At 58.9% G+C, this 62,393-nt stretch overlaps 1 protein-coding gene across 6 annotated transcripts; it reads right to left on the reverse strand.

Moving 5' to 3' along the window:
* Positions 1 to 4,514: 4,514 nt before the first annotated feature.
* On the reverse strand, positions 4,515 to 58,325 carry ADCYAP1R1 (ADCYAP receptor type I). Of its 6 annotated transcripts, none has more exons than XM_055144370.1 (17): positions 57,669 to 58,325; positions 49,360 to 49,447; positions 48,050 to 48,155; positions 35,632 to 35,739; positions 34,766 to 34,786; positions 33,177 to 33,221; positions 30,219 to 30,328; positions 29,642 to 29,739; positions 29,283 to 29,415; positions 28,259 to 28,412; positions 27,582 to 27,642; positions 26,971 to 27,040; positions 21,570 to 21,661; positions 13,742 to 13,822; positions 11,523 to 11,652; positions 10,531 to 10,572; positions 4,515 to 8,788 (listed from the first exon to the last, which is right to left on the reverse strand). In XM_055144370.1, the coding sequence occupies exons 2-17, from the start codon at positions 49,408 to 49,410 to the stop codon at positions 8,600 to 8,602; spliced, it is 1,491 nt and encodes a 496-aa protein (XP_055000345.1). In that variant the 5' UTR covers positions 49,411 to 49,447; positions 57,669 to 58,325; the 3' UTR covers positions 4,515 to 8,599. The 6 variants fall into 6 exon arrangements, with proteins under 6 accessions (XP_055000345.1, XP_055000283.1, XP_055000173.1 ...); XM_055144308.1 differs by having other exon boundaries at positions 48,050 to 48,158; XM_055144198.1 differs by having other exon boundaries at positions 13,742 to 13,825; positions 48,050 to 48,158; positions 57,669 to 58,324.
* Between the last annotated feature and the right edge of the window lie 4,068 nt (positions 58,326 to 62,393).

The raw sequence follows: 62,393 nt of genomic DNA on the forward strand, positions 1-62,393 counted from the left end.
CGAGTCTCTGCGGGGACTCCCAGGAGGTGGACTCATGAGGCGGAGGCAGAATGTTCCGGAGCTGAGGTGTCTGAGTATTTGCACCCTAGACTGATGGTCTTCGGTGCCCAACTCAGAACAACCCACCCCACTCCTTGCATTCAAGTGACAACTGCTTTGTTTTCTTTATGAGTTTCCTCTCGCTGAATTCACGCTGGCACTTCCTTTCTGAGTCATTTCTTTCTGACTCAGATGGAAGTTCCTGAGGGCAGAGCCCTCATCTGCCGTGCTCGCTGGAGACAGACAAGTTCCGGGCACAGTAGGCATTAGGGAAATACTCCTTTGTTGCAGGGTTAGCGGGGCTGGAGCGATTTTACATCCGGTAGGGTACAGCAAGCAGCTTACCTGGATTTGATCCCTGGCAATCCAAAGGGTCCCTCAAGTCTCCAGGAGTAAGCCCTGAGCATTGCTAGATGTGACCCCCCAAAAATGGGAGGTAAGGGGTAAAGACATACCAGTTTTTTTAACAAATTTTAAAAAACAAAAATTAGGCAAGACAAAAACATACACTGGCTTTAAAATGTTTTTTAAAACTTAAAAATTGGGCACATACTCTTGCCTAAAAATACTTTTTGAAAATTTAAAAATTAGACACATACGCTGCCCATCCAACCCCCCCCCCCAAAAAAAAATCACATCCCTAAACCACTCCTTTCAGAAATTCTTGGGGGAGTCTATTTTAGAAGCCAAGGAAAATTATCTCTACACGAACATTCACACGATCCCACTTAAAAGTGAGGAGTGCTCATGCTGACAGTTTCACACGCGCATCCAGGGGACCAGCCTGTGCTCAAACCAGAACACCTGCAGCGGGCTCCCACCAGGGGGCAGTATCCCAAATTTGGCGGCTTCCAAACAGAGTTCACTTGAGGGCAATTGACAGATATAAAAAGACCCAAAAAAAAGTGAACTACATAACTGCATTGCTACTCTGATCATCCCCCAAATCAAGGAGATTAAACACTGCAGAAATCACGAGGGGGAAGGGCCCCTCGGGAGACGCAGCCGTGAGAAAGCAAGAAGGGAGGACTCGGGAGGCCGCCCTGGGCCAGCGCAGCGGGCAGTGCAGCGGGACGCATCCCCTCGCCCGCTCCCAGAGGGGGCGGGGGGGGGGCTAGGTGGAATCTGGGAGCCTCTGTTTGTTCCCCGGCGGGGCTTTGCTCAGAGACCTCATCCTGCCAAGGGTCAGAACGCTGGAGCTCAGGCCTAGACCACTGTCCAGTCTCTGTGCATGGGCCTGAGTGCAGCCACGCGGCCGGGCGTCTGCCACAGAAGCAGACGTGGGGTCTCTGAAAACAGACTGAGTGGGGCGCCTGCCTCCTCGCAGTCCCCCCGCGCCTGGGGCTTCCAGCGCTCCAGCAGTCACCTTGAAGTGCCCTTCATGCTGGCAACACGTGAGGACACAGGGCAGACAGGAGGGCCTGAGTCCTTGGAGGGCCGCAGGGGCAGTGTGTGCATTCCGGACGACGTCGCTGGAGCTCTTTGAGGAGGAACTAACTTTCTGCTTCTTCAGAGCAATGTTTGTTCTTCCACACCTGGCAGTGATTCAGAGCTCACTCCTGGCTCAGTGCTCAGGGCTCACTCTGGGCTCTGTGCTCAGGGCTCACTCCTGCCTCTGTGCTCAGGGCTCACTGCTGGCTCTGTGCTCAGGGCTCACTCCTGGCTCTGTGCTCAGGGCTCACTGCTGGCTCTGTGCTCAGGGCTCACTCCTGGCTCTGTGCTCAGGGCTCTCTCCTGGCTCAGTGCTCAGGGCTCACTCCTGGCTCTGTGCTCAGGGCTTCACTCCTGCCTCAGTGCTCAGGGCTCACTCCTGCCTCTGTGCTCAGGGCTCACTCCTGGCTCTGTGCTCAGGGCTTCACTCCTGCCTCAGTGCTCAGGGCTCACTCCTGGCTCTGTGCTCAGGGCTCACTCCTGCCTCTGTGCTCAGGGATTACTCCTGGCTCTGTGCTCAAGGCTCACTCCTGGCTCTGTGCTCAGGGCTTACTCCTGGCTCTGTGCTCAGGGCTCACTCCTGGCTCTGTGCTCAGGGCTTACTCAGGGCTCTGTGCTCAGGGCTCACTCCTGGCTCTGTGCTCAGGGCTCACTCCTGCCTCTGTGCTCAGGGATTACTCCTGGCTCTGTGCTCAAGGCTCACTCCTGGCTCTGTGCTCAGGGCTCACTCCTGGCTCTGTGCTCAGGGCTTACTCAGGGCTCTGTGCTCAGGGCTTACTCAGGGCTCTGTGCTCAGGGTTCATTCCGGGCTCTGTGCTCAGAGATTACTCCTGCTCTATGCTCAGGGCTGACTCCCAACTCTGTGCTCAAGGCTCATTCCTGCCTCTGTGCTCAGGGCTCACTCCTGACTCTGGCTCAGGGCTCACTCCTGTTCCTGCACTCAGTGCTCACTCACTCCTGATGGAACTCCTCACTCAGGGAACCATGGGGCCATATGAGAGGCCAGAAATAGAAGCAGGATCCGCAGCATGCGGGGCAAGTGCCTTCACTCCTGTGTATCTCTCAAGCCCCTGTTGCTTTTCTTTTTGGTTTCGGAGTCACACCCAGCAGTGCTCAGGGACTACTTCTGGGTCTGTGCTCATTTGTGGTGCTGGGGGCTGGACTAGGGTGGGTCTCATGGAAGGCAAGTGCCTTAGCTCCTGTGCTCCACCCTCCTAAACTGCTTTTCACTGAGCTTTTTCCTTTTGGAGCGAACGAGAGTGGGCCCTAACCCAGCCAGAGACAGTCTGTCTCCTCCTCACTCTGATGGGGACTCAGTGAGCGCCGTGGCCGAGGTCCTCTCAGACCTTCCCACCACTGTCTGGGTGCTCAGCCAGCCGGTGTCCATGCTCGTCTCCTTGCCGCCAGCTGCACTCTGTTGGGACTCGCGCCCAGAGCCCTGGCCCATCCTCTCTGCCCGCCCAGAGCACGCTCCTCCTCACACAGCAGCTCCAGCCGGCTGCTCTATGCTCAGGGCTGGACATGCCAGGACATGTCCAGAAATGCAAGTTCTCAGGCGCCCCCTCAGCCCCGCTGGAGTGGAGGCCACGGGCTGGGCCAGCACCCTGAGTTCTGATCGTTCCCGGGTAATGGGATGCACTCTTTGAGGCAAGCACCCAAGTTTCTGCACCGTCTCAGCAGCAAGAGCACCCAAGGCAGAGACACCTTCTGAGGGGCTTGGGGGTGGGGGAGAGGGTGGAGCTCTCCAGTGGGGGGTGGACAGAGGAGAGACGAGACGTGCTTGGGCATCTCGACGGAGACCCTGGTCTGCGTGGACTCCGGCCTTTCCCGTCGCCCTCACTCCAGGGCACAGAGGGAACTCGCTTCTCTGTGGTCACACGGTGGCCTTCTAAGCCCAAAGCACCATCTGGGAGCCATCAGCAGAGCGGCTCCAGGGGGTTGCTGGAAGGGGTGCGGGGGGCTCTGGGCCTCCCGCTGTAGGTCTGAAAGCAGCGGGGGCAGGGAAGGGAGGGTACCCTCTGCAGGCAGGCCAGAAAGAGATGCGTTCCCCCGAAACTCCTGGGCCAAGGGCCTCTCTGATCCTGGGGCTCACGGGCTGTTGGGTGGGGCCTCACCTTGGCACCAATGTGACTCCTTCAGAGTGGCACCTGAGCCCTGGAAGGGCTGCCAGTGTAAACCAGTGTAAACCCACTACCATGTGCTATTCCAGAATTTTCTAATGTGAGTGCTAAGTTTAGGGGTCCGCCAGCCCTGCAAAGCTGACCTCCCTGGGCCAGAACCCTGAATGGGCCAGTTGCAGCTCCCCTGCCGCTCAGCCCTGGCAGCGGGAGACTGGCAGAGTCCAAGCCAGAGGCTGTGTGGGCTCCTTCGGGGGCTGTCAGCCGAGCTCTCTTCCCCGAGCATCCTCTGGAGGCGTGTCCCGGCCGGACAGGGCTGCCCTGGAGGGTGACAGCAGCAGCTGCGACAGCTGTGGCATGGGGTGGGGGGTGGGGGGCAGGAGACAACCATTTGGGTGTTTTCAGAAACTCCTCACACCTCATCTCTTTCTAGCGACCAAAACAGGCACTGGAGGTGGTGACGATCAATAGAACCTTCAGGAAAAAGGATTCCCAGGAACTGCCTGTCTGGGCTGGCAGGGGCTGATGACCTGGTCACTGTGAACGTCCAGGCGTGTTGGAAGAGGGGACTCTGGAGTCCCCTGGAATGAGATGCTCACTGGAGGCAACTTGGGGGCTGTCCAAGGGCCCATCCCAGAAGCAGCCTTGGGTACACAGCTTCCGTGTCCAGGGCCCCAAGGCAACCACAACGGGGGGGCCATCAGGCTGTGCGGCCAGTACAGGACCCCTCGCAGCCCAGGAGGGTGGACTCTGCCAGATCCACCTCGAGCCAGGCCCGCTCACTCACTCACCTCTCCCTCAGAGCCGAAAGGACGCAGCGGCTCGGGGAACTGGGGTTACTCTGAACAGAGTTCAGGGACGCTCCCGTCTGGCTCCCCCGCCCCAGCTCCCCCGCCGCCCCTGCTCCCACCAAGTGACAGTCACAGGAAAAGTGAGAAGACATTTATTGAGTCATCTACAGCGACTTGACATTCTTACAATCCCGGACGAGGTGAGCGAAGGTGAGGGCAGCGGCAGACGCGAGGCGGCAGGCGTTGGTCTTTATCACGGGAAGTGGAGCCCGGACAGGCTCGACACCCCCAGAGTGGGCTGGCAGCCACGCCCGGGATGCCAGGGGCTGTGCCACCTCCGCCCTCAAGGGCAAAGCTACAGAGACAGACAGGAAGCGAGACACACACAGTCGAGCACACACGTGCCAGGACTTTGAGTCCAGGAGGAAGTGAAGGACAGGCCGCCCAGCCACTCCAGGCTCAGGAAGGTTCCCCAGGCGGTGGGAGGGCAGTGCTGGCCCCTCTCCCATGCCACCCCCTCCAAGGAACCCTCTCCCCTCATCTCAAGGACACGCGGTAGCAGCTGCCGGAGCTAAGTAAAAAGTGTGTGTCCATCAGGGCCCCCAGCCTCGTCCTTGCCCAGTGCTGGTGGTTGGTCAAGTGGGGCAGAAACGAAGCCAGGAGGGATCAGAGCCGGGGACGGGCAGCACAGGGCCCCCTGAGGGGGTCTTCGCTCCAGGCCCCAGCCCATGGCTGTTTCCAGAGAAGCGTCACATGTACAAGGCGTCCCCCTGTGGCTCTCCGTACCACATCTCAGACAGGAGGGAGGGCCCGGACCCCAGAGCGGGGGTAACACCTGGCTGGGGCAGAGGCACCCCTTGCCGTGCAACCCCCTGCTTCCCCGCCACCCAGAGCCCTCTCCCCCACAGTACACAAGGACCCTGCCATTCTGAGTCAGTGACTGAGCCCAGGGCGACACCCACGCGAGGGGTGAGCTGGACCCAGGCCATCCCCCCGGCTCTCAGACACAGTGTGTCCCTACAAAGGCCGACCCAGGGCCCACTCATGGCTCACTAGCAGGCCTGGGCTCATACTGGTCCATTTCCATGCTCGGGTTTGAAAAGCTCATTTGAGCCCAACGTGGGGTGGGTGCTCTGCTCCGTCCACCTCTTTGTTCATCAGCCCAGTGGGTGCTTTGGAGGTGCTGCGAGACTCCCCAGAGAATCCCAGGTCAAGGCCAGGCAGTGCCAAGGGCAGCGCTAGGAGAACCCAGCCACCAGCCACACTGCCTGAGGCCCGCAGGAGACTGTGGGATAGGGGTGTGCACAGAACCACGGTGCCTCTTCCAGCCTTTCTCTGGGAAAGGCGGGACTGATGGCATAGGGCAGCACTGGGGTGAGGGGGGTTGGGCACCCAGGAGGCTTCGAGAGGTGCGGTGGGTAGAGAAGGGGTCACCGGGCCCTGCGTCAGTGGCCTACGCAGACACAGAAACACAACCACCTCGGCAGAGGGGGGCACCCGTGAGGATGCCCCCTGAGCTGGCCACCCCGAACCCCCATCCCACAGCCTGAGCCCTCACGGGCTTCCTGGAGCCTCAGTTCCCATGAGTGCCGTTGCCCCCCAGGACCGAGGACCCTCTCCTGTCACTTCCTGGTCTGTAGTGGGGCCAGTCCCCAGGCCGGGAGGCAGCTGCATTCCCAGGGCCCTCCCGGGTGAGTCAAAACCCCTTGCTGGGCCAGGGGCCCCAGGTTATTCCAAGGGGACCACAAATGGACATCACGTAAACAGAAGGGCACAGCATGAGACTCAAGGCCAGCAGGGAGGGGGCCTGGAGGGCACAGGAAGGACACAGGTGGGAAGGGGCCACGGTGGTGGAAGGTCAGGCAACGCTGTTTTAGAGAGAGCCAGTCACGGAGTCCTGCTCCTCACAGCTCACCTGCAGCAGGCGAGGGGCTTCCCCGTGCTGCCCTGCACACGGGCCCGAGAACAGCTGGTGTTTGTCGAGTTCCCAGGTGCCAGGGTAGCTCGCTCCCCACGGGCTGCTGCCCACTTTCCAGGGGTGAAAGCAAAGGGACGTTCGCCTCTGATTTCGTCTGGGGGGTGAAGTGTGGGCCGCACCCAGCCATGCCCTGGGCTTACTCCTGACTCTGCTCAGGGATCCCTAGGGTGTGGGGCAGGAACCCGGGCCGTGCAAAGCAAGCGCCCTGCATGGACAGGCATTTACCTCATGCTCTCCCACACTGCCCGGGACTGTGGACATCCTGCTGAAATATCCAGGAGACATGGGGGCCCCGGCTCACAAGACACCAGCACCACATGCAGAGGGGACCACCACCAGGACCCCATACCAGCAGTTTTGCGATGGCAGGTAGACAGCTTCCTCCCCAGAGAAGCAGGCAGGAACAAAGTCACACCCGGGGCTGATGTGGGGAACTTCCAGGGACTACCGCTCACCCAGGTCGCCCCTAGGCCCCTGAACATCAGTCCACAGCCCCCCTTCTCTCCAGGCCCCAGACTCCATTGCCACATTCAACGCAGCTCCTCCCTCCAAACAGACAGGGACACACGCGACAGTGACACACGACTTGGGCCTGCCTGCCTACCGACTTCAGAGTGACAGGCGTGCAGAGCCTGGAGGGCGTTCGAAGGCAGCCCACCACAGGCGACTCAGGCCCTGGAGCCTCTGTCCAGTCTCAGCAAACCCAGTCCACTAGCAGGTTCTGCTTCTCTCACGTCCACTCTCAGGCTCTTCCTTAGAAAGCAGCCGGGGCTCTCCCAGGGGGTGCCAAGTACCCTTGGGTGAGGGAACACACAGGGTTCCCCGAGCAGGCGGGAGGGGTTGGGGGCGGAAGAGCGGAGCAGCCATGCAACTGCAGGAACATCAGGCCTAGGACGCAAGACCCAGGACTGTCAGTGCGTCTCCCGTCCAGAACGCGGCGCCTGAGTCGGAATCCAGGCCCTGGGCCCAACTCCAGCCATGCAGAGGCCTCTCCAGAAGCATTTCCCCAAGCACTCCGGGCCCTCCTCCTTACAGGACCCAGCTAAGCAACACCCGCGCCACCCAGTTCCCCAAGCTTCCAGAACGTGCTCATGGAACAAGTCTGCAAACGCACACGGATGGAAGGACCAAGGGACCTAGGGATGGAGAGAACAGGGTTCCACCGTGGCTCTCTCAAGCTCCGCCCCCGGCTCGGCCCCGCCCACTCCCCTTGACCCCGCCCCACCCCGCTCGGCCCTGCCCTCTCCTGGCCCCTTCCCGAAGTGGCTCTGGGGAGTCAGGACCAGGGCAGGAAGACCAGCTGCTCCTCCTCCGTCAGCAATTTCTGCTAACGGACAGGGCGGAAGTGGTGGCCTTCCGCACTGGTGAGGCCACCTGGCACCCTGGAGTGCCCATGAGAAAGCACACAGAGGTGAGGGTCTCTGCTGACGTGCACTCTGCCTGGGGCGGAGGTCTCTGCCGACGTGCACTCTGCCTGGGGCGTGCATAGGTTGGGACGCATGAACCGTGGGGGGGGACACACTGACATGGCACAGGTTCACCAGACATGGCTTTGACTTAACGGGGAGGGGTGGGGGCGCTTCGCAGTTCCCTGGGCTGAAGGCAGGGGAGCGGGCAGGGGACCCACTGTGCTCAGAGACGGGCCACAGGACGCTGAAACGCTTCCCCTGTCTTCTCCAGTTCCAGTCACTCTCCCTGCTCCCAGCACATCTCCGTGGGCCCGGTCAGAAGCACCAGGACTGCCCCTGATGTCAACTCCACGTCCAAAGTCCAGACCCGAGTCTCTGGTAGCAGAGGGCCTGCAGCTGTGCGTCCGCCCAGGGTGAGGCCCGAGCTGGCCAGTGTGGGGGCGCTCCAGCTGACCACAGGGCCACGTGAGGCCAGACACCAGGGGGGCTGTCCAGCAAGCTGCACCCAGCACCCGCCAGGACAGGTCCGCAGCCTCTGGCCAGGGCTAAGTGACGGCAGCTGGTGGACACGGGAAGGCAAGCCGGACCTTGGGCGAGCAGGAGCACAGGCGCAGGAGAGAGGGCGGCTCAGGGGGGGCCGAGGGTATTTACACGCGGGGGTCGGCTGGGCAGCCGGGGTGAGGGCAGTCACACAGCGAGAGCCACACCCGCTCGCACCCTGCTACCTTGCCCCTCCCCCGGGGAGCCTCGCCCCTGTCCAGGGCCCGCCAGGCGCGGGGGACAGCGGGACATGCAGGGCCCCCGCTGCAGCCCGCCCCGGGACGAAGGGGGCGCTCAGGTGGCCAGGTTGTCGGCTGGGAGGCCGGACATGCGGATCTGGGAGCTGCTCTTGCTCAGGATGGAGAGCTGGGTGCCCCCGTTCGCCCCGCTGCTGGCCAGGGACGGGTGCCGGTGCTTGAAGTCCACGGCGAAGTAGCGGTTCACCTTCCAGCTGCGCCACTTGCGCTTGATCTCGGCCTGCACCTGCGGAAGCCGGGGCGTCACTGCGCGGCCGCGCCCCCTGCTGGCGGCCCGCGCCCCCTGCTGGTCCCCCAGCCCTGTGGCCACCCCCGCGGCCGCCCCTGCAGGATCCCTCACAATCTTGGCCACCCCTGCAGCTGTCCTAGCCCCACCAGCCACACCCCTAGCTGCGTCTGCAGGCCATCCCCCACCCCCAGCCCTGCAGACCCCGCACCACACACCCACACACATCCCCGCCCCCAACCCTGCAGCAGTCCCCACAGTGGCCTCTGCAGCGCCCCCCACCCCAACAGCAGAGCCCCTGCTGGCCACCCTGAAGCCCTACCTGACTTTCAGCTCCTGCAGCTGCACCCCTGCTGCTGCCCCGGGTTACTGTCGCCTCCAGCTCCTTGGGGCCCCTCCAGCACCCCCACTCCAGGTGCAGCCTGCACCCCCAGGGGGATGCATGACCCAGGAGCTTCCCTTAGCCCTTCTCCAGGGCACAACAGGAGGCCCCTCATGGCCAGAGTGTCCCACACCTGAGACTTCTGGATCTTGCAGGGAATCTTTCCACCACGGGCGGAGGTGGGGGGAGGGTCTACCGGCTGGTCACTAACTGCTGACTCAGAGGGGCCTGAAGACCTTTACAAACTCCAGGTGCCCAGCCACACCCCCAAGACTGTGATTTGGCACCTCAGGCTGGGAACCCCTGGGGAGCGCAGCCCTCTGGGCACCCCCTGCCCGGCCCCACATTGTTCTCAGCAGGATGAGCACGGAGGAGCCTTGTTTCTGCTCCACACAGCCGCTTGGTGCAGTGCACAGACTGTGGGACTGGACAGGCCCCCACACTGACCCGCCAGTTCTGGTGACCACTCAAGCTGCAGGCCCTTGACAAACCCCTAGTCCCAGGCTCTCCTACGACACCTGCAAAGCTCCCCCTTCCTTCCCTACCCTAAGTTTACCCATACTAAGGTGTCTTTGTGGCCACACCCTTGGGTTCCTCACAAACGGGGAGGGGAGGCTTGTGGAGGTCACTAAGACCAAATCCTAGGGCCTCCTGCCCGCCCTCCGCCCCGTCCCAATCGAAGCACTTCTCTTCCGGGCTCAGCTCAAAAGGCCTCCAGCAGGCTGGTGCGAGAGGCCCCAAGACCATCAGTCTGGAAAGGAGCATTAGGGAAGTTCCAGGCCTTCCCCGGCATCTCTCAGGCCACATAGTCCCTGTTCTATAGGGCGGGGATGCCAAGGTGGGCAGCCCGAACCCTGGATTGCTAGAGCCTTCCAGGGGAGGCTGTAGGAACCTACAGTACAATTAAGGGGTGCCCTCAGTTAGCTTACAAATGCTTAATTTCCAGGGGAGAACTGAGCAAAAAAAAATATATTAAAATTCTCAGGCTTATTTGCCAATGCTTTTTATGAAAAGAATTGGCAAATAAGCCTGGGAGCCTCTGTTCCAGGGGATGGTCAGTCCAGGCGGGTCCTGGGTAGCTGGGCTCAACCCTCTGTCCATCCCGGGCTGTGCCTGAGTCTGGTCCATCTGTCCATCTGTCCGTCCTCACTGTGAGGCGTATGAGAGGTCCCCAGTAGGGTCCTCGCTGGGCATCTCTGCCCTTTGGGGGACTCTGCCACAGAGGTTGGGGTGAGAGGCGGGCAGCGTCCTGCCCTGCTTGGCCTTGGAGCCCCTGCAGAGCTGGGGTAGCGGCAGACACAGCCTGACGGCCCCCCAGACAACCCCACCCACCGCTACCAATGAACGCCGGGGGTCTTACCTCCCCGTTGAGAAAGCAGTAGAGAATAGCCACCACGAAGCCCTAAAGGGAGAGCAGACGTGATGACAGTGAAGGCCAGTGTCGGGGGTGGGGGGAGGGGGGCCCGTCCCCTCCCCTCCCATGCATTCAGCCTCCATTCCCAAGAGCAACTTTTGGCAAGACCTTCCTGAAGACCCCAGAGTGTTCCCTGAATGGCCCGTCACCTCCAGGCCCCCAGACCAGGCCAGCGTCCTCCGGGCAGGATCCGTATCTTCCTCCCCCCCCCCACCGCCTCCCCGTCTGGCCTCTGTGGGCCTTTCCCGCGTCTAGCACTGCAAACGCCACGTGTGGGCGTGCCACGAGTGGGAGTGCTGTGGCCGGATCAGAGGCTATAGCCGAGACTGTGCTCCCAGGCTAAGGCCCAACTGTGGAAAGAGGCCAAGAACTGGCGGGCCAGACGGAAGCAGGTACTCACAGCGACCCTGGTCCCGGGGCCAAACCCTTGCAGCACTGGCTGGGTCTGGGTGCATTTGGGGGGACTCTGTGTCCTCACCCCACCCCACTCTGGCCCCACCTGTCCCTTCACTGCCCACGCCTCCCTGCATCCATCACGTCCTCCCTCATGCACTGCCCCCCGCCCTGCCTGCTGCTGCTTCGCTCACCCCCACCACTTCTCTGCCAATCCTTCTGCACACCCCTCTGGGCTGTGGCCCCCCCAACTCTCTGTACTGGGGACCACATTTCGGGTTCAACCGTGAGTGTGTGTAGAGTTGGCTGAAGGTGAGCTGTGGACAGAGGCCACCTGAGCCCACGGCTAGCTGAGGTGAAGGTGGGGCCTGCTGGGGGCATGCGGGCTCAGTCCTTCCACAGAAGGCCTGAGGAGGGGCTGCAGAGGGGCCCTTCTACTCTAGGATCCCCCTCTCAGAGAAGGAAGCATGGAGGCCTGGGTGACGGAAGGTTCTCGACCCACCAGCAGGTTCCGGGCCGGGTCGCTGGGCCAGCGCCTCACCCACCTGGAAGGATCCCAGCCCCAGCTCGAACACGAGTCTCTCTCTCTTGCTGACGCTCTCCGGGGAGAAGGCGAACACGGAGTAGTGGATGCCGAAGAGCGGGATGAGCAGCAGCGTGGAGCGGGCCAGCCGTCTGTCGGGACAGAGCGGACGCGCTCGGGGCTGCTCTCGGACAGAGGCTCCTGGAGCAGGCGCCCGGCACTGTCGGGGCCAGCATCCCAGCTCAGAGCCCCAAGGTCCTTGGCCCCCTGTCCCAGCCTGGGTCAGTCTTCTGCAGAGCCTGCCCAGGCGAGGACAGGGCAGAAGGTCGCGGGGGGCCGCTGACCCCTCGGGGGGCCCCAGAGACAAGATACTTGGTGGAGAGTTAGGACCACGGGCGGCCGGAGGGGTGGGGGCACTGATGACAGGCAGGCAGGGGTGGGGCAGGCGGGAGACCCACGGGGTCGGGGGGGAGACCCCTGCAAGGGCTCCATGGAAGAACTGCCCAGCTCTGGGTGTGGAGACCAGTCCTGAGCACGGCAGAGGAGGGTCGGGGCATGGCAGTGGGAGTTGGCCGAGGGTCAGCCCCTTTGGGCACTGTGGTGGGAGGGGCTTCCCCAGTGGGAACCGGCTCTGCCCCCCAGCACACTAGCAAACCTCACAAAAAGCCAGAGGCGCTGAAGGGGCGGGGAGGAGTTTGATCCCCCCCCACCACCCCACAGAGCCCTTCGTGGCACCCCGTGAAAGCGACAGGCAGGGTGGGACAGGTGTAGTGCCTGCTGCCACCTCCCTGCCAGAGATGGGGGGGGCCTGGGGAAGCCCCTCCACCAAGCCTCCATCCTGGAAGAGAGACCCCAAGTCGCAGGGTCCCCACGCTCCTCCCCTACGCTCAGGCAGTGCCTTCTGTGGGACCTGGGCACCTGGGTCAGTGCAGGGGCCAAGACAGCCTGAGTGACCCCTTCTTTTAGCCCAGATGCATCCCAGGAGTGGTCCAGCCCCTCATTTCATTCCCCCTCTGCCTACTGCCTTCTCTCAACTCTGACTGGGAACCTCCCATGGCCAGCACCCATGTCTGAGACTTCCGGGGTACACTGGCTGCAGGGGGATGAAGGGCGTGACCATCTCAGGATGCCCAGGGCCCGGTTCAAGGAGACAGTGGGCAGTTTGAAGAATGCAAGTCCAAAATAGCAGAGGACAGTGGCCGAGGGTGAGGCCATCTCTGGCCCCGCTGCCCGCTGAGAAGGGCTCTTTAAAACGCCAGCTCTGTGTAATGGGCAGGGGCCGAGCCAGGGCCGAGAGAGGCCCAGAAGAGCCTGTGGACCCCACCCGCCTCCTCGCTCACAGATGCACCTGTCTCCTGGGGCTCTTACTCAGATTGCCAAGTGTCCTGAGAAGCCAGGACCCAGCGTCAGGGGCCTGGAGGAAGGGGTCAGGCGTGAACAACGGCCCTGCCCAGCCCCAGATGGCGTCTGAGTGGCAGCCAGGTATCCCACAGTGACATCTGAAGGCAGTGCCTCCTTCCCCGGGGACCCAGAGGCTACAGCAGCTGCTAAGTGGCCTGAACAGTCCAGTCAGAGCAGGCCAGCATCTAACCTGGCTCCACGGAGCCGACCAAAGGCCTCAGGGCGGGCCCGGGACCCCTCTTGATGTGTTAAGGCAGTACGGCAGGGACATGGGGTCTGCCTGAGCCCCTGTCCTTCCTCCCAAGGAAGCATCGATGAGCACACGAGTCCTGTGAGATGCTAGAAAGGCTTCCAGAGGCCAGAACTGCCCAAATGACAGTGGGCACCCCCATTGTGAGGAGGCCCACCCTGGTCCAGCCAGACCCTGGGTCCCCGTCCTCGCCTGCGACTGCGCGGCCCGAGTGTGTGCTTCTGCCTTCCCGTCCGTGACCCACCTCACAGGCTGTCACTCTGCAGCACATGAGGTGGGAATGGGGTTGTAGGGGTCCCTGCCCGAAGCTCAGGGACGGGCTACACAGACATAGCACAGAGAAGTCCAGCTGCAGGGGGCTTCCTCCCCCACACGGCCAGGCTCCGGCCTCACATGCCCCTGGCCGCGTGGCTGCGGGGGTTCACCAGACACAGACGTCCACATGCAACAGCCAGGACCGGGCGGGCGGGTGGGCGGGCGGGCGGGCTCGGGGCTGGAGGCACAGCCCGTGGGGCGCAAGCACCAGGCAGCAGCGGCATGCGGCCCCCTCCCTCCGGGACCCCGGCCACAGCCACGCCACGCACACTTACAGAGTAATGGTGGACAGTTCTGACATCTTGCAAGAGTGCTGCTGCGCCCGCTGTGGCTTGCAGTAGCATTTCTGCACGCAGCTGCTGGGTGTGACAAGATCAGCACTGACGTCAGCGGGGGGCATCGGGCAACGAAGAAACCCGGTGGGACTGAGAGCGGCATGGGCCCCTCTCGCAAGGGGAGGACAGGGAGCGTGTAGAGACAGGGCTGGGGCGGGGGCTGGCATGGAGGAGAACAAGGAAGCCAAGGGCCAAGATGGGGTCAGCTCCCGACACAGACACAACCCCGCAGGAGTCGTGCGGACACATGTGTGCTCAGCACTGGGTGGGGGGGGAGGTGTGTGTCAGAGGGCCAGGCAGGCCGCATGCAGGGTGCCCAGAAGCTGTGCCCAGGTCAGTTCCAAGCTCAGAGTGTGGCCTTGGGGGCACAGCCCACAGAGCACCTGTGGAAGCGCCCACGGGGTGTCCAGAGGAACCCCGCTAGCCCTGCTTTCCTTCCCTTGCCCAGGCCCAGAGTGGCCACCTCCGCAGAGACTGGCTTTGCCTGCCTTCCAGTCTCCGAGCACTTTGGGTGGGAGCGAGCTGCAGACACACCCTTTCCTTCTCTGGCGGCCCCTCAGAGATGACTCAGAAGCCGTGTGCCCCTCTCTGCAGCATATAGTGGCTTCCTCCTTCCCAAACCCTCACAGGCACGGTGAGGCCGAGCTCCTGGTGCCCTCAGGGGACTCAGCAAGCCAAGCTGGGAGGGACACCGAGGCCCCCCAGGACAGACTGACAAGCAGAAACGTGCCCTCCAGCATTCACAGACACGCCACTATGGCTCCTGGAGACAGGACTTGAGGGTCCAAGGCGGCACCCCCGGGCTGGCACCATCTCGCAGAGGCAAGAACGTGAAGCCAGACTTCCAAGAAGGGGAAGCCTCAGCCCCTCCATCAATCAGCTCCGTGGTTCTCCTTTAAGGAGAGAAGTCTTCCAAGTCAGCCCAGTAGTGAAGGGGGCACTGTGCACCGGAGCCCCAGAGAACAGGAGTGAGATGTACCGACTGCAGTACCCGGGCCAGGAGCCTCAGCTCCACGAAAATCCCCTTAGAGATGCAGGCTCTCTGGCTACCCAGACCTGGAGGGCCAGCATCCGCATGCTATAGGGGTCCCAGGGTGACCCCTGTGTCATCGGGGGCTGCTCAAGTCCTATGCTTACGAGAGTCCTTACTCAGTGTCTGTCTCATCTAGAGAAAAAGCAATGGGCACGGAGAAATGCATCCTCAAGAACTCAGCCCGCTGCCGGAGGATGGAAGCGCTTCTCATCTTCCTGTCTCTTCGCTACCTTGCCCAGGTTAGAAGGGTAGACACATTTCTCAAAAAAAATATCCTGGCAAGCTTTTTGCAAGCCGCCCAGAGTGGTCTCCTTGCAATAAGTGTCTCAGTGGAGGTAGAAGACAATCAGTGGAGCCTGTGGGCCTCGGCAGACACCACCAACAGCTAGAGGACATAGACCGGAGAGACAGCACAGCAGGGAGGGCATTTGCCTTGCATGCAGCTGACCGGGGTTGGATCCCCAGCACCCCCTAGAATCCCCTGAGCACCACCAAAAAATAATCCCTGGGTGTTGAGCCAGGAGTAGCCCCTAAGCATCACCAGGTGTGACCCCAAAACAAAGAAAACAAAAAGAACCTAGACCTCCTAGCTTTAGGGATAGCTCCAGAAACAAACTTGGAATCCTAGAAGCCTACCTGACAGCACCGAGGCAGCATTTCCCCACATGCAGTCACCCCCTCCTCACTGTAGGAAACCCCTCCTCTCCTTGACCCTCACCACCAATTCCTGGCAGAGCAGAGAACCAGCCAGATTGTCCCATTTACACTAGAATTTACAACCAATTATGCAAACTCACCAGACAGACCTTGTTAAATTTGGTCTTTTTCCATTTACTTGTCCAACCTCTGAAGAACCCCAGGGGTGTAGAGATGGCCTCCTGGGCCCTGACAAACCTTAGCTACTCTCCCTCCTTGGCCTGACCCAAGACCCTGCATGAAACACAGGACTCAGGGACCAGAAGGCCCATCCTGAACTGCAAAAGTTATCTTCTCTCTGCAAGGCTGAAACCCTGAGCCCTGATCTAGAGCCGCTGTTCTTCTCCAGACCCTGCTTCCTGGAGCTCCCAACCGGCTGCAGACAGGGGCTGGAGGGATAGTACAGTGGGGAGGGCACTTGCCTTGCATGCAGCCAACCCAGGTTCGATCCCCAGGGCACTGCCAGGTGTAATTCCTGTCTACAGAGCCAGAAGTAACTCCTGAGCACTGCTGAGCTGCTAAGCATGGCTGGATGTGGCCCCAAAACAAAACAAAGAAATAAACAAACAAACAAAAAAAACCTGCTGTAGGCAGCCTCGAGCCTGCAAACATGTCCCGACATAAGGATGGCTTCACTGGATGGGGGGTGGGAGGCGCCCTTTCATCAGAGCCCGTGATGTGTCGAAAGGGGGGCTCCCGTAAATCAAGACAGTCTCCACCCGCCTTCCCTGCCGGCCCTCCAGGCTGACCTTTCTTGCCAGCTGCAGACAGTTACAGCTGTCTAAAGCCATTGTATCAAGTCCCTCAGACTCACGGGGGAGTCTCCACTAGAAGGCGGGCAGAGGCAAACCCGTCACAGGGAACTGTTTTCTTTATCCTCTCAGCCTGTGAGTGATGAGCCTGAGAAACTCCACCTCACCCCTTGCCTGGGTCCCCCGAAGCTCTCCTTGTCCTGCCTTTGTCCTGCCGCCCTTGCCAGAGAGGCTGCAGGCACTGTCGGCATCCTGCCAAACCAGACCCAGCAGCCAATAAAGGGGGCCGAGCAGACCCCAGAGCCCCTGAGAAGGCTCTCGGAGCTAGTTGTGGATGTTGCTCCACCTCACAGCTTCACTAGGAACAAGTTGCAGACATGTTTGCAGGCTCAAGGCTCCCTAAACCCTTACCCCATCACCCATCACCCATCCATTGCTTCTGGCTTTTGTTTCGCACCAGCCTTATTAAAGCTCTAACCTGATAGTAGGACAGACTGGAGGAGACAAGAGGGCCACCAGCTTCTCAGCTTACTCGCACCCACCTCAATAAAAACTACTTTGCTTCTATTTTCTGCATCAACCCTGGCCTCTTGAGTAACTGGCCTTAGAGCAATGTACACCAGAATACAGGCTCGGTAACAATCTGAACCTGTCTGATGTGTGGATGAATATCCGCCGACCGAGAAGGCCCTCATGGGGTACAGGAAGAGTTTCCTCGCCACCTTCCTCTGTCCTGCAGAGTGAATGGACTCTTGTGACTTCTCCCAAGGATTCTAACGGCCATTTAGTGGGGTGCTGGAGGGACACTGGGGGAAGTTCTCAGAGAGATCGTAGGACAAAGTTCTTCCCTTCTTCCTAAACACTCCCGAGCCCCAGCCCCTTGCTAACTCTGAGCCGAAGGGCTCCGTGCAAAGAAACGCAGAGGATGGCAGAAGAGCCAGACCCGGGCATGAGAAGCAGCAGCCCCTGTGAGAAACCGGCGGAGGGCGGGAGATCTCTGGGCAGTTCAAGGCTGACTCAGATCAAGAGAAGATGAGAACGTCCCTGGCGGCGGCAGCGACCCAGCACCCAGAGCCTCACCTGCAGCGGGAGCTGGCTCAGGCCCAGGCCGGGCGCTGACAACGCTTTGCCAGCATCCACGGGAAGGGCAAAGTCACAGCAGGTCTCTGCACTCCCCTGCCAGCTCAGCTCAGGCAAGGCTCTGGGTTCCCGTGACTTCTTCAGTCCCTGCCTGGCCTCAGGCCAAGCCCTGGTCTCGCTTTGTACTTGCTGCCTGGGTCAGAGCCCCTGAAACGCGAGTCAGCAGGGGGGCCCCTGGGGAGTCCCCCACCCCCACGCCGGGATCCTAGTGTTTGCAGGGACTCACAGGGGTTCAGGGCGCAGGATGATCTGAGCAGTGTTCTCAGGGCTCCCCGACCCTGTGCATCCCAGCACCCAGCCCCGTGCCCAGGGCACCTGGCCGCAGCCCAGCACTGTGGGGTTTCCTGCTGTCCTCCTCCCTCGCCCCCACCCAGGGCAGCCCTGTGCTCAGGGTATCCACTGGCCACTGAGATGCTGGGCGCTCGTGGGCTATCACGGTCCTTCTCTGAGCTCAGTATCTGCATCTGGAAAGTGGAGGGAAGAAGGCCATGCTGCCTGGGCAGGAGGTGGGGTGGCCCTGGAGGGTGGAGATGAAGTGGAAGATGGATTCCACGGAGACCAGAGGCCCGCGGCTTGGGGCTGAGCGGCTGAACAGACACTGCGCTGGGTTGGCCTGTGACGCCACGAGCTCGTCCTTTACCCTGCAGAGCACTGTAGACCTGAATACAGCTGGGCTTCCCAAAGCCCCTGCCAGGGGCAGCTCCCAGTGTCCAGCTGGCAGTGTGTGCATGAGTGTGTGTGTGTGTGTGTGTGTGTGTGTGTGTGTGTGTGTTGGAGGGGGTCCTCCTTCTGGGAATGAGGTCACTTTTGCAGAGTTGGGCTGCGGGGTTCCCAGCAAGTCAGAGTCAGCCACTTCTGAGACAACAGACCCCCAGGAAAAGGCTGGCTAGCCTAACTGCAACCCAGCCCCTCCCAAGTCGACCCCACAGGCAGATCCCAACCCAGCCAGCGCTCCCCCTCTGACCGTGGCTGTGGTTCCTAACCCGTGGCCCATGGCTCATGGCCATGGTCCCTGACCCAAGACCCGTGGCTGTGGTCCCTGACCCGTGACCTGCAGCCATGTCCCTGACCTCTGACCTGTGACCCATGACCGTGGCGGTGACCATGATCCCTGACCCATGGCCCATGGCCATGGTCCCTGACCAGTGACCCATAGCCATGGTCATGGCCGTGGTCCCTGACCCGTGACCCGTGGCCATGGTCCTTGGCCCATGGCCCGTGGCCCAGCCCAGCCACACACTCCACTAGAAGCATCCAGCAGGCAGTGTGGGGGGCTGGGTGCCACCGTCGCCCACACGTCCTTTGAGGCTGGCTCGAGAGCACCGTTCTCGTCCACAGAGGACCGCCCTGGTGGAGCAACCTACAGGAAAGGGAGTGAATGCTGGTCTGAGGGCACAGGCAGGGGCTCCTCTCGGGCTTTCTTGGGGGCTCCTGGGTTTAAATTTGTTCTGGAAACAGAGGAAAAAAACCGAAAGCTGTTGTGGGCTGTTGCAGGGGCTTCTCAGTCAGCACATAACTTGGGGGCACTGGGGCTTCAGACGCTGCCCCAGAATCTTCCTCCCCACAGAATCCTGGGTGTCTCTGCCTCCCTCTGTCCCTGGACACCCGCTGCTCAGGCCCACACAGGACTGGAGGCCCCGTTTATCATGACTTCATTTAGGGAGCAGCTCCTGGCAGTGTTGGGGGCTGCTCCCAACTCAGTGCTCGGGGGCTGCTCCCAGCAGTGTCCAGAGGCAGTGCTGCTTCCATTTGAAGAGCTCATGCTCAGCCCCAGAAGAGGCCCTGAAGCCTCATTCACGCGCTAGGGTGAGCTCTCCTGTCCCCAGAGGGCCCTGCGGCCAGACGGTGGCCCGGCCTCTTTCCCAGTCTACTTCCCAACCTACTCTCTGGCCCCTGTGTCCCTCTGTTGCATGTACCATGTGGCTGCCCAGCCTGCAGGGTCACTGTGCAGGCACTGTCTGCTCCTCTCAGTGGCCCATCCCTTTGACTATGGCTCCCAGACCCTGGAGCAGCCCCTTGACCCAGGGGGCTCCTGACCCCAACACACTGCTGAATTTAGTACAGTCGAGCTGATTTCTTATCCTGCATCACCCACCCACCTCATCTGCCCTGCTGCCCAAATCCACCAGAGTGCTGATACTGGGGGCTCAAAACTAGCAGAGCTTTCTCTCTAGTGAGGATTCCCTGCGACTACAAGGGGATGGTGGATTCCAATTCTGATTGGGTGCTGAGTTTGTGGGTTAAGTGTGAATGCCATGGGCTAATTAGAAACCGCTCCTGTCTACGTGCAAACCATGTGCCGATAACAAACAGTTCTTATCTATGCACCAGGAAGGCCTGACAGGACACTACAGCACCCAGCTGTCCAGCCCTCTGCTCCTCCCTACCATTCCTAGGGTCTTGCCCACCTAGGACAGAGTGCCTGAGCCGGTGACGTGCACTCCAGGGCCAGGGGAGGGACCTAATTTAGTCTTTGCGTCCCCGTGTGTGCATCCCTCTGTGGGCAAAGCGGAAGGAAGTAGCTGGGCCCCCAGAGAAAGGACCAGAGCCCCTCAGAAGAAACAGATCCTGCTCCCAAGAAGGGGCAGGAGAGGAGATGCAGGAGCTGAAAGCAGCATGAGGCTGATGAGCAACCCACAAACTGTAACCTCTGGGCTCACACTGAAAACGAACCCCACTCCAGCAAGAGAAACTGGGGCCCGGCCCAAGCTCCTGGTCCCTCACATGGGATAGGGAGTTATGGGGCAGCCAGGCCCCGCCTTGTGGGTGCCGGGAACCCAAGTAAGGGGGCCTGGGGACAGCTCCTTGCAGAGCACCCACCCCACTGGCCCCTACGAGGTGTGAGCACTTTGTGACTCTTGAATGCACAGTTTTGGGCTACCTACTAGAAAAGTAGGAGGGAGTGATGAAAAATAAAAATGTGAGAACAGTAAAAGATAACTACCAACTGGTAAACAAGAGAGGAGAAGGTCTTTCCTGACGTAGCAAACCACTTAGCAAACAGCATAATCGAGGTTGACCCAAGCCAGCCCCTGGGCCCATGTCCCAAGCCCAGGAGGGGATCCCACAGAGCAGGTGCCCTAGCTGCACAGAGCACAAGTGCTGCTCCCAGGGGAAGGCCAGGGGCCGCGGGAATGGGAGAAAGCTGCTTCCTGTTTTCCCCCTCTCTGGGGAACAGTAGGCGTGGAACCCTCTGCGAGGGTTCTCTGGGCAGCCATCAAGGTTCTGGACCACAGTGGAGTAGTCTCTGGGGAAGGTCAGCCTCAGATCCCGAGGATGCTAAGAAAATAGCCCCGCACCTTCTACCTCATTCCCTTCTGAAGAATCTGAGGGCCACGGAAAACCTGGCATCTGTCTTGCCAAAGATGAACCTACAGACTCGCAGACTCTCTATGCCCACTTGGACCCTTGAGTTCCCCTGAGGGACTGACTTTCCTCCACAGAAGCAGACGGCCACACTCTGGTCTGCGGTGCAAGAACGGAGAGGTGGAAGGTGCCCAACGTGGCTTCAGAAAGGGTGGAGTGCTGGAAAGAGAGCCAGCAGGGAGGGGCGTCGGGGAACAGGACAGGGGAGCGACTTGTAGAAAGACACGGACGTGCAGAAAATCCTCCATTCAGCAGCGCGAGGCTGCCCTGGAGGTACAAGTGGCCCCAGGAGGCACAGCAAGCATTCCTCTGCCAGGAGAAGAGAGTTGCGGGAGCAAGAAGGAAAGCCGCATGGGGGGGGGGGGGGGGAGAAGGCATCCTCACCTCCCACATCCAGACCAGCCGGAAGTAGCAGAGGAGCCACCCGCGCGCATGGCAAGTGAGGAGGCGGCAGGCCAAGCTGTGCCCTGGGTGTGTTCAGGAATTCCACATCCCCAAGGTCCCCAAAGGGGATGCAGCTTCTGTCACCTGAGACCCTGACTACCTAGGGCACCTGGTGCTGTCCAAATCCTGTGATTCCCAGGGCGGCAGGGATGCCCCGAGGGTGGCTGAAGACGGGAGGGCAACTATGTTGGAAAAAATTTTTAGTCAGAAAAATGTGTCTTGCAAATGTCCTGCTAGGGAGCCTCGTCAGCAAGCCCAGACCTACTCCTCCTGAGAGCTGAGGGGGGGCCCACAGAACTGTGGAGGGGGCCCACAGCGCTCACCCAAGGGTACTTACAAGTAGATGCTGGACTCGTTTCCTCCCATGTCCGGAGACTGAAGTTTCTGCACCAGGATGACAATGATGCCAATGAAGAGCACAAAGTTAACCTAAAAGAGAGCACAGACAAGGCAGGTGGGAATGGTTGTGGGAACAGGCCCTCCTGCCCTTGCAGAGACCCAGACCCTCCACTCTCCCCAGTCATCCAAGGTCCCACGTGGAACTGGGGACGTGGGTGATGGGAAGTGTGCACTGGTGAAGGGACGGTGTTGGAACACTGTATGACTGAAACCCGATCATGAACAACCTTGTAACTGTTTATCTCACGGTGATTCAATTAAAAATAGAAAGATCTCATGTGGACTTGTAAACCAAGATGGCAGCATAAGAGCATTGATCTTCTCCCCAGTTTTCCCCCGGGTCCCTTGAACTAGCAGAAGAGAGAGAATTATTTCACTGAGTACCGGGAAACAGGAAAGAGTATCATAAGTGAGCCAGGAAAGTGAGCCATGTCCAGAAGAGAAAAAGCAAAATGGGTCAAGGTGATGGAAAAAACTTGGGAGCCTAAGTAGGTAGAGTAGAGGCTACTGCAGACGCAGACAGCTGTCCTCTGGAAAGACTCCAAGTCCAGTGGCACGGACTGAGGGAGACTGGAAGGGACGGCCATAAAGCTCATTCATTAAAGGGCTGCCTGGGAACAGCAGTCACACCAGGAGCCTGCAGATGAAGACCAGGGACAAATGCTCTCCAACAAAGTGGGAAGCTCGTGTTCTCTGATAAGGGATGAGGAAAAGGAGCAAATCAATAGAAATGAGAGATAATGAAAGGACCGTTCAGCAACACTGTCTGGGTGTAGCTAAAACAGTGCTCAGAAGTGGGGAAACCAAAGGAGCACAAAACATATGAGGAAAACAGCAAACGAATAACAAGCAGTCCATGATAGCAAGGCAGCAGTCATGAGCGTGAGAGACACTGCCACATACTGAACTCTTTCGAGAAGGGAACTGACCGCAGTAAACTGTCCTTAGAAAGTCAGGTGGAAAGAAGAGTAGTAAACTTGAGCAATACATATAAAATTCTACCTTTTGTTTTTTTGTCTGTTTGTTTATGTGACTGACCCAAAATTTAGTTCTCACTACTGTAAGACCACTGTTCGGAGTCAAAAGTTAATTCGAGGGGCTGGAACGATAGCACAGCGGGTAGGGTGGTTGCCTGGCATGCAGCCAACACGGGTTAGATTCTCAGCATTCCATATGGTCCCCTGAGCACCCCCAGGAGTAATTCCTGAGTGCAGAGTCAGGAGAAACCCCTGTGCATTGCAAGGTGTGACCCAAAAAGCAAAAAAAAAAAAAGTTAATGTGAGGGGTCGGAGAGATAGTACAGCAGGTAGGGTGCTTGCCTTGCAGGTGGCTGACTTGGGTTCAATCACCCAGTATGCCCCCATTGGGTATGGCCCCCAAAGAAAAACAAACAAACAAAAAATACTAATGCTAAAAAAACAGGTGTTTTTCTTGTTTAGAGGTTAACAACCTGGGAAAATGACAGACTCGTGTCCCCAAAGCTATTTTGTGAGCACAGTCAAAGAAGCAACTCTCCTAGGAGAAGTGAAGAAGGGAAGTGGTTTAGACAGGGGGAGATGCAGACTCAGGGCCACCAGAGCCACCAATGTGTTCCCTCCTGTACTGGCCCCTGGGGCACGCCTTCAAGTGACCTTAAATGAATTTTTTTTAACCAGTGTATATAAAAGTTTGTTTCTACTAGACTGTAGCCTCCTAAATGCAATGCCACTATGTCTTCAAAAACAACTCTAATCATCCTCTAAGCCTGCAGGAGTCAGGCCTACTTTTGTGGTTGGAAGTTCATAAGTGATCAAAGGTGGTGGTGGTTGAAGACTGCAATGGCCGTGGAAACTTCTTTTATCATTATTAGTATTGCTAACAAATAAAGATTTCCGATTAAGGTTTCAGCTTCCTTATCCTGTCCAAAAAAGATAAGGGGACAGTTTTAACATTTTCAGCCAACCCTATCATCTGGTTTCCATTACTGAGTTCAAGTCTTAATTCCTTCAAGCTACTTCATTCTTGTAGACCAGCTAGAATAATGCAGCATGCGCCAAGGGACGGGGTCTGTAGGTCAGGCGCCCCATGCCTGCCCAATCTCTATCTAAGACCTGAATTTAAGCTCATCAGCTGTAAGATATAGATAAACAACATTGAGGCAGAAGGGATAGACAAGTCCAGTAGGGCAATGACCACGCAGCGGGTAGGGCGTTTGCTGCCAAACCCGGGTTCAATTCCCAGCATCTCATATGGTCCCCTGAGCACCGCCAGGAGTGATTTCTGAGTGCAAAGCCAGGAGTAACCCCTGAGCATCGCTGGGTATGACCCAAAAAGCAAAAAAAAAAAAAAGAAGAAGAAGAAGAACAACAACAACAACAACAATAACAACAACAACAATAACAACAACAACAACAACTAGTCAAAGATGTGGATGGTGAAAGGTACCAGTCCCAGACAATTCCACTGGGCAACTTTGTAATATCTTTAAGGAGGAGACCAGTGTGAGCTACCTCAGTGTTTCAAAGCAAAGAGATAGAAAAGCTTCCAATTCTGCAGCTGGCAAAACCCTGCTACAAACATCAGACAGGGCAGAAAGCACGCAGGGAAACACACACTCACATACGCATGTGCACAGATGCACGATTACGCAGAGCACACCTCAAAAAGCACAGAACTTATAAAGAACAGCACAAAAACCCTAAGAACAAATTAAGAAGCAGAATTGATCAGGGTATTTAAAAAATAGATGATAACAATGGCCATAAACAATTTCTTTGTAGATTTCAGTTTGTTTACTTCTAGGGGAATTTTTTAGCGAGTCTGTCTGTTGGCTTTTTAGGGTTTTTTTAGTGAAGTAAATACATTTTATTTAGGAAATAGAAAAGTAATGAGAGAGGAGCGGAAAGTCCCATAAAGTAACAGAGAAAATATATGCCCCCAGGAGGGGGCATGAAGGCAGCACCTTTTTTCTTTTTTTGTTTGTCATTCTGGGGGAGATTCTGCAGAATCTCCTGTCCCCCCCCCCCACCCGCCAGCCTGTCTTCACCAGAGCACCTCGGAGGGGGGGCGGGTTGAGTTTCCCTCCCCATCCCAAGCAGAGCCCTGACAGCTGAAAACCTCCAGAACCCAGACACAGCCATGCTCAAGGCCACACTCCACATGCTCGGATGAGCTTCACGCATGAAGGAACCAACAGAGGAACCCGGGTATGTGGGACCCGTGGCTGAGATCTCCAAGTCCACTTGGATTGGGACTGGGCCTCCTCCACCCAGATCCCGTTTTCCAGTAGCTTGGCAGCCACACCCACAAACTGCCCCTGGCACCATGTAATCTCATCAACGGCCAAGATCCAGAGACTATAAAACAAAGCTCCCCGGAAGAGAGTTATGCAGAATCTCACATGGTAGAGCCTGGCAAGCTACCCATGGTGTATTCAATACACAAAAAACAGTAACAATGATGGGCCTCATTCCCCTGACCCTGAATGCAACAGGGACAAATGGAGAAGTTACTGGCACCCGCTCAAGCAAATCGATGAGCAACGGGACAAGAGGTGATAAAGATGATTTGGGGGGACCATAACCAGCAGTGCTCAAGGCTTTCTTTTGGCTGACTCTCTGCACAGGAGTCACTCTTGGCAGGGCTCAGGGTGTTGGGGATTGGTCTGGGATCAGTTACAAGTAAGAAAAGTGCCCTACTCTCTGCATTATACCTCCAAGGTTCATTTGGTTTTCTTTTTTTTCCCCCTCTGGTGGTGGTGTAGGGGGGAAGGGCAGGGGTGGATAATGCTAGGAGTAGGGACCAAACATAGGACTTCATACATGAAAAGCGTGTCCTTGATCAGGGAGCTACATCACAGCCCTGGTGACCATAAATGCTGGATGCCAGGAACACAGAAGAAAATTAAGTAAATTTGTTATATTAACAGATAAAAAAATAAGCTATAGTCATGGCTAAAAAAGAGTTCACCAAGTGAAAGATCAACAAAGACATGGAAACTGTGGGTGTCTATTCTCTACTCTGTGGTGGAGGGCAATTTGCTACATAAGAATACAACAAATGTAGACCTTCTTTGCTCCAGAAATTCCTATTCTAGGAATTTAAAGACATGCATGCATGCTCAGAGGCCTGAACAAATGCCCAGAAGTTTACTCATTTTAGATTCATCATGACAAGGAAAAATAGGAATACTAGAAATGTCCACCACTTAGGAGCGGTCACTTCAATAAATGTCTCCAAAATATCTCTGATACAAATTCGCACCGGTTTCTGACACTGAAAGGAGCCAGCAATAGAAACTTCCCAAATGTAGTGAAGGAAGACTGCAACAGACATTAGCAAATAATCATCCTCGACAAGACCAGGGAATGAATTCCAGATATGTTGAAAGGGAAGAGCCCAAACTCTCTTCATTTACAGATTATGCAATTTCTGCCTAGAAAGTCCACATGTAATCCAAAAGTAAAGAAATAAGGACAAGAAAATATAGAAAGGTAAACAAGAAAAGAAAAAAAATACACAAAAGGAATAGGCTCCCTGTAGATTAGTATTAACCCACTAGAAAATGTGGCCCAAAAAGAGAAAAAAAAAGTGATATGTAATAATCCAGTCCATAAAATATTTCAAAAGAATATTTTATATATTTTTAAAACATTTTAAGACACACCCAGTGGTATTCAGGGGTTACCCCTGGCTCTGTGCTCAGGAATTACTCCTTTTAGTCCACAGGGAACCGCTGGAATGCCGGGGATCAAATTACAGGTCAGCCATGTGCAAGGCAAATGCCCAACCCACTGTACTATCAATCCAGCCTAGAATATTTTTATATCTTAATTTGCACAAGGCATCTAAAAATAAGAAACAAAGCTTAGAATCTATTTTGTTAAACCAAATTTTTGTCTATACAAAAGTCTATATAAAATCGTCTATACAATCTTAGATATACACTTTCAACATGTCTAATAGAAAAATGGCAAATAATAAATAAACAAGAAATTAGTAGAAATAAAAACTAATTGCCAACTAATGTTTGAAAGAATATTTCAGTGCACTGTATGTGCAAAAAGATGTGCATAAAGCAAAGAACCATCATCTCCTCTAAGACTGAGCAAAGTGTGAAATGATATTGCAAGTGCAGAAAATGATCTGGGCACACCTTTTGTGACTCTAGAATACCACTTCTAGGGATTCAGTCTCAGGGAATTTTCACACAGATTCAAAACTGTGGTCAAAACAGCACACACAGGGCAGAATATAATGCTGCCAAGAAAAAGGTAAGAGGTTGTTTTGTGCAATGAGTTCCTTCTCTCACCCCCTTCATGCCCGTCTGCCCGGGCCCATCTCTACCCATGGACACTCACCATTATGGAACCAACAACAGGACCTTTGATCACCCACCAGAGGGCTGTGTTGTCGTTCATATCCCAGCAGCTATAAGAAAGAAGCAAAGTTACTCCCAGCACATCTGAACACACAGTCCTCAAGGATGCAGCCGACTGTGCAGCTTCTAGTGAGAGCAGAGCTACCTGCGCTTCCCCATATGGAGGGGACTCGGAGCCCACAAGCCAGGGGGCCACCAGCAGCCCTGCACAAAGGGCCAAGCTCCCCCTCACACCTGGGCCCGAGAGATGGGCCGCAGGTCCTGTTTGACCCCCAACACCACATGGTCCCCGGAGCACAGCCGGGAGCGACCCCTGAGCACAGGCTGGAGTTGCCCCCCCAGCACCACCAGCTGTGGCCCCCAAACCAAAATCACCAACAAACAAAACCAGACTGGGAGCCCCTGACTCCCTCAGAACTCCTCCCTGGCTACACCATGTGCCAAACGCACGCCTGAGTGGGCTGGTGCCTGCGCGGATCACTGGGGTCAGCCCTGGGCTAGGGGGTGAGTGGGAGGGTCAGGCTGCTGTTGGGGGCTTGGTGGAGCCAGAGCAGACCCCAGGGCCCCGTGGGGGGTTTCCTAGACACTTACCCCGTGTTGTCGCAGTAAAGCCGCAGCACAGCCCACACCGTCACACACACCGTGGGGGTCCCTGCAGGGCCAGGCAGGAGAAAATCAGTGACCGAGGGTCTCTCTCAGACCCTGCCCCCGGCTCCCACCCGCCTCAGACGTGAGAGACGGGGTATGCCTCGTTCCACACCCGGAGCTCAGGCCTCACACCCAAGCTCCAGAGACAGTCTCTCCAGTCTCCCTCTGCTCCCACTCCTCTCTCAGTCTCTCTGTCTCTGTCTTGTCTCTCCATCTCCTCTCTCTGTCTCTGTCTCTCTCTGTCTCTATCTCTCTCTGTCTCCTCTCTCCATCTCCTCTCTGTCTCTCTGTCTCTGTCTCTCTGTCTCTGTATCTCTCTGTCTCTCTGTGTCTCTGTCTCTCTCTGTCTCTCTGTCTCTGTCTCTCTCTTTCTCTCTGTTTCTCTGCCTCTCTCTGTCTCTGTCTCTCTGTCTCTCTCTGTTTCTGTCTCTCTCTCTGTTTCTCTGTCTCTCTCTCTGTTTCTCTGTCTCTGTCTCTGTCTCTCTCTCTCTCTCTCTCTCTCTCCCCCCTGCTCCTCTCCTCTCTGACTTCATGGATCAGGAATGAGAAAGGGTCCTTGACCTGCCCAGCACACACCTGGCCGCGAGGCCTCGCTTGCCCAGGCCCAGCCGGTGACCTACCCCAGCCGATTATGGTGTACCAGTAGAAGTACGTGCGCTCAGGAAAGAAGGTCTCCACCAGCAGGGTGAAGAGGTACAGGCCCTCAATGAACAGCCAGAAGTAGTTGGAGACGACGCAGTAGTGGAAGAACACCATCACCGCCTTGCACTCCACCTGCGGGGAGCCCAGCTGCGGAGGGAGGCCAGGCCCATTCCCGCGTGCCCTCAAGGCTGGCAGACCCGCCCTTCCTGGGCTGGACGAGTGGGACACGGCAGGTGGGTGCAGAGTGCGAGCAAGGGCGAGGCACTGGGACACAGCTGACGCCTGTCTGACGCCCGGGCACCGCCGGAGCAGCCCGCGCTGGGGAGGAGCCCCCGAGCACCGCCACACGCAGGTCAGCCGTGCAGGGCACCAAGGCACCACACTACCCCCACTTCCTGGCCTTGCGCCCCGTGCCTGCAGCGAGGAGAGCAGTGGGGGGCGGGTAATGTGGGAAGCAGACAGCCACAGGCCCAGAAACCTCAGACCCCTCCTGGGTGCCGTGTTCCAGACTGTTCTTTCAGCCCTTCACCTCCCAAGTCCATCCTCTCTGCAGGCCTCCAGAGCACGAGACTGGAGGGATAACCTGGGGACCCCAGCCCCCTGCCGGGCTGAATGACAAGAGCTCTCACGGGGTCTCCCCCTCCGACCATCTTTCGGGGCTCCTCCCTGACTGTGAAACTTCCAACTCACCCTCTGCCTCACCAATGCCTCATCCTGTGGGCAAACCCCAGGGTGGATGGTGGGGTGCCAGGCAGGAAGTGAGACAGGGATGGGGAGCAGTGAGGATGGAGGGACAGGGGGTGCCAGGACAGACGGAGGGATGGGGGGTGTCAGGAGGAAAGGAGGGGCACCAGGCAGAGAGGGAAGGATGGAGGGATGCCAAGAGGTAGAGAAGGACTCAGGGTGCTGAGCAGGGAAGGAGGGATGGGGTAGTGGGCGGGCAGAGAGGGAAGGATGGGGGTGCAGGCCATGGCAGGGAGGGCCTGTGGGGTGCTGACTCACGGTGGAGATGGAGCAGTGATTACTGTCCTGCTCGGCGTAGAGGATCCAGTCCTTGATGAAGACCGAGATGGCCCGCAGCATGAAGGACACGAACAGGTTCATGTGGATGAAGTTGCGGGTGCAATGCAGCTTCCTGCACCGGCAGGAGGGGAGAGGCCTTGAACCCCACAGTTCCAGCTCACGGGCGGTCTGCTCTGGGCCTGGGGTCACTCTGCCCTTCTGCACGCCTGTCCTGCCCGTGGACCATCACCTCCCTCGCTCACACCAGGGATAAAAGTACCTGGGGGTACCCGGGGACGGAGACAGCAGGGGGGCACTGGGGGGGGGGACTGGGCCCCGCAGGGCCACTGGGCTCTCACCGGAAGCGGCACAGGATGACCATGGCAGTGGTGAGCGTGACAAGGGACGTGCTGTAGCCGACCGTGTACAGCGCCTTCACCGACAGGTAGTAATAGTCCTGGGGCCGGACACAGACACTTGAGGTCCCCCTCTGGGCCGTGCCCCTCTGCCCCCCACCAGGCCCAGCCTGCCTGTGGGCCCTCTCCCCCTCCTCTCTTCTTCCCATCCCACCTCCTCCTCTTCCTCGTGACCCACAGGACACCCCACGCCCCACTGGGCTGCACAGTCAGAGCTGGTCAGTCAGAGCTGGCTGAATGCAGGGTATGGCCAATGGGCACTGACCCCTTAGCCTGAGAGTCCTGGCATTGACCCGCCATTGTCGGCAGGTCACTGAAAGGCTGGAGGTCCAGCAGAGCAGCCAAGAGGGTGGGCACCATGGGGCAGACTCAGCCCAGGACAGTGACCGAGTGACTCCTGCATCTGCAGGGGACCCCGAGCTTCCTGTTGTCCCAACAGCAGTAGGTGCCCCTGGCAAGAACACCCCCCCCAGTATCCCCAGCCTCAGCCCTGGACCCCCACTCTCGGGCTGATGCTCACCTGGTCACCCGCCTCCCATTCATCATCAATGAACCCACAAGCATCGAAGTAATGGGGGTACGGCTCCGACCAGCCCTCCTCCGTGCAGTTCCGGCTCACCACTCCCACATCTGTGGCAAAGCGAAACCCAGTGAGGCCCCAGAACGGCTCTCCATGCCCCCCAACTCCTCATTCAAAACTCGGGGGACCCAAGAGAGACTACAAGGGTAGGGTAGTCTTGCAGGTAGTGCCCCCAGGCTCAATCCCTGCACTGTGCACAGTCCCCCTGAGCATCCCCGGGAGGGACCCCAAAGCACAGAGCCAGGAGTAAGTCCCAAGCATCACCCCCCCAACTACCACCCTCAAAGCATCAAACAAGAAAGAAACTTCTCCTTTCTGGTTTCCCCCTGCAGTGCCAGGGATTGGAACCAGGGCTTCACACACACCGTCCAGGTGCTCTGCCCTGAGCTGTGTTGGGCCCCTAACTCTTCAGAAGTGGACATTCCTGGAGACCCATATGTCCATCTGGGAAACAGAGCTCCTGAAGATTCTGGAAATTTCCCCTGAAGACAGTGACCACTAGGCCCTCCTGGGCACAGATCTGACAAATAATGGGGGTGAGGGAACAAGACTCACACCACTCCACAAAGCCTGAGGGGCCCATTATGCTGAAGACGGCCCCCCAAGTCCCTCCTGGCCTGCCCCAGGGACCAGGGTCCCATGACTGTGGCAGAGGCTCCTTTTCTTTGGGCCAGGAGAAACTCGGTGGAGCTGACGCTTTCCCCGGAGCAGACCCGACAGCCACAGCACCACTCACCAGGGACTCGGGGTTGTTTAATTAACAAGGACCAGGCCGCCATTAGCCTGCATCCCATCTTATTAAGATAGATGCTGAGCTCCATAAAAAACCTCCGCCTTTCAAGGTCTGGAGGTCTGTTTCCTATCACGAATGCACTTTCATTTCTTCTGATGGACGGTTAGAGGCCATTTGGTGGACACACGCAGGAGGGGATGGCAGTCTTCGCTGGCTGCGGGCTGCTCTCTGCTGCTTCGCACCCAGCAGGGGCTCTCTGTGCCTTTAATGCTGTGAGTCTCATCTGCTCCTCACCAGACCACTTTTTTGTGGGGAATGCGGGGAGCGGGGCCACATCCAGTGGTGCTCAGGGGTTACTACTGGCTCTGCACTCAGAAATTACTCCTAGAGGCATTTGGGGACCCTGTGGGATGCTGGAGATCGGACCTGGGTCGGTCACATGCAAAGCAAACACCCTACCCACTGGACTATCACTCTGGCCCTCGCCAGACCTTCCTCCGGGGTCATCCACAGATGCCTGAGGAGGGGACAAGGAAGCTGACAGCTCCGGGGAAGGCTGGCTTTGTGGAGCTACCTTGTGTTTGGAGCATGAGAGAGCCCTTCACTGGGAGTATGAAATAGTGTGAAGCAAGAACCCACTTCACGCCAGCACCCCACTGCCATCTTGGCTGAGGCCACATCCGCAGGGCTTTGGAAGCAGCAGGCAGAAGCAGAGGTGACCCTGCAACCGTACAGCAGCCAGAGGCCTGCTGCTTGGTTGAGCTGGAAGATCTAAAGCCAGTTTGAGAGCCAAGAGAGTGAGAAATGGACCTTCTGGGGTGCAGAGATGCAGCAGTGCAGAGCCGGGTGAAGCTGCCATCAGAAACCTCTGGCTAGATGGGGTCCGAGCAATAGTACAGCAGGGAGGGCGCTTGCCTCACATGCAGGGAACCTGGGTTCAATCCCCAGCATCCCATAGGGGCCCTGAGCACCGCCAGGAGTGATTCCTGCATGCAGAGCCAGGAATAACCCCTGAGCATTGCCAATGTGGCCCCCAAACAAAACCAAACAGATAGCACAGGGGTTAAGGAGCCGGCATTGCCCGCAGCCGGCCTCGACTCATCCCTTCCACAGCATGTGGCCCCAGAGACTGCCAGGAGAGATCCCCGAGAACAGAGCCAAGAGCAAGTCTTGAGCACTGTTGGGCATGTCCTCCCCCAAAATAAATCTCTCAGATCCAAAATCCTGTGGCCAGAGTGGGGAGACGGGACCCCGCGGGTCCTCTGGCCCAGAGCACTCAGACATGACCGGGAGGCCACCTGCAGACCTGCAGCGGGCGCTCACTCCCACCCCCAGCTTGGGTGAGACCAGACGCCACCTCTTCAAGAAGAGTGTCAGCTGCTCTGGCCATGCCGTCCCGATTCCTCTGCCACTTTGGCGCTGCAGCCTCAGCCATCCATCCCTCTCCTGGCCTCAGCACCCCACAGCACCCATCAGGGCAGTGGGGAAGCTGCATCCTCGAGGTGGAAGTGATTTCCTTTCTTAACACAGTGTGGGCTCGGGAAGAATAAGACTCTGGTGCAGACCCAGCCCCTGCAGACGCCCTTCCCTTGCCCCCATAGAAATCTCCAGAACTCGTCCAGACTGCTCAGCCTGCAGTGACTCTCTACGCCACTGTCACCCAGCCTCTGGGTCCCAGCAGCTTCAAGAGACGCTGAAGGTGAGGGGTCTCTGAGTGGGGTGGCTAGGAATGCACACTCCCAGGCCCCTCCTGCGCCACCCTCTCTGCGCCAAGACCAGGAGCCCACATTGTAACCAGCCCACTGGGAGCCCATGATCGAGATTCAGGTGTGAGAAGCACCGTCCCACAGCTCTGAGTCGAAGACCGTCGGGGCATCACAGGTGGCTCTGCAGGCAAGAGCTGCGGGCAGGCAGGCAGACCCCATACACGGAGTCCATGGCGCAAGGGCAAGGGAACTGTAACTCCCGGAACGGCGTGCCCCGAAAGTTTGTCTGCGCCCTTGAGTGCAACTTCCCAGAGTCAGGTTCTATGACCTCATCAGAGAGGGCAACCGACCTGGCAGAGACCACTCAACCATGGCCTGTCAGGGCCCCCAAGCAGGCACAGCAGCAAAGACCCGCCCCGTTCTGCCGCCAGCCCATGGTCTCCCCAGCTTAGCCCTTACCTGAGAGAGTCAAGGAGCTACTGTCTGCGAAGCCATCGTACTCGCCTGCAAGACAGAGCAGACGGGATCTGAGTCAGAGGGCCCAGCTGGAAGCAGCTCTCGGGGCTCTCCCTGCTATTCCCGCCCCGGTAGGCCACGGCTGTTGGTGCTGGAGCACAAGAGTGGATGGGTCTCAGCCAGGCCCGCACCACACACACACACACACACACACACACACACACACACACACACACACACACAGGCACATGCATGTGTGCACACCTGCACACACATACACATGTACATACCCACACATGCATACAGGAACACACATACGCATGCACACATGTACACACATGTGCACAAACAGGCACTCACACACACATGCACTTACACACGCACACACACTCACACACACATGCACGCACACACCTCCTGAGCCCACACTCCTTTGCTCTGGTGACAGCCCATGACTCAGTTCTTCCCCGGACCACAGGAAGTAGAAATGAGACACCTCAGGGTGGGTGGGAGAGAAAGCGAGAAGGGACAGGATGACGAGCTCTTCCAAACAAAGGCCCTGTGGGGACAGCCACACGGATCCTGGCTCCCGGGTGTCAACCCACATTTCACACTACAAAGCATCCTTATCAGAGGCACTCAGAACAGCAAACACTGAACCAGACCTGTCTTCTCCTCCCCCTGCTCTTTATTCCCACCTGCTCCTTTCCCTTGGGCTACATCCCCTGCTAGAACTGACTCTACATTTCCACTCTGCTTCTCAAAAATTCAGCTTCCATTGCTCCATAGTTGGAAGCCTGCCTCATGAGCCGGGGGAGAGGCAGCTGGAATGGAGAAAGGGCCACTAAGAAAATGATGGTTGGAAGGATTGGTCATGATGGGAGATGTGTGCCAAAAGTAGATAAAGGACCAAAAGCGATGGCCTCTCGGTGTCTGTTATTCTGTGCCTGCAAAAAGGGCAGGTTGGGAGTGGGAGAGAAAGGAACATTGGTGGTGGGATTGGAGTTGGGACATTGTTTGTCTTAAGCAGCAGGGAGGGTGGGAAAGGGGGTTATACTGGGGAGATTGGTGGTGGGAATGTGCACTGGTGGAGGTATTTGAACATTGTATGACTGTACCTCAAACATAAAAGCATGTAACTGTATCTTACAGTGATTCAATAAAATATTTTTTTTTAATCAAGCTTCCTAGGTATCACTAAAAAGCCACCTCCTCCAAAACGTCTCCCTGACTTCTTCCTTAGCCCACGTGCAGCAGTCAGACTCCTCTGATCTGGGGCTCAGTACCAATCAGTCCACCTCTCAATCGTGGGGGTGACGACACGCAGGCTCCCTGCACATGCGCAAATGGACATGGCTGGGTAGGCTTTCGTTCTCATCCTCCCCAGCCAAGACGGGGTGCCTTCTGTCTCTCTGTGTTCCTGTGTTCTCACACAACCAAGCAGGGGTGAGGGGAGGAAATTGGAACCTGGTCCTGATAACCCCCTGTGGTACCCCCCACCCGACCCCCGACTGGCAAGCTGAGTTGCAGAGCTCCCCCTGAAAGGACAGCCGACAGAGGACCCGGCCAGCACCTCACCACGCGCTTCTTACCGAGGGTTCCCGTCTCCCAGGCTGAAACAGAAAGAGGAAAGGCGGGTGAGCACGGAGAGGAAAGTCAGGTCTGCCCTCCCTGTACCCCACTGGTCACTCCCTCCCTGCCCGCCTCACTCCCTAACTGGGCACCAGTCCTGTTGGGGCCCAGAAAGGTGGAAATCCCTTGAACTCTGGTCCATAATAGGCACTGTGGAGGGGGCTGAGTACTGGGGTGGGGGCACGGGGGAAAGGGCAGCAAAGGAGTGCCAGGCTGGGGCTGCGAACCAAGAGCTCCAGGAGAACCGTCATTCCCGGCTCAATATCGGAGGCAAGTGGCAGAGATGCTGAAAGGTGCCGCCTTAATGAGCCATTAGGAGCGGGTGTCAGTGACACCTTCCCTGCTTGTCGGGAGGGGGAGTCCCAGGGGAGTCTTCCTACGCTCTCAGTCATTTGCCCTTCGTGTGGCGGCTGAAGGCAGCAGCAACCGTGCCCAGCGCCTGGCCCAGAGCAGACGGGAAGAAGCTTCCGTAGAGGACTGAAAGGAGGAGGTGGATGAATCAGACACTTTCTCCAGGTCCTTTCTTCTGGGGCATTGAGGGCTGGCCACTCCTGGTGGTGCTCAAGTGCTACTGCCCAGAGGCAGCTGGGGGCCGTGGGGTGGAGCCCAGACCTCAGGAAGGTTAGACCAACAGAAGGGGTGAGGTTAGACCCACAGGGGAGAGGGGAGTGGGGGTGAGGTTAGATCAGTAGGAGTGGTGAGGTTAGACCCACAGGGGAGAAGGAAGTAGAGGCGAAGTTAGACCAGCAGCAGGGGGGTATGGGATGAGGTTAGACCCACAGGGGTAATGGGTGTGGGGTGAATTAGACCCGCAGTGGAGGCTCACCCTGGTCAGGGTTGACGATGCGGAAGAATTCAGGGCAGCTGACCAGGACCATCTCCCCGACTTGGGCCGGCTTCCAGCACGTGATATTGTCCCACATTCCAGGGCAGCCTGTGGGTGGGAGGGCCAAGTGAGTGGGGTGCAGCCCCATTCACACCAAGGGAGATGGGGCGAGGCTTCCTGTCTGGGCCGGGGTCACCTCCAAGAACAGCGGGTGCTGGAGCGAGAAAGCACCCTTGCACACAGCATCCGGAGCTCAGTCCTGGCAGCATGCATGGCCCCCGAGCACCACCAGGAGTGATTCCCCAGTGCAGAGCCAGGAGGAAGCTCCAGAAGCCCTGAGCACAGTTCCTGCACGTCCTGAGGCTTGTAGGTCCCCGTGAGGGAGGGGGAAGTCAGGGGATGCCCCCAGCGGCCCCCAAACCTCCTGCTCAGGCTTCCCTTCCAGCCGTCCTACAGGGAGTGTGGAAACCCCCGGGCCCCTCAGAGGGTAGCCCACAGGGTAGCAAACACTGTCCACAGAGACTGGACAGCCAGGGCAGGGGGGAGGGGGGCAGGAGGAAGCGTAGGTGGGGAGGAGACAGGACCCTGAGTGGTGTCACGGGGTGTGAGGTCGTGATCTTGTCACACTTGTCTCCTAGATCTTTCCCCTGGGGGATCCACGCTGCACCCCTTCTTCCCAGCCCCGCCAGCCTCTGTCCGCTTCAGCAGCCCCCTTCCATGCCCCAAACACACTATTGAAATGTCTCTGTTTAACCAGCAGCCGCCAGGCCCACCCTGACCACGTGGGGGTCCGGCAGCTGCCCTGCCTGGGCCCCTGGGCCACCCCGTGGAGTCCAGGACAGAGCTCACTCCCACAGCTCCTGCCTGTTTTCTGCTCTCCCCAAGCAAGGGGCCAGAACAATCCATCCCTGCAGCTAGCCCAGACCCAGCTGCACTGCCAACCCGCAAGTGGCATCTCAGCCGGAACGCGGGGGCACCTCAGGGCTCCATCCCTCCGTACTCCGGAGCCACAGTGCCCCTCTGCAGCCCCTCCTTCCCGGCCTCCCTCCCCGCTAGCTGAGGCTTAGAAAGAGGGAGGCTCTGTCTCTCCTGGCCAGTGCTGTGAGCCGCTCCATTTCAGCTGTCTAGTCCCACATTTTAAACATTCCCACAAACTCCTAGGCTCTTTCTGAAAGTGGGGAGTGGACAGTCCCCAGGCCACAGACTCTAGTCCAGGCCTTGGGCTCTTTGCAGACTGAGAGAACGGGCACTACCCAGGCAAATGGCCAAACAGACACCTGAGGAGCCCTAACCCAGGCCCGATCCCCGGCACCCCATATGGTCCCCAAGCATCACCAAGAGAGATTTCCGAGTGCAGAGCCAAGAGTAACCCATGAGCATCACTGGGTGTGCCCCCCCCCAAAAAAAAACCAAAAAATTTTAAAAAAGAATGCTTCTCTTCTTCCCCTGATGTTTCCTGTCTAAGCAATAAATGCTGTCCATGGAGGATAGTCAGCTCTCAGCAGGTGAGGCTGCAAGCCCTGGCCCCAGGCTTTTGCTCTTATTTTTTTTCTTAACTTTCCAGTTCACCCGGGGCGGGTCCCCAGTATCTGAAGTAACACACTAAGACACAGAGGAGGGCAGGGTGTGGACGGGACACAGCAGTGGGTCCCTGGCCATCCCTGTCCCCACTATAGCAAGACAGCCACACATGCTGATGGTGGAACGGCCTCAGGTGACAGGCTCTCCTCACAGGGCACCTCGGGGCCCTGGCACCTCACTGCTCCTGCCAGCAGCCATGCCCAGGGCCCAAGGGAAAGCACAGTCTTGAGGGCAAAGGGGCAGGGAAGGGCGCAGGGAGGGTAGGACTGGGGCATGGGGAGGCGAGGAGCCCCGGGGGGGACCCTTTGGTTTACTATTCCCTCAGCGCCCCCATGCTCCAGCACGCCAGGACTACCTCTGTCCTGCAGGGAAGGGACACACAGAGTGTGTATCCCTGGAATCTCCCATGACTCCCCACAGCACTGGGAACCTCGCCACCACCCCAGCCCTGACTCAGTTTCCCCATGTGCACAATGAGCTCAGACAGCTCTGAGGTCACTCTTTAGTCTGAGTGGCAGAGCTGGGACTTGGGGCTGCCTTCCCGGCCCCTCCAGACACTGGGGAAGCCCCAGGCAGTGGGAAGGAAACCTCCAGCTGGACCCCCAAGCCCTGCACCAGAGTGCCAGCGTCATCATTTACATTATATATCATATACATTGGACTGGAGCCATAGCACAGCGGGTAGGGCGTTTGCCTTGCACATGGCTGACCCGGGTTCGATTCCTCCGTCCCTCTCGGAGAGCCCGGCAAGCTACCGAGAGTATCCTGCCCTCACGCCTGGCAAGCTACCTATGGCATATTGGGTATGCCAAAAACAGTAACAACAAGTCTCACAATGGAGACGTTATTGGTGCCCGCTCAAGCAAATCGATGAACAATGGGACGAGAGTGCTACAGTGCTATCATATACACTATGATGCATACATTATGATATATAGAAATATATGCATAGATATCATTTCCGGGTTCCTGCACAGGGTTCCTGACTAATGAGTATCAAGGACGCTTTCAGTATTCACCAGCCCCTTGCACCCTGACCTGACTGCATGCTAATTGCCCCTTTGCCCCAGGCCAGGAAAACCAACCTTGACAGGCGGGAAACTGAGTGAGTCCCAGTCCCTCCCACTGGATGAAGATGCCTGGAAATGCTCAGTGGGGGTGGGTCGGGGCTTCTGGGCTGGTGAGCACGCCCTTGTTCCAGAAGGGTGGTGCACCGCCCAACTCCTTGGGGACTGGAGTCCCCATCTGACATCACCCTTGGGCCTCTTCCCCTGGCTCATTCATTTGCAGCCTTTGTCGTGTCTCTCTCTTCTAGTAAACCTGTCAATGTGTTTCCCGAATTCTGTGAGTCTTTGTCACAAATTACCAACTCGGGGTCCTAGGGAGCCCCAGTCTGCAGCCCAGTGAGACAGAACAGAGGGTCGCCTGTGGGTATGCAAAGTTGGGGCAGACCTGCAGGACTAAGGCCCTTGCCTGTGGAGTCGAGGGAACCTCAGGTACCAGAGCCGAGTTGGTGGGGTATGTCCAGACGGGTCTGAGCAAATCTGAAGAGACTGGCAACCCCAATCCCCACGCTTGCTGTGGGAGTGTCTTTCTACGCGCTCTTTCCCTTACATGGACACTAGGCTGGCACGGCGCTTGCTTCTCCACCTTCTAAAGTAAATGCTGCTTTTAAACATTCCGTACTCGCCATGGAATCCTGGCAGGGAGGGGTCCCCGGACCCCGGTCCCTCTCGCTGTACCAGCCGCAGAGCCTGGATCCTCAGAGCCCTTTCCCAGCGCTGAGGGCAGGTTCTGTTGCTCGGGAGAGGGCTGTGGGTCCCCAATCTGAGAACGACTGACTTCTTTTGCTCCCAATGCTCCCTTTCCAAGACTCCGGACTCAGCCCTGCCCAAGCGTAGTGCCTGGGACTGAGAGCTTTCAAACTCCCTCTCTCCTCCCCATTCTCCCTCCCTCTGGCACTCATGCAGCCTAGAGCGACCTAGTCACAGACCGGAGCGCAGGAGTCAGGCCCCCTACCCACCCACCGTGTGCAGCCAAAGGGCTGAGGGGTTTCTTGGTGGGGGGGGGGGGAGTTTGGAGGGCTCTGAAGGGTTACTGAGCGGGATGGGAGCCAGGGCCACCACCGGTGATTCTCAGACAACCAGGCTGGCAGTTCACCATGAGAACCCAAGGAGGCAAAGCCTGGGATTCCCTGCAGGTCCCTCTGCCAGTGCCCGGGGGCCCTGAGGTGCCCAGAGCTGAACCAGGACAGGAATCTGGGCCCTGCATAAGCCTGACCCCTGCCCTACCTCCAGGGCCCAGATCTGGGTTTTCCTGCTTGAAGGTCAGAGTCCAAGAATGAGGCCTGGCTTCCCCACTGTAGTAGAATAAATGAGGGGCTTGAACTGGGTCAGGTGTGCCCCAAGACAAACAAGAGTTTGGGGTGTGGTATGGTCTCACCAGGCCCCAGTCAAGGTGTATGTAAGGTCTGCATTCCTTCTGCAGCTCTCGCTGCAGGTTCTCCTGCCTTCCCACCACACTCATACCCTTCTGTCACACTCCTGGCCTCTGCCACACTCATGCCTTGCTTGCCTTTCTCCATCTTCAGAGCCAGCGGCATCACATCCTCACGTGGCCCTTCCCTCCTGCCTGTTTCCTTCTCCTCTAAGGACCCTGATTCTGTCACACCCTCCTGAATAACCCAGGGGACTCTCCCCATCTTGAGACCCTACTCCAGGGACCCAGGAGATGACTCAGTTGTTTCAAAGGCACGCAGTGCCAGCACCAGGCCGGGGGCCTAATTCCTGATGGCACCAGATGCAGAGCCGATCCTCACAGGCCCCCGATTTAGAGATCCCAGCAACCAGAATGAAATTCTTCACTGAATTCTATTTGCTGAATCCCTCTGCTGTGCTGAGAAACAGTCATGGGTCCCGAGATTGGGAAGAGGGTGTTCTTCTGACCCGTGCATGGATTGAAGACAAGGCACTCCCACGAGGGGCCAGAATGAGAGAACAGCGGGCAGTACATCTGCCTTGCACACGGCCGACCCGGTTTGATCCCCAGTATCCCATATGGTCCCCCAAGCATCGCCAAGAGTAATTCCTGAGTGCAGAGCCAGGAAGAACCCCTAAGCATCACCGGATGTGGCCCAAAAAGAATACAGAGAAGAAGGAGCTCCCACTATCTGATTTGGCTCTGGGGATGGGACAAACAGTAGGCAGAGGGCAGAGCGGGACAGTGCTGTCAGAGTGGGGGGCTGGAGCGAGCTTTGGATCTTGGCTGCCAGACTGGCTGGACATGGCCAGTAAGTGTGCCGGGAGTTGTTGGACACACACACCCCATGTGCCTGAGTTCCTTCCAGGAGCAGATGTATGTCTGAAACACCCCTCAGAACAACACTCTCCTCTCTCCCCGAACAGTTTTTTTCTTTTTCTTTTTTTTTTTCCTTTTTGGGTCACACCAGTCGATGCACGGGGTTTACTCCTGGTCCTGCTCTCAGGAATTAGTCCTGGCGGTGCTCAGGGGACCATATGGGATGCTGGGAATGGAACCTGGGTCAGCCATGTGCAAGGCAGACGCCCTACCTGCTGTGCTATCGCTCCGGCCCCACTCTCTGCACATGTTAAGGGGCAAGTGTTAAGCAAATTGCCTGGATCCCTGAATGAACACTCAGGAGCTGGGCTGGCTGTGAGCCCACGAGCCCACTGGCCGGGGCTGTGCACACACAGTGCATGTCCTCAGATCAGTCTAAGACAAGCTTCATCTGTCACTACACAGAGAAGGGGAGGGGGACAGGACAGTCCTCAGGGGACGGGTCGGGCTGACCATTCTCTACTGCTGAGGGTGGGGTGAGCCTGGACACGAGGCAGATGGTGGGAAGAATGAGCCAAACGGGATCACCAGAGTCTCGCTGGGAACGCGCTTCCTTTGAGCGGGTGCTTGGAGCCAAGTAGATCCAGATGTCAAAACAGGCAAGTTAGACCAAAGCCTGGAGTCTGGAGGAAAAGTCAGAAATGGGCTGAGAACAGGAAATGGACAGTTTGGGGAGCTATGGCCACTCGGGGCTGGGGTCGCCCCCAAGAGGGCAAGGATGGGGAAGAAGAGGAAAGAAGGCCAGTGATGAAGGAATGCCAGGGTTCATCAGATTCCCTCCCAGAAGACAGAGGCGGGATGGCCAGAAGCACAAGACATATGACAGGGCAGTGTCACACCATGGCAGGGCTCCAAGGAGCTGAGAGAGCACACCAGGGGGTGTCACGAGGCCAAGAAGGCTCCTGTCCCAAGGACCTGCAGGAACGTTGCCCTCAGAAACAGTGCTATTAATCCCCACCAGGCCTCTGTTCCCACTCCCCACGTCGCCACGTCACCTCATCCCTCCTCCCCTCCCCCATTCCATAGAATGCAGCCCCACATCACGTCCTCCTGAGGGGGCCGTGGGGGCAGGGGCGGGGTCCCCTCATGCTGTGAACGTGCTGCGTGCATCGGGTGCCCGGCAGCTCTGCGAGGCTGTGGCCTCTGACGGCAGGAGGGAGAAGTCCACTGCGCAGGTTGAAGGGAGAGAGGGCGAGAGCTATTAGTCTGGGCTGGAACCACGTCGGGAGCGAATCTCAGGTTGTCATGGCAATGATTTTGTCCAGTTCTGCTGTGTTCAAAACCCCGTAGGGACTGAGACAAAGGCCCAATCCTCCCGGAGGGAAGCAGTCTGAGGATGCTTGGGTATTGTGAGAGCAGCCTCTCACTGGCAGACAGTCCAGGAGGGAAGACAAATGACTCCATGTCCTGAAATTTCATTTCCAACCCCTCTTCTGACCTGGGAAGACAGGCCCAGAAGCCGGCCCGTGTGGGCGGGGGAAGGAGGGAGGACACAGCCTTCAGATTCGTTATCTATCTCCCTCTCGGGAAGTTGGTGGTTCTGAAGTTCAGGGATGGGCCAGGGAGGCAGACCCACTGAGTCACAAACCATCGGCCCCGCCGTCTGCAGCTTTACAAGCCTTCTGGGAAGGCTCTGAGGCCAGTCCAAGTTGGAGGATTACTGCCATAAAGGAAAACAAGTTTGGAGGCAACAGCACGCAGAGTGTCAAATGCGGGGCAGGAGCGCCTCAGAGCAGAGGTGCTACGGGCCGTGTCCCACCCCTGTTTGGCTTCCGGCAGCTCAGAGGCACCAACCAGAAGCTCATCTGGCTCCAGGGCTGGGTGGCTCAGGGGCAGGGACTGCGGTTCCCACGCACGGTGGGGCCCCCGCTCTGCCTCTTCCGGGCACCAGCGCCCAAAGCACAAAAGGCGGTCCTGGCCAGGCCCTGGGTCCTGTCCCAGAGCTGGCCACGGCCTTCGCTGACTTGGCCAGGCCTGGTCACCCCGGCCACCCCCTCTGTGTCTTTCAACAGAGCTGGAGTCAGTGCTGTGTTGGGTCCCAGGGAGCATTTGGGGTTCTAGGGAAACGAAAAGGCACGAGATCTAGCTCCAGCCCTCCCTCTCTCCTCCCTAAAGGTCGAGCGCAGCCTGCCTGGAGCCAATAGTCAGAGAGCTGCTTCCTCCTTCCCCAGGGACCTGGGGTGACCTCTGCCCTGGCTGCTGCATGCCAGGGACCCCCCTACACACACACACAACCAGGCCCGGCGCCAAGCACACACCTCACCTCTTAACAGTTGAACATCCTCTGCACTTAATTGGATTTCAAGACAAAGGGATGCAGAGCAAGAGGGTGGACACTGAGGGTGCAGCAAGCCCTCAGCAAGTTGCAGTCACAGCTATGGAATGAGCTGCCCAACTCCTTTTCTCGGTTTCAGGGTCACCAGGTGACTGCTGGGCCATGGAGGGCTGAGGAGGGGTGCAGGAAAGACCACCACCAACACAGCTGACCACAGCTGCTGAGTCTCCTCATGGCGACAGGGCCAGAGTGCCGAGCAGCGGCCCCCAGCCCAGAAGGGTCATGCCCTGGGGTGGCCTGAGCACGGGTGGGGGCTTATTCTTGGGCCTAACCGGGGCTTCTCACTTGGATACACTTAAGAATCATCTGGAAGCTTTGCACACTCCCCCAAAGGCCCCCTGCATCTCCGCATGCTGACCCGGGCTGTGCCGGGGTCTGGGCACCAGCACTGAGAGGTTTCCAGGGCTCTAACGCAGAGACGAAGGGCGGCCCCTTTGCTGACGCATGTTCACTCTGAAGCCAAAAAGCCGGGGGCCCCGAAAGCAGAGGCCGCAGCTTGGCCCGAGGGGACCCACAGCAGGACAGAGCCTCCCAGACCGTGAGCCTCGGAGGGGAGCACAGAGAGCCCCCTGGCTGGCAGGGACGGCTCCCCTGGGCTCTGCTGACGTGGCTCGGCTCCCTCCACCACACTGCACAGAAGCCTCGGAGCCAGCCAGGAGCGTCAGTGGCCGCTGTGGCCTCTGCTCTCCTGGCCTCCACACACGCCAATGGCCTTTGACCTGTGTGCGGGCCACGAAAAGTACAGGCCTCTGGGGGTGCACTGCACATCCCCTCCAGATGTCCTGCAGCCTCTGTCAGCCTCCTCCACCTAGGACTGCAAGCCACACAGTCAGGATTCTCTTATGGGGGAGTCAGGGGCGGGGAACCTTCTCACTTGGGCCATAGAACCAGCGGTGGGTAAACCAGGGCTCTGGAACCACCCAGGGCACCTCCCACCCACACCACCTCCCTGATTAGGGGGCAGGTCCCAGAGGAACCAGCAGCCACACAGCCTCATTTGCAAAGTGGGAGTAGGGCGGGGGGAGGAGGGGGGGCAACTGTGCCTGGCCCAGCTGGGAAGGCCTAAGTGGACTGGACCAGGCCACAGGGTGCTGAGGGCCATGACTTAGCACCAGGGCCCTGGGGCTGTCCACAGGCACAGCTCCATGCAGCCGCTGCCCCTTTTCTGGGACCATCCCCAGCTGCTGCTCCCTCCTCCCCCTGCCTTCCTGGGTCTCCCCAGCTGCCCCTTGAAGCCCAGATCTGGTTGCCAAGCCCGCCTCTGTGTTTCCAGAAAGTCCTTCTAGAGTGTCCCAAGCTGCTTGACTTTAAACTCCCCAGAACTCAGAGAGAGGTGACGACCACCGACCGGAGGCCTGGCCACGCCCCCACACTGCAAAGCCTCTTAAGGTACGCTTGGCCATGCCACTCGCCATCCTCTGCACCTTGCCTGAATCATTCTGGGCGGCAGACCCTCTTCCCCCTCCGGTCTGCAGACGTGGAAGCCAAGGGGATTGCCCTGCCTGAAGCCACACAGCTCGGGGCAGAGCTGGCACTCAGGGCAAGTGGTTCTGCAGAGCAGGGCAGCCTGGCGGCTGGGCTCAGGCTGGTTCCAGCTTGCACCTCTGCCACTTACGAGGTTATGTTCAAGCCAAATACAGAACTTCCTTGTGCCTCCGCCTCCCCCTCCCTGCCCTCGGCTGCCATCAGAGGAGGAGGAACAGCCCTCACTCAGCACCAGCAGCCGCCACTGGTGCCTGAAAACAGTGACCAAAGCCAGCAACCCGGAATGCAACCGATCTGAATCTGAACTGATAGGAACAAAAGTAAAGCCCCCACAGGGTACTTCCAATCACCAAAACAGCACCACACTTCTACCCAAAGGCCCCATCCACGTGTCACATTCAAGCCTTGTTGCATTTATTCATTCCTTTCCCAAGCCACTTGCAGCTCAGGCTACAATACAAGGTCTAGCCAGAACATACGGCCGGCCCACGGCACTGCGCTCTCATCAGGCACTCGCTCAGACTAGGACATGGGTCAACGGACCCATGTGCACAGCCCTGGGTGGGGGGCCGAAGCCCGAGTGCCCAGCCAAGACCAACACACTCAGGAAGAACGTGCAGCCCCCACTGACAGTAGCTCCCAGGCTAACCGCGCTTTCTCCTCACCAGCCCTGATGGAAACAGTGTTGCTGCTCAGTGTGCAACAGTGTTGGCTGGACATAATCTGTCTAACTCAACTCGCTTTAACAGAGGAGGTGAGGACGTTCTGACAGTGAGAGCAAGAATGGGCTAAGGAGTGGGTCCAGCTAGGCACATCCTCCTTCCACATGGATACTTTTTGTAGCCCACACACAGGTCAAAGGTAGACTGCCTTCTGCCTCTGCACCCCGTCACATAGGACTAATGGTGGGAAACAGGAGAGCAAAGGGAACACACATCAGCACGTCATGGGCAGTCCAGTGCCTCTCTGCTCTGGGCTGTTTTCTTCCCTCCCTGCTCTCCTGCTCTCCTGCGGCAGAGCGTGAATGCCCCCTTCTCTCTGAAGTGTTCCTGGACTCACCCAGCCCAGCAGTACTTTTCCCTCCACTCAGCTCCAGCCTCTCCCTGCTGCCAGACCTCTGGAAACTGCAGCCCAGGCTCTGAGTGCAAATCTCTCTCTGCTGCCTCCTGCCTGCTCTCATTCCACACAGGCCAAGGACTCATTGTCAATGCATGAGGGGAGCAAAGTGAGGGAGTGAGGGAGGAAAGGAGGGATGGTGTGAGAGAGTGAGGGAATGAGGGATGAAGAGAGAGGGAGTGAAGGAGTGAAGAGTAAGGGTGTGAGGGAGTGTTGTAGTGAGAGAGTGAGGGAGGGAGAGGGAGGGAGAGAGGGAGTAAGGGAATGAGGCTCAGGGAGTGGATGATCAAGTTGAGTCTGTGATTGAGAATGAGTGGGCTGGTGAGTGAGTGAGACACTGAGCAGGTGAGTGGGTGAGAGGATGGGGAAGTTGGTAAGTGAGTGAGTAAGTGAGAGTGAGTGTGAGTGAAAGTGAGCAAGTGAGAGTGAATGACTGAGAGTGGGTGAGTGATTGAGTAGATGAGTAGGTGAATTGAGTGGATGAGTGGGTGGATGAGAGGGTGAGTGAGTGAATGAGTGGGTGAATTGAGTGGAAGAGTGGGTGGATGAGAGGGTGAGTGAGTGAATAGATGAGAGGGTGAGTGAGTGTGAAAGGGTGAATGAGAGAGTTAGTGAAAGAATGAGTAGACGAGTGAGTGAGTGGTTGAGTGGGTAAGAGAAAGTAGGTGAGTGAATGAGAGGGTGAGTGTGAGAGGGTAAATGAGTTAGTGAGTGAATGAGTGGATGAGTGAGCAAGTGAGTGGATGAGTGGGTAAGTGGGTGAAAGGATGAGTGAATGAATGAGAGGGTGAGTAGATGAGGGGTGAGTGTGAGAGGGTTAGTGAACGGGTGAGAGTGTGAGTGGGCAAGTAACTTCTCCAAAGGCCAAAAGTCCTTAACTCAGGTTCATGTTTTGGGGTGAGACAGGACTAGGCGCCCCAAGGGAAGCTGAGGGTCACCTGTTCAGTGGGACCATGCTGTGCCCGTGCCTCCCCATCCTCCAGTTCCAGTGCAGAGGGAACTGACAATCTGTTCTGAGGTGCAACCTCTCCCTCGTCAGGGCCACCCCCACCTCTGCAATTCAGGAGTAGTGCAGGAAGATGCTTCTCCCCGCGCCAAGCCCCATAGTCAGGTCAGGCGCCTCCACCCCTTGCCCCACAGTCCCGTCAATCCAGAATGTTCTTCACATTCAGCCATCTTCAGTTGTCACTTGTTTATCCAGTACCCACTTGAGCACCTACTCAAGGGTTCTCAGTCTGTCGTCTCCTGGGAATGACAGGCAGGGGGAGGAGGGTCAATTCCAATCAAGGTGACAAAACTGACCAAAATCCTAACTAAATGGGTTTGGAATACAGCTTGGAGAAATTCTTCTTAAGCCAGTGACTCAGGTAGGCAGCCAGATCTGAGACCCAAGGATCTGGCTTAAATGTCACCTTCTCCAGGAAGTTCTCCTTACCTTTCCCTATAGAGAACTCCTTTCTTCATCTCCTGAGCATGCATGAGGTTGGGGCCCCTCCTGAGCACTCAACCCCACCCCCCTCAGTCCCCCCACTCTTCCCTCCTGTATTGCTCAAACACAAAAGTGTCTATGGCCCGTGATGCAGGAACAGTGAGCTGGGCTTGGAGGGGGAGCGCAGGCACATTCCCCACAGCCCCAGGCCTCCCCCCATCGGCTGGAGAGTCACTATCCCTGGGGCTCCAGCCCAGAGACAAGAAACTTTGACCAGCTTTCTGTGGGTCCCCTCCAACCCTGGGCCCACGAGGCCCCACCTCCGTGTTCCTGGTTGTGGGGGGCTGGGAATCCTCTTTCAGCTCCGCTTCACTGAAGGAAAAGGCCAGCGTGGCCAGAGCAGCTCCATTACCAGTTAATGTTCGCTAACTGGCCAGGGAGCCGGGCCCAGAGGAACCGTTCCTTTTAACTGGGCTGCAGATTACTCAGGCATTTAAACAGATGGTGCTCAGACGAGCTCCTGATGCAGGGAAGCCCGGCGGGGAACACGGATCCCGCAGCCTGCGCGGTCTCCAGGAATGTCCCCCGTCCCCAGGAGTCCCCAGCTATTCACACAGACCCGGGGGACTGGCGTGGGGGGGGGGGCATGTCACGGGGCTGAGCAGACGCTAGCGTTCTGTCTGCAAGGCAAGGGGTGAAGGGAGAGGGTTCACAGCCCCCGAGACATCTGGTGCTGTTGTGAGACACTTTTGGGGTCAGCCTGGGCACACGGGAGTCTGGGGGCTCTCACGGCAGACAGCTGAGGCTGCTGAGTGTCCTCCAGCACAGGGCACCGTCCAGCACAAGGAGTCTGCAGCCCTCTGCCCTGCCCACAGGCTGCGGGAAGCCCCCATCCCACGGGGCATGCGGAGAGCTCAGCCATGGGCAGCAGCTGAGTGCCCACCGCCAGGCACAGCCACCACCAGGTCAGCCCATGCCGAAAGTGGGCACCTCCTGCCACCCAGCATGGTGCTTCCAGAGAAGCACCCAGGGGCCCGGGCCCAGGGACGGGGGCTGTGCAGACAGCCCCCGGGGCCCACGGCTGGGCACCATGGGAACGAGGCCGCCCCACTCACCTGGCGATGACTCGTTGAGGCCCATCAGGTCATTTGCCCGCTGGATCTTCTTGAGGCACGAGGCCTGCTCCTTCTTGAAGATGCAGTCCGAGTGCATGGCGGTGGCCTGCTGGGGCACAGAGGACATGGGAGGGGGCAGGAGGGGCAGCCAAGTCCTGCCACCAGACTCCAGAGCAGTGTCCTGGGGGTGGCAGGGAGGCTGCGACAGGCTTCCAGCATCTGCTCTGTCTCTGACACCCCCAGCCGAACACTCCTCCCCAGGGACACTCCTCCATCTCTAACATCAGCGACACCGCTCGGGCAGGTACTTACTTCTCTGTCCCAGGTCGCTTTATAGAATCTGGGGGGATGTGATGGGTGTGGCACCACGTCAGGGTCACACCCCGTGGGGCTCAGGGACCATCCCTGGCTCTGCACTCAGGAATGGCCCCTGGGGGTACCAGAGGGCCACACAGACCAGAAATGGCACTGTGGCCAGCCACGTGTGCCTTACTCCAGCACTGTCTCTGGCCCGAGTCAGGGCATTGAGCACTGAGCCCTGAGCCCACTGGCCCAATGGCCTATGACATTGTTGTAAGTCCAGACTCACACCAAGGGGGTCTGGCACGAGCCACAGGGTGGGGAGGAGGGGACACAGATTATCCCTCCCTTTTCTGGGGACTCCAAAGGCCGACCAGCGGCGGGGCTTCTTCTGAGGGAGGGGCACCTCTCACTCTTGTTTATGCCCAATTTTTCAAAAAAAGGACACAGACTCAGAAAGGTTCCACACCCACCCAAGGTCACACAGCACCAGGCGTGAACCAAGGACTTCAAACCCCATTGTAATAGTCGCATCCTGCCCCTTCCACTCTGGTGGGGTGGTCACATGGAAGGTGCCTGGGAGGTGTGGGCAGGATCCAACCCCACTCGGACTGCACCGGGCAGTGAGGGACCGTGGGCAGGCTCGTGTGTGGTGACCCAGTGGAACGGCATCCTGGCCACTGTCCCAGCTCGGAGGGCAGCAGCCGCCGCTGTGGGGGGAGGGGAGGCCCACGACCCGCCCCCGTCCCAGCTCACCAAGGCCGGGGCTGGGCTCTTGCTGGGTGGGCTGGGCACGGAGATCAAAGGAGCCCAGGGCAGCCCTGGCCAGAGCTGCAGGCCGTTCCCAGGACTCGGGAGCGCCCAGCACCTCACCCGCCTGTGTGGCCACAGACAGGCACAGGGACTTAGGAGGGGCGCGCTTCCAGATCCACACGGACGCACGAGGCCAGCCACTTGGCAGCAGTGTCTGGGTGGGGGTGCGGTGACCGTGGGGAGGGTCAGGCCCTTACCAGAGGCAGCAGGAGGAGAGCAGCCAGCGAGACTCGGCCGACGCTGCCCATGATGCTCGGCGCCCCGTCAGCCCGCCGTGTTCACAGGCTGGGGAGAAGCAAAGCAGGAGCTCTGTGGGGGCAGAAAGAGCCCTCGAGAGGCTCCAGCCCCCTCCAGCCCTCCTGGCCCCGGCCAGTCTGTGCTCGCCACCCCATGAGCCCCTCCTGGGTGCCAGGCACTGGGGGCATGGGAAGGACCTAGCTGGCTCAGCCCCCAGCCTCCCACAGAACGGTCCTGACAGCTTTTGTTCTGCAGCCAGCACTACCTCCCCGGGCCTGTGCCTGGTGAGGGTCCCACGGGCATGTGTGTGAGGACTTCTGGTGAGGACATCCCAGGGTCTCCAGCCCAGAAAGTGCCTCGTGCTCTGTCCAGTAGCAGACTTGGGCAGGACCCATCTCGGCAGCAGGCGGCACTCAGGGAGGCCTGATTGCTGAGCCAGCACCAAGAGCCAAGTCGCCCCACAGCCGCCCAGGACTCAGCACACTGCGTCCACCCTCCTCCTGCGCTCACCTGACCTCCAGATCTGAGTCTTTCCCTATGACCCAAAGCAAAATCAGTGAAGAGTGTTTGCTGGGGCTGCGGGGGGGCGGGGGGGGCGCAACAGCTCTGAGGAGGGAGGGCCTGGAGGCTGGGGTGAGCCTAGAGGACAGACAGGTCTCAGCGTGTCCAGTGGGGGGCTGGAGACCCCTCAGGCCCGTCCCAGAGGGAGCATGCAGTCTGTGTCTGAAATGGATCGTTGCGCCCACATTTCCTTTGAGCCAGCACCACCGCATCTGGGTATGTGTCCTAGAGAAATGTTTGTGCGTGTACCAAAAGCAGCACGTGTGAGGCCATTCACTGCAGCACCATTTAAAATAGCATCAACGGGGAAAAAATGGGGCAGCATTTTTTTCCCTCAAACGGGTGCTGCTAATAGGTCCCCGCACAGTCATCCCGTGGAATACTACACAGTGATTCAAAGATCACTACGCCCACGAGTCCATCACTATCAAGACTCAAGTCGGCCCATGTGGGGTCACCACCTACCCCCAGGGCCAAGTCCGGGGAGAGTGGGGCAGTGGGCTGCAAGCCCCAACTGGAGCAGCAGAGCTGCTGAGAAGCCAGCTTTGCATCAGGGTCTCTGCCCACACGCCTATCTCCCCAGATCCTGGCCTCTCCAGAGGAGCTGGTGGCAGTGAGCACCCCAGAAGGAGCATGAGACGCAGCCAGAAGCAGGCTGGGGACAGGGGCTGTGCTCTGCCCACTCGGGCTCACACATGTGGAACAAGGCCTCGGGTATGAGCTGAACTCAGGTGGGGGGCGCTGGCCAGCATCTCCTGTGCTGGGGTCAGTCTCCAGACCCTCTGCCAGGACCCCCCGCCCCCCAAGCCCTGGGTCCGAGGCTCAGCATTACCTGCACCACTTCCAGGGGAACCAGCCTGGGCAGCGGGAACACGGCCATTCCTCACCCAGTCAGAGCTCTGGGCCAGACAGTCTCTGGTCAAGACTGGCAGGCATGAAGTCGAGGGGTGCGGGGCTCTGTCTAGCACAGGTGGGTGATTCCAGGGTTCCAGTGCCCCTTCCATTGTCTGGTTCTCACCCAAGTGATCTGGTGCCAATCAGAAACCAGACCTTCGGCCCCAGTGACCCCAGCTTCCCTCTGCTCAAGCGGATGGATGCACCTCACCTAGCCAGAGGAGGCAGGAGCTGGGAGCAAGCCTGGAGCCTGCTTGGCAGTCCTCGCTCCTAAGGGCCAGCTCCAGCGCCCTTGAGCTGCTGCCTGCAGGAGGCCTCACCCCAGCTCCCCAAGCCAGCCTCCATGAGGACAGATGGGCCCCTCACGTGGGGAACCCAGGCCTCTGCTTGGGCCTTTCTGAGAGCCCCGAGCTGACCTGGAGGAGCCGGGGGCTTCCAGCTTCCAAGCATGGCTGCAGGGCCGGGCAGAGGCTTGTGCTCCTGGAGTGTCTCTTGCTCACTCCTTCCCTGTGTTTCTCTCTCACAGTGAGAATGTGTGTACTCGTGTGAGGCAGAGGCAAGAATCGCAGAGCAGACATATGTAAGACATGCATGAACACACGTCAGGACCAGAGAGGTAGCACAGCGGGGAGGGCGTGGCCTTGCACTCAGCTGACCAGGTTCAGTCCCCTGACAATCCTCGGAGCCCAGCCAGGAGTGACCCCTCAGTGCAGAGCCAGGAGGAGACCTTCAGCATTGCCGATGTGGTCTCCGGAAGTACATAAGCAAACGGCAGGGGCTAGAGCAGCAGCACAGTGGGTAGGGTGTGTGTGCCTGACCCCGGTTCAATCCCTGGTAGCCCATATACTGCCAGGACTGATCCTGAGAACGGAACCAGGAATAACCCCTGAGCATTGCCAGATGTGACCCCACTGGAAAACAAATCCCCCACATCAGACATGTGCCCCAGGCACCTGCTGAAGGTGCCAGTACAAGACCCTGTGTGTGACATGGAGGTACCCAAAGGTGGAGGCTCCATCAGGACAGGGGATCAGAGCCCCCCCCTCGCCCCCACTTTCACTTTGTCACCAGGCACTTGGGCAGTGACATCAGACAGGACAGGTGCCCCAGTGATGCCTGAGGGATCAGGGCATCTCCTCAGGACCCCACACCCAGCTGGCTTCCCCCCACTCAGGGCACACCAGACCCAGTTGGACAGTCCCTCCAGGAAGAGCATCAGGAGTGGTCAGGGCCTTTTGGGGGCCCTCTGCTGTGATCTTCTCAACCCCGAGGCCACCCTGTTGCCCTCCTGCCAGACAGCTCCTCACCAGGCCTCCCAGGGCCACACACAGGGTTGTGCCCCCTGGGTCGTACCCCCAGCCCTGCCAGCATCTCCCCATCCCAATAACCAGCACCTCTGCCAGCTCTGGTGGCCCTCTCTGGGGGACAGGGACAGGCCCCTGCAGCGTGGCGGGAGTACTCCCATCCCGAGGATGAGGTGCCACCAGGGCTGACCCGTCCCTGGAGCTACCAGCTTCTGCATCTGCGAGCAATCTGAGGACAAGTGACACAAGCTTTGTATTCAGTGCCTGGACCCCAGGACCAACATGTGACCGTTTTTAGCCCTGGGGACTCAGGTAAGACATTTGTCTTCCTGTGCCTCAATGTGGTTATCTGTAGGATGGGAGGAACAACCAGCTACTTCACAGCTATTTGGGGGGTTCCCAGGAACTGATGCAAGAAAATGCGGGGAGATGAAGGCACAAACGACAGCGACTGTGAGTTCACTGCACAGGAGGCCAGAGAGGTGCTGAGGGGGAGATGGGGTCCCCTCCCACTTCCTGTTAGAGCTCTGTGACGCCCCTGCCGTCACCCATTCCCCCAATATTTCTGGAAGGAGCCTGTCTGTAGCTCTCCTTCAGACACTAACCGTGCACCCTCCCCACCGCCTGCCCCACGCCCACGAGGCAGCTCCCAGCACCGGCCTCCTTCAAAGCTGGGCTGGCTGAGGCTCGGGATTGCCACGTCTTCCCCAAGGTCACTGAGCAAGTCTGCAGTGACGCTGGCCCCAAAGCACATGCAGTCCTCCTCTCAGCCCTGGGGGTGGTGGCGACTAGGGGAATCCCTGCCCCACCCATAGGGATGGCTGCACCCCCTTCTCGGCTCAGAGCAGCCAGCTTCCCAGAAATGGGACACCTGCCTCCACAGCACCGAGTTCCCTGCAGAGAAACTGAGGCTGGGGTGAGAAGCAACACTTGAAGGTCAGCTGGTGGAGAGGCCCGGATGTGTGTGGCAGACACCTGAGTTCTGAGGACTCTGCACCGGGTGGAAGGCCCCAGGGCAGCTGGGCCGTGAGTCGGGGAGATGCTCCCGCAGGAAGTGGGTGTCATCCCCCACCCCCGAGCCTTCGGTGACTCACTGAGCTCCATCACTTCTGCAGCTCCGTGTGGGAGGCTCCAAGACCCCCCAGCCTCCTCCTGCTGCCCCTTTCCCGAGCACCCCGGCCCAGGGTGGCCTGGCCCTGGCAGGGGCTCACCCTGAGACCCCTGGGAGCACTGCATTCTCCGGCACGCCACTCTCAACCTTTCTCTTTCTCCCAAGTGGGAGCACTGCTCCTTCCCTCCCCCTCCACTGGTGTCCACAGCCCAGGGTTCATGTCCTGCTCTCTCCCACTGGGCACGTCTGGTGGCACCCCTACCCATTTGCACAGTGACACGCAGATTCCAGCCAGGTGCCGGGAAAAGGGGTTTGCAACTCCCTGGCTCTGGTTTCGCTCTTTGACGAAACCACCCCCACACTTCCTCCTCTCCTGCCCAGCGTAGGAAAGGAGGTGGCTGGCACCCCTGTCAGCCATCACGAAGCGGGGGAGGGGCACTGCTGGGGTGCCAGCCTCCTCCAGGAGGCCCAGACTCAGAAAGGGCAGAGCCCAGAGCCTGGTGAGGGCTGGCCTGGCTGTTCCGGTTCACTGCTAGCGTTTCTGCTCCTGCTGAGGGTCCAAACCTTCTCCTTCCTGAGCCCGGGGTCCTACACCCAGCAGGGGACAGAAGTCAAGTCACTGACAGAGGCCCAGGGCTGAGTCTTGCACATGGGGGTGCAGGGCTGAGGGCAGGGAATGGTGTGGGGTTCTGGTGATGCCCCAAAGCCTTCCACACGGGACATCCACACACCTGTCCTGAGGGACGAGAAGCGCTCTAGCAGGGAGAGCTCCCGGGCTGGGGAGAAGGGGGACAAAGAGGGAGGGGATGAAGGCTGGGGAGGCAGCTTGCAGAGTTCAGCACCATGGGCAGCAGTGGGAAGCAGAGAGAGGAGAGGGCAGGAGTAGGGAAGCCGGGCCGGGACCTGGCAGATGAGAGCTCCCGGGACCTCAGGCTCCAGCATTAGAGCCAGCAGGCTTGGATGCACACAGGTGGGCACACAGCCGGGTCCAAGATTCCGGTACTGTCCGGCTGCCTGTGGATGGGCTAAGCAGGAGACTTAGGATATGGGGGCACCACCAGCTCCCGGGATGAAGAGGAGAGAATGGAAGGCCAGCGCCAGTGCGTGGGTCCCAGCCCGTGCTGGTGGGCTCAGCTGGGATGGATGCTGGAGAGGGCAGAGAGGCGAGGCCAGGGCACACTGCTGCAAGGGCTGGTGAGGAGGGCGAGGGCCAGGGAGAGAGGCGGCAGCACACTGCTCAGTTCTGGACAGGGAGAGGGGATGCAGGCCCAAGTGATGGGCAGCAGCCACGGGGAAAGGGACACCAAGTCAGGACAGGAAATGGGAGACCCGAGGAAGAGGCAGAAGCTGGCATGACCCAGATCCCACCCCCCCCAACCATGCACACACACACACACACACACACACACACACACACACACACACACACACATACACACACACATACACACACACACACACACACACACACACACACCACCGGGCCTTCATAAGGGGCTGGGCTGGAGCGGCGTCGGAGGGAGTACAGGGCTTTTATTTCTCTGCCACACCTGAGACAGAGGTGGAAAAGTGAGGCAAGCTAGCCAGGGCAATACATGGAGCTGGGATAAAAGTATCCAGGTATTCCCCCAAAGCCAGCAGCACATCCTGCACCACCCCCAGGAAAGACCCCCTGCTCCTGCCCTCACAGACTCACCCTCCTCCACCTGTCCCAGGCTTTGAAATGTCCTCAAAGCTTGCTCATCTAGGAATAAGGAGCAAGCTCGAGTTTCCTGCTGCCTCTCTCCCTGCTGGGCAGAAAAAGAACTAGACACTCGAGGCGCCTGAGAAAGGGGGTGAAGGGACCATTTGGTGGTCTCCAAGGGCGTAACATCACTTTGTTTTTCAGTCCACAAGTGGCTCTTGAGGCAGGCAGGCGCAGATGCAGCCCGCAGAGCTGGGTCAGACAGGCGCCCTCGGGGAGGGATGCTGGGAGCAGGGAGCACTGAGCTCCAGGCAGAGCCGCAAGATGCGTCCGGGGCCCAGGGCCTTCCCCGCCTCTTCACCTGTCCCTGCTCTGCTCTCCTGCTGCCCCCACGAAGCCCACCACCTTTATTCACACAGCCACAGGGAACCAAGACAATGTGGACATTAAGTGGGAGGAGGGGAAGGGGCGGAAATGAAAAGGCAAAGATTTTGTGACGCTTGGAAAACGACAGGAAATTGCCCTGTGCCAGCCCCCACGCACGCACGGTCTCTGCAGCACGGGGGTCAGCAGCGGGGGTGACTCATGGTGGCACGAGGGGTGCCAGTGACCAGCAAAGCCAAACACGTGCAGTACTGGTCCTGGGGAGAGAAGCAGGTGGCCCAGACCCCTCGCGGCTCGAACGAGGGTGCACCCCGACCTCTGCCTGTATTCCTGCCGTGGCAGGGCAGGTGTCCTGGCAGCCACACTGGCAGTGTGTCACTCCCTGTCTGAGTGTCACTGCGGGGTGGCAGTCACCATGCGTCTCCGGCAGGATCTGGGGCTCGCTCGGCGCGAAGGCTGCACAGCCTTTGGGTTGTCAGGGAGCCAGACCAGTTCCTCTGTGCAGGGTGTGTGTGTGTGTGTGTGTGTGTGTGTGTGTGTGTGTGTGTGTGTGTGTGTGTGTGTGTGTGTATGAGGGGTGTCTCTCCCCACCCCCAGATCTCTGCTCACACACGGAGCAAGCTCCTGCCAGCCCAAGCCTCAGCCGTGTGTGGGGATGCACAAGCTTTGCACTGCGGGGGGGGGGGGGGGGGGGGAGGGAGGGAGGGAGGGGCTCACCTTGGTCCTGCCCTCCGGCACAAGGCACAGGGGCATCCATGTCCACGGGGAACATGCCTCCCTCACGCAGAGGCCACAGCCCCAGGTGGCTGCACGCCTGTCTTCCTAGCTGCTCTGGTCAGCCTTTCGTCTGGAAAGGCCCTTCCATGGATTTATTTGAACCATACGGGGTCTGTCCCGCAGTGGGGCTGGGGAGCTCTCAGGCTGAGAAAAGGATAGAACCCTGGCCTTCCGCTGTGGGCCCTGACAGCTGGGACCCCAGGAGCAGGAGGCTGGTGGGTCCTTCATTCCAATGAGTCCTTAGGATACAGGAGGGGGCTGGGAGAGAGCCCCGCCATCAGCTCAGATTCACCCCCATGGGGTCTTGTCCCTGGCCCAGAACAGAACCACCCTGGACCGGGAAGGCAGAGCAGAGCAGAGCGGGGAAGAGCTTGGACCGGAAGAGCCCCCACCCCCGTCCTCCGCTCCCCACACACATGCGCACACTTGTTGATGAATCTGGCGCAGGGCCTGTCCCGTGAGCTCCTGACTGGGACTTGCAGCCTGGGACTCAGATCTAGAGCTCATTAGGGAGCACCCTAGTGGGCTGGGGGTGGGCTGGGGTGGGGTTTCTGCCAACCCCAGCTGTGCCAAGACTCCTGAAAACCTCCCCATGAAGGCTCCCTCCTGCTCACGAGCTCGGACCCCCCAAAGTCTGGCCTGTAGGAGGCCTGTAGGCTTCTGCCCAGGTGCTGCCCCCAAACCCACGCACACATCCATGGGGTCGACCCCTCCCGCAGGGGAAAAGCCACATGTGTGCCTTCTTGACCAAGCTATGAGGCCCTGGGGGCTGGGCCATCAAAAACCTGAGGCACAAAAGAATAAGCAAACTAGCAGGGGTCCACTACCCTGCTTTAGGGGTGCAGTGGGGGTGCTGGGTCACTGCTCTTATCTCAGTTAACCCTCTCCCTCCTGAGCTGGCAGGTGCACGCAGGCCACAGGACGTCTTCTAAGGCCCGGAAGGGCAGAGGTGCTGCCATGCCCCCCCCACCCCACGCCTGCCTTCCGCAGCTGTCGCAAAGCCTGTGCCTTTAAGGTGGCCGAGGGGGTCTGCGGGGGGGGGGGGGGGGGCGGGGAGAGGGGGGACCTGGGGCTGCCCTCATGGCCAGAGCCCTTGTCTTCCTCCTACAGCTCACGCTTTCTCCAGGGTCCCCAGCCCCCAGACGCCCAGGGACCCCAATCCCTGTGCGCCACTGGAAATGGGGGTCTCCAGGGAAATTCCCAACGTGTCCCGGAAGAAAGGGAGCAGTGTCCCGCCCCGCTCCTGCCCCAGCGCTGGGAGCACATCATTTACTGACCGAGGCCACCCCGACCCCAAGCCTGCTCTCTGCAGGCCCCAGACCCTCGCTCCGTGCCATCAGAGCCGCTCCGTCCCTCTTATTCAGCACCCCACCCCCACCCGGAGCCCGCAGGAATCTGTCCCCAGAGCTGTCACCACGGTGCAGGAAGGAAGTGGGGCGGGAGGGGATCGAGGGGCCGACCCCGCACTGGCCGCAGCTGCACACGGGAGGAAGAACCCGCGCTCTCGGGGGGACGCGGGTCCGCAGCTGGTCAGGGGCGGCGCGGGGGTCTTACCTGCTCCCGACGGGGCTTGGCCGGCGGCCGGCCGGGGCGGACTCTGCGGGGAGGCGCGCCCGCGCGGCGGGAGAAGGACGGAGAGCTTGTGCGCCCGGAGCGCGCCGAGCCCGGCTCTCGGCGCCCGTGTGTGCGCGTGTGTGCGTGTGTGTGTGTCTGCGGGTGTGTGTGCGCGCGTGTGCGCCTGTGTGTCTGCGGGTGTGTGCGCGCGCGTATGTGTGTGTGTGCGGGTGTGTGTGTGTGTGTGTGTGTGTGTGTGTGTGTGCGCGCGTGTGTATGTGTGTGTGTGCGGGTGCGGCTGTGTGCCTGCGTGTGCTCTCCCGGAGCCGCGGCCCCCGCCCGCCGCAGCCCCCCGCCACCCGCCCTGCGCTCGGTGCTGCGGGAGAGGCGCCGCCTCCAGCGCCGAGCCGGGCCGGGGGCAGGAGCCCGGCGGCGGCCCAGCGCCCCCCGCCCGCGCGCTCGGGAGCCGGGGGTGCGGGCCAATGGGCGCCCGGGGGAGGGCTGAGGCCAGGAGCGGGGAGCTAGACCCGCCCGGGCCGCGGTGTGCGAGACCTCAGCGACCCCACCGCGCTCGCGCCCCGCTTCCGGGACTAGGGCCCGGCCTCCGCGGGCCTCTCCCCATTTCCTCGGACGCAGGACTCCCTGTCGGAGCTGCCTCGCACACCCTCCACCAAGCCCCGCTACCCTCCTCCCCCTCCTCCTCCACCACCCACATCTCGTCCCCCACCTCCTCCTCCTCCCATTCTCTTCCTCCCTCTCCTCTCACTTTTCCTCCTCTCCTCTACCCTCCTCTTCCCCGGCTTCCTCCCCATCCTCCCTGCCTCTTCCCCTCTCCTCCTCTCCCCTTCTTCTCCTTCTCCCCTCCTTGCCTGCTCCTCACCCTTTCTCCCTCTCCTCCTCCTCCCTCTTCCACATCACCCTCCCCGACCCCTTTATTTCCTCCCCTTCCTCCCCCTCCCTCTCCCTCTCCTCCAGCCCCAGATCCATCCTGGGGTCGTTTTTTTTGCCCCTGCAGTCCTGACTTGGGAGGCTTGTCTAGTTCTGCCCAGAGATCCTCAGTTGTAACCCTCACCCCCACCGCAGAAGGGGGGAATGGGAGCATGACCAGGGCAGTAATGCTGAGAATCAGAGGGGACATATCTCCTCCTGGCCCCCTGCTCTGGAGCTTGGCCAGTGGCTCTCCCGGCTTCCCTCCCCCTCCAGGGGGTCTCCCCTCCCCCAGCTTGGCAGCCTCTGAATCAGAAAGGCGCGCATGCCTCCTCCATAGGTTCTGGCTGATTCTTTCATTCACTCATCAATAAATTACTACTGCAGCTGCGCCCATAGCTCCGTGGTGGAGCGCTCGCGTCCGTCCTGCACCCAAGGTTAAACATGGGATTGGGACGGCTGTCCTAATCCTAATCACCCCCCACCCTAGAGCAGGCAGGTACACCGAGGCACAGTGCGTGGCACTCACCACCCAAGGCAGAGGAAGCGCCAAAAGCCTGAGAGGGTCCCTTACGACCCATTCCACAGAGAAATGGCCCCAGTCTACAAGGCTCTCCTCTGGAACAAGGCTGAACAGCCTCCAAATTCTCTCCATACCCCAACTCACAGTTCTACAAGATTCCGTCTTTCTCTATTCCCAGAATTTCCTGGGAAGCCTCCTGGGAGTGGGGGTGGGACCATGTTGTTAAGGATGCCTGAGAGGTTCAGTCCAGGAAAGCTTCCTGGAGGAGGAGAAGAGAATATCTCACCTGTCAAGAGTAAGACTCACTGGAGAGATGAGATGCTGTGCTAGAGACACAGGCAGCCAGGACGGGACCTCCGCCCTCTGGACAGGGTCTGATGTGCCTTCCCAGCTGGTCGCCCTCCCCCCTGGAGCTCACCTCCTCCATCCATCTTGGTCCCAGGGCGTTGTGGATCAAATGAGGCAGCGTGTGCGAAGGTGCTCTGTAAGCTGTGAAGCATCCTCGGGAGTGGGGCAGGCAGGCTGCCAAGAGCCGCAGAGCCGCGAGGAAAGAGAGAAGAGTGGGGTGCTGGGGCCTGGAGTGAGAGGCTCGAACCTGGAGTGGGCCCCCACAGGCCTGCTCAGCTCCGGTAGGTCAGTGACAGGCCCGCCCCAAACACACAGATGCACACACACATGTTTGCATAGGTGCATACGCACACATGCATACATGTACACAAGCACACACAGAGACAACAATTCACACTCACACGTGTGTGCATACATAAGTACACAATCGCAGACACACCTACATGCATACACCCACACACACATGCTCACACACGCGTGTGTGTGCGCACACACACATCCCTCCCACAAGGCCCCCTCCTCTGGCCGTCATTTCAGGCTCACTCAGTGTTCCACCTGAGGTCCTGGATTTCCTGTGCACTGTTCCCTGTCGTCCCCAGGGTCCTTGTGACAGTGGGCAGAGAGCAAGGTGGACTGGCATGAAAGCGGGTGCTCACCTGGATGACCTCCCCAGATGGAAGAAATACAGCTGCCCATGTCACCCCCAGTCTGCCTTTGCTTGAGGCCCTGACAACAGGACCCACAGAGCAAAGCCGGGCAGGGGTCCAGGGCCCCTGTGGGTCCCAGGGTGCACCCCAGGATCCCACCACACAGTGGGACCCAGCCCAGGGGAATGGAAGCAGGCTTTGTCACTCCTGAGCCGCCTGCCGGTCCCTTAGCTGGCCACATGCTGAGGTCAGACTTTTTTAAAAATGTACTTCTTTGTACCTCCTGGCTCTCCTCTCAGAGCTCACTCCTGGAGCTGCTCAGACACCGCCAGGGAGGAGAGGCCGGGGAGCAAAGCTGGGCCAAGGCACCACAGCGAGCACTCGAACCCCTGCACTGTCTCTGTCTCCCCAGCAGGTCTCAGAGGGGAGCCTCTGGGCTTCTCCCCGAGGGCCCGGCCAGGCCTGCAGCCTTTGGCTATGAGCTGCCCCTTTGACTTCCTCCTCCTTCTATAGTAGCTGGAGGGGTGAGGACAGACCATCCCCTGCTCTGAGGCTGGTGGCAAGGTGCCCCAGGGCCCTGCAGCGACAGGGGACAAAGTCGGGTCTTGTCCTCAGCACATGTGCCTTTTCCAGGCTCCCGGAGATGGCCTGTCCTGTCTCTGCCTAGTAGCATCGGCCTGGGCAGGGCCTAGATTCGAATCTCGGGACCGGGAGGGACGCTGGAGGTGGGCCCAGACCCCTTCTCTACCATCAATGGATGGGGGCGCCTGAGCCCAGAGACACACAGGTCACTTTTGTGTGAGCTTGAGAACTGTGTATCCAGGCACTCACCTCCATCCTACCACATGGTCTCCTTGTGCTGGACCATTCTCTGCCCATCCAAGCCACGCGGCCCTGGTCTCCTGAACATTTGCTTTCCCTCACGCTGCTGCTGTGCCAATTCTGTTTCCCCAGACTGGGTATCCCTGAGAACTGGGCCAGGGTGCCCCCCCATCCTGGGTTCACCCATCCCACCCCACTACACACACACACACACACACACACACACACACACGTGCAATGCCCGAGAAGTGCCTTCCCAGACCATCCGCCTGGCCCATGGCCCTCTCCTAGAAGAGCCATTGGATTGGCTTGTGGCCCTGGGTCTCCTCGCAGCTCTTCCCTATCCTGAGGTGCTCACTGCCTCAGCTTCCTGCCACAAGCCAGCCAGCCCGGCGGCAGCTGAAAAATATGAGTTTAAATTCAATTTTCTGAGCCGTGGCTGAGGGAGATGAATGCCAGACCGCCCTAGCTGGCATTCGTCTCTCCTGAGCCGCGGTGGCCTCAGTGGGCCCCGCCCCGCCCTGCACCCACCTTTCCACTGCTCAGCAGCAGCCTAGATCCAGCGTTGCTGACCCACTCTTGGGCCCAGCAGCCACCCACCACCCAGGGCCTTCTGCTGTGGCCAGCTGGGTGGGTTCCAGATTGCTTGCCTTGGGCCGGTGCTCCTCACCGTCCTGGCTTGCAGACTCCCCAGAGGCTTTTTTTTTATTTTAGTTTTTGGGTCACACCCGGCGATGCTCAGGGGTTACTCCTGGCTCTGCACCCAGGAATTACTCCTGGTGGTGTTCGGAGGACCCTATGGGATGCTGGGAATCGAACCCGGGTCGGCCCCATGCAAAGCAAATGCCTTCCCTGCTGTGCTATCGTTCCAGCCCCTCCCCGAGGCTTTCACAATCTGCCTGTGCCCAGCCGTCCATCCCAAGAATGTCAGCCAGTGACCTGCCCTGAGACCTGGACAAGAGAGTGCGCCAATAGCTCCCCTCTCATTGGAACCTGACACCAGGGATTCCAGCCTCTCTCCCACACTCTGCTCCCAGGCGGGTGTGATTCCCTAGCCAGAATTTTAATATGTATGTATGGGGGGGGGGGTCTCAGCTCTGCGAAGGTTGTTTCGTGTACCCCAAGAGCTATATGGATGATTTGGTACTTTCCATGCTCCAGGAAAAAGTGGGAAATAATGACCTGAAGGGCCTCAGTCACTGCCTTCATCTTTGGGGACCCCGTGGACTAGAGCGCCAGTCTATCTAGTTGGCCAGATCTAGGGGAGGAAGAAAAGGCTGACGCTGGGTCACTTCGCCCTCAAACCATCGGGATTCAGAGGCTTGAACTGTGGTGCCTGCAAGGCAGGTCACACTCGACAGGGCCACTGGTCACCTCCTGCATCTGCAGTGGGCTGGGTGGACAGGGAGGCTCTGCAGGGTTCCAGGTGCTGCGGACGATGACTGCGCAGGGTCTGGC

This window comes from Sorex araneus, chromosome 1 (assembly GCF_027595985.1).
Source record: "Sorex araneus isolate mSorAra2 chromosome 1, mSorAra2.pri, whole genome shotgun sequence".
NCBI classification, from domain to species: domain Eukaryota; kingdom Metazoa; phylum Chordata; class Mammalia; order Eulipotyphla; family Soricidae; genus Sorex; species Sorex araneus.

Excerpts from the sequence above, each read along its gene's own strand:
- ADCYAP1R1 (XM_055144198.1), bottom strand. The coding sequence starts at position 49,410 with ATGGGCAGCGTCGGCCGAGTCTCGCTGGCTGCTCTCCTCCTGCTGCCT. Across the intron at positions 30,329-33,176 it reads TAGCTCCTTGACTCTCTCAG|ATGTGGGAGTGGTGAGCCGG; the intron begins GTAAGGGCTAAG and ends GCTTTGCCACAG. Across the intron at positions 28,413-29,282 it reads ATCACTGCTCCATCTCCACC|GTGGAGTGCAAGGCGGTGAT; the intron begins GTGAGTCAGCAC and ends GGCTCCCCGCAG.